General features: G+C 42.3%; 1 long non-coding RNA gene across 1 annotated transcript; it reads right to left on the minus strand.

Moving 5' to 3' along the window:
- Positions 1-32,640: 32,640 nt before the first annotated feature.
- On the minus strand, positions 32,641-52,175 carry LOC310837077. Its single transcript, XR_014560412.1, has 3 exons — positions 51,982-52,175; positions 49,797-49,852; positions 32,641-32,973 (listed from the first exon to the last, which is right to left on the minus strand). It is a non-coding gene; the product is annotated as an uncharacterized lncRNA (long non-coding RNA).
- Positions 52,176-72,089: the final 19,914 nt, after the last annotated feature.

Raw genomic sequence — 72,089 nt, forward strand, 5'->3', positions numbered from 1 at the left:
CCAATAAATCTGCTGCTATGTTGAAAGAAAATACCGTCACCCAACATAATCACCAGTAACTGTGAAGATTTCATCATGCTGCAAAAATGGTTCCTCAAACACCTCCATAGCATAATCCAAAGGCTTTTAACGCATCCCCTTTGCTCAACTGTAACTTTTCTTTTTAGCTATGTTGAACACATATTTCAACCTTCATCAACTACTCCTTTGTGAATGGACAAGTGGGAACAAATACAGCCCCAAGTCCAAATAAATCTAACCAATCCCAGCAACACTGAATCACTGTCTATTTGTCTCAGCTTTAGCAGCTTAATGACATGCGTGCACACTCATGCCACAAATCCTGGCTGCCCTATAGGACTTTTTTCAGCTTTTCCTGTTTAATTCTGAACAAGTTTAACACTGACTCTTCCCCTTTGAGGGCTAACAAAGAGGGAGCAAATAAGGAGAAGGTTTCCAATATTATCTAAAATATTGTCAGTCTTAATCGGCTGTGTAAATGACACCTCCTGCATTCCCAGAAGAGCTAGAGCTGTCTGATTCACTTTCGCATTAAATAGTTTAATCATAACTACTCAGCTAAGATAGGGCAGGGGTACAAACAAATAAAGTGATCACTCCACGACAGGAAATTGGCCAGCAGAAATCATAGCACTTATACACCAGAAGCATTCACATCTAATCAAATAGCTCAGTTGGTTAGAGTGTGGGGCTTATAACACCAAGGTTGCAGGTTCAAGCCCCATAACGGGCAGGTGCATAGTCGTGTATTGCAAGTTTTGGAGCAGATGATCCTCACAGTCCCTTCCAACTCTTATCTATGATTCTGTGATTCTACTGGAGCCTATTAGATTATCAAACTGAAAGCCATTTCATACCACTACAAACCATTTCATACTACAATTTACTGTAAGAGTGTGGGTGGTGAGATTTTGGAATGGTGGATAAACCTGGTAAATGCCTTAAGTCTTTCACTGAAACCAAGGCTGTTCATCTGGACCAGACATAGCCTGGATCCTGAACCAAATTTGGGTCATTCTGGGGTTTGTCCAGAGTGTGTTGAGGCAGCAGTGAATTGTCTCATGTCAGGTCCACCTGAAGCAATTTGGAGCTGTTAAAAGGGCTGAGAAAGAGAGAGAGAAAAAAAATAAATATATGGTCAGGCAGAGAAGAAAAGAGGGAGAAGTAAGCAAAATACAACATTAAAACAATTTGTATTTTTTGTAATTGTAAGTTTTTCAATTACAAAAAGCAACATAAAATGACAATAGCATCTAATAAAAAGTAACAAAAATTCAAAAGAAGAAGAAGTAAGCAATGAAAAATAGTCTTTTTGAGATCCCATAAATAGAACCATACTATTGCTGACATGTTAAACAATCACCATTTCTACTTTGAAACATGTGGATTGATGTTTGCTCCAATTCAGTAGACAGTGGTTTTTCCCAGGGAAAGTGGTGGGATGGAAGAAAAACCTCTCAGACCTGTGCCTAGAAACCATGAGAGAAATGGGAGTGTGGATGAGCCCTTAGTCTAAAGATGTGGAGGGGGTTGACCACATCCTGCCATTTTATATAGAGTAACTCTGCCTACCAAGGCCAGGGTTGCAGAATGCATAAACCTCAAGATGTTGCTGGACTACAAGTCCCATTTGGCAATGCTCCAAGCCACGGCACTCCCTTGAAGGAAAAGAACCAACTTATCTCATGGCTACCATATTGACCTGAAATTATCAGCCAACCAACGCAGAACAAATGGTTTTAGCTTTATCAAGGCCTAGGAGGGAGGGCGGTGGACAGGGTGGAACTTCCAAGTTAGCAAGGTTAAAGCTTTCCTCCTTTAGCAGAGTGGGGCAAGGGTCATACAACCAAACAGTGGCAGCAATACAACCTCTCATAGGGTTTTGAAATGCCAGTAAAATCCAAGAAAAAAGGAGTGTGGGGTGATGAGAGTGAAGCATAGGAATTTATGGTTGTCAGGTTGCTCCAGGACTCAGCTTAGTGGCCACAGAACAAAGGCAGAGGACCAATTGACTTCACACTGCAATGGGAATCCTGCAACTACACCTAACCAGACTGGGCTGGAGCCTCTTGCTGCAGGCATCCAATAGGCGCATTATCTTCTTTCCTGCATTGGTTTGTTTCTGTCCTGGAAGCTACAATCCCTGGGAACCGGTGGACATTGATTGGCTGAAGAATTTTTATTGCATTTCCCCCATGTGAGTTAAATGAGATCTCTCTGCACATGCTGCACTCTGCCTAAGGATTGAGCAAAAGCCTAACACTACCCCTTTAGGGTGTGTCTCTGTGTAGTTCAGTTCCAAATAAGTTTTACAACAGTGCTCTGTCTGTGGCACCACTTTTCTCTGTATTGAGAGGTTCCAAAATACACCTCCTGACTACACATCCAATCTTTGCATGTTTATTGTTTGCTTATCCAAATACAGACATTGTTTCCACTTTAATCTGTATTTCATGAGTACATCAGAATTAAGAAAAGGAGTACATTTGCTTTCTCACTGAGCAGAAGAAAAAGCAGCTTATCACCAAGAGCATTTATGCTAACAATACTTCTTGCTTGCCATGTGCTCATTATCCTGAACATTTAAGATAACAATGCCTCTCACTTGCCATGTGCTCCAAGTTAATGACATCTAGTCTTACCAAAGCATTGTAAATAAGAGAGAGAGAGAGAGTTCTCTGCAGTCCTTGGCACAACTGCAGAGGTTCTTTAAGATTCTTGGTCATCCTTTTCATTTGTAATACCTAAGAAACAGCTTCCCCTTGTTTTATGAGGCCATCTATCCAGTGACCTGTATCTGCCCCCTCCGCACGGTTGATTTCAGTTCTGCCCTTGAAGCGTGGCTCTGGCAGAGCTGCCAACACACACTCAACATCCTTCTCTGCTTTTCATATGCTGTTCTTATAAGAGCTCCATAGACAGGAATGGAATTAAATTTCTCATCCATGTGCATTGCCAGAATCTCTTCCTTTGCTTGCTATTATGTGTTCTAGCCAATGCTATTCCTACTCAGAACAGACTCATGAGCCTTCTCTATAAAAGTAATTACATATTACTATATAATAGTTATATTATAATTATTATGGCTTATAAAAGCCAAATATACAGGTGTAAAATTAATAAACAAATAAAGGAATTACAGCTATGGCAAAATCCCTCAGTGAAATTGGGGGTAAGGTAACGTACTGAGTCTGGGTGACTTAACCCTAGTAACTCTAGAATTATACATAAAATGCATAGAATTCATAGAATTATGCATAGAATTCCTGTAAATTCGGGAATTCTATGTATGTGGTAGCATTTAATTATACGCAGCAGAAAGGAATCTTCTATCATTGTGTGGTTCCTGTGACCACCTACTCCTTGAATTGGGAATAAATTCAAGATGCAGCAGGATGAAAACCAAACTAGAATTTTATCAACCAGCACTCTGTGAGTGCTTAATTGTTTTTGCTAGTAAAGAAACAATACTTAGTTTCAGTCAAAACATCTATTACACATATACTTATGATGAAACTTATAACTTTCCTCTATATGATGGTTTCTAGCAAATCAAATTCCTCCTAGGATGGCTCTTTTACCCTATCTGTAAAATATCTCTAGCCACTTTCTGTGATGTCTTCCTTTCCCTGAAATTTGCATGTGCAAATTTGCCCTTGCCCAGGACTACTTTTCCAGCCAAGCCCTATATGGCTGTTAATCTGTCAGATTCCACTATTATACTCTGCACTTCATCCTGATTGTTGTTTATCTATCCAGCCATGATTGGCTAGGAGGATGACATAAGTCTGTCTATCACAACAACCATGAACCCAGAAAACTGTAAAACCAATAAAGAACCATTCAATATATTAAAAAAAACCATAAACAAATGTAAAACAAATATTTATATGTATAAACGGAAGTGTAAAAGCTGCATAAGAGTTTGCTGCTGATTTAGCTCACCTATATCCCACTGGAAATTACAGCAAGTAAGTAATCTATATTTTGCAGTATTTTTATTTTGTAAGTTGCCTTGAGACTATTTTTAGTAACAGGCAGCTAAGAAATTAAATAAATGGATAAATTTTGTTTTACTTGCTGATTGGTTTTTGACACTTTGTCAAAACTGTATAGTTTGTTAATATTGTTTGCTTTTATCACTTTAATGGCTTTTGGATGAAACATGATAAAGAATTGTTGCTGTTGCTATTTTATTTTTGTTTATTATTATTTCATCACCACCAACAAAATGCATATAAGTTAATGCCTCTTTAATCTCTTATCCCTCTTCTCATCATATGTTCCAAGACAATGAAGTTTATGGTTCCATTAAAAAAAAGCCACCTGATTTATTTAATAGATTGATGTGAATTTCATTCGATGGGGAGAGAAAAGTATGAGCCACTAGACCTAGGGTTTTGACAGCACATTTTTAATTCTCTTCTTTAGCATTGAAATGCTCTTTGCCTTTGCAAAATGTCATTGAAAAGCAATCCACCTGGGACATTTGCAGAACACAGGACTGTGCATAGAGTTGAACATTAGTTCCGATGTGATAAATAAGGAAAGATTTCTTTGCCCACCAATACCCACCATCCCACCAGCACCCACATTTCCACCCAAGATTTATAGCTAGGTTCAAAAGATTTCTCCTACAGGGAAATAGGATAGGCCACTCCTGCAGAGGCATTTTCAAAACGGCATTTTGATTCACAAGCTGTCATAAATCACAAAAAACTAGGGGAAATGTAATATCAAGTTCTGTTTTATTAAAAGTCTCTCAGCATTCACAGCTTCATCATTTTTAGTGAACCATCCAGTTGTGTGTGTGTGTGTGTGTGTGTGTGTGTGTAAAATATGGTTCGGTAAGTGGCCGACTGTTAAGCAAGGAAATGCTTTGGCAACAAAAGCCATGAGGATCCCACAAAATGACAAAAGAAAAGTGGAGAGACAGGGGAATAAATGTGTACAGAAAACACACAGATTTGTCATCTCTCTCACCTGAAGCCTAGATACTGCAATGGGGAGATGGAGTGCATGAAGAGAAGGGTTTACTTTGAAACCACTGCCAGTTTCCTTATTGTAAGGTTGGCTTTTGTGTGTATCCATATCTATCTAGCTATTCTAGTCCCTTTTACTCTGCAAAGAGAAAGGTAGATTCATAAGCGGAGCTGAGCTAATTTCTCATTCAGTTAGCATTTAGTCTGGATATTCACTTCCCCTTTAAAGTTCAAGTACTAGGGCACTTGGAAAGTACTCCTATGGTGGCCAGTTTGTTACACATGCTACTATAAAGAGAAGCTGGATGGGTGGCAGTTGGGGCTGCCTGGGTAGGAAGGAAGACAGAAGGTAAACCCATCTCCCCCCCTCAGACACTGCATAACATTCACATCCTTGTTGTGAGCATTTTGCCCCCCAGTGAAACCCAGCAAAATTTTCTGATATCTTTATGTGTGTATATGTGTGTACAGTATCTCGTATATTTCGGGGTATTTTCATATATATATATATATATATATATATATATATATATGAATGACAGTAACTATACCCTAGCCTAATCTAATTGCAGCAGTTAAGAAAGTCCTGAATAACTTCATTTTTATTGTGCTAGCTCATAGACGTCAACCATGTATACAGTGTTCAAAGGCAATTTTATGCCAGGATAATAATTTCACCAATTCCCCCCGCTCAAAAACACCCTCACCCTAAACTGCTCTGACAGGTTTTCAACTGTGGGACTGGACAGGTGTTGTCTTAATGCTTTTAAGAGCTCTATATGCATTTCTAATAAACAGTATGGTTTGAGATCCCTTGCACAGTTATAAGTAATAACATGGTCGATATTGTCTCCTTGAAGTCAGCGTAAGTAGCAAGAGAAGTGGTCAACGACCTATTTTTAAGCAGCGAAATAAAATGGGGTAGAGGCCACCGGGAAATTGTAATCAAGTTATAGCAGAACAGCACACAACCAACACTATAAAAGCATGTCATGGGGAATCAGAACAAAAGTGCCTCTATTTCAGCATTCTTACTCCAGCTACAGTGAGCCAGATGCCTCTGAGAAAGTAATAAATAGGATCTGATGGAAATAGGCAAACTGTATTGTTTGTCCCCAACACCTGGTAATTAGAGGTCTCCTGACTCATTATATAAATCTAAATTTATTTATTTATTTTGGCTGTCATTGCTAGCATCCACTGAAAGTCTTTTCTCCCATTGCTGCTTTTTTTAAAAAAAATAGTCATTATACATTTACTGTAGCTTGCATGTCTTCTGGTCCAATGTTCTGGTGTGAGCCAGCTGAGTCGTACCAGGCATCCAGGCTGAAAAAGGAGTGTCTTCCAGTCCAGCACTGTGGCACGAGCTTGCTGACTTGCACCAGAGCAAGTGTCATTTCATCTGACATAGTGGAGAAAGCTAGCTGACTCGTACCACAGAGCCAGGCCAAAAAAATAAACATTCCAGGATCTAATCAGAAGCCAGGATTGGTTTCTGTATTTACCTGCTTAAATTGAGACAGTTAAGCAGTATGCACCTGATGAAGCTGAGCTTGAAGGAATCATTATATTATAGCCAATAGAATGGCTTGTGGATTGTTCTTAGTTGGAAGTTGAGCATGATGCCCATGACAGCTTCCTCACTTTGGAAATGTGCCCATAGACCCGAAAGGCTTGAGAGCTTGTTCCATAACATGGGGAACACTGCAGAGTAGCACACAGCTACCACATATTTTGGCTTATCTAGTTATCCAAGAAACAATGGAAGCTAGCTGTGAATGATTTGTGGTCAATTGCCTTCATTTAACAAACTGTCTAAGGATGCCACTCAGTGGCATAGCGTGGGTTGTCAGCACCCGGGGCAAGGCAAGTAATTTGCGCCCCCTAACCCCTAACCTGCCGCCGTTGCCAGCTTCTTCTTGCTGCTGCCTGGTCTGGTCTGGTGTGGTTCTCTCCCACGCTCAGCGCTGCGCTGGGCGGCCGCTGCACTGTCCCTACCCAGATAGTCCCTCGCTCTCTCTCCGCACCGCACGCCTGGCACCCACCCCCTCCACAGTGGGCGGCGACCCGGCGGCTCAGATCGGATTCGCACAGCCAGCACTGCAGTGAGAGAGAGTGAGTGAGCCAGGTAGGGGCAGAGAGCTGCGATTGTGAGCGCCCCCCCCCCCAGATGTTGCGCCCAGTGCGGCAGGGCCTCCCTGCACCCCCACGCTACGCCACTGATGCCACTCAACCAACATGAATAAGGAGACATAAACAGCCAACCTCTTCCTTTGCAGCCATTCTCCTCTGTTTACATTTTTAGATGCATGGTCAGCATAAGACAAGCAGGGTTAGTGGCCCAATTCCTCTAGTTAGTGGAGGTGTTGCTGCCCCTATGCAAAAGCATGCCTCTCTTTTGGCAGCCTACCAATAAATAAAGAGGAAAACATTCATTATTAATACACTGTCTCATTCCAAATTAAATGTAAATGTGCAAAAATGTGCAGAGGCCCCTCTCAATTTGGAATCTGTATTCATTCTGTTTTGCCCTGAAAATATGATGAGCACAACATTTCTCTCTCGGTAATTGTGCGTTAGAGTGTGTGTGAATGATCTGATGGCTTTTCAAATGCAAACCTGATAGCTCAGTTGTTTGGAGTATAGCATTGATAATGTCAAGGTTGCAGGTTCAATCCTCTTATGGGACAGCTGCATGTTCCTCCCCCCCCCCCCCCGCTTTACTGTTCTCCACACTGTTGGGAAAATTTGTTAGGACTGGTGTTGTTTGGCTTGATTGTTCATTAGTCTGGATGGGAAATGTAAGTGAAGAGTGATTGAGTAATCAAATGAGGCAGTATTGGGTTAAGGGCACTCTTGGTCACCATAGACTTTGCAGGGGTCATTGGGGATGCTTTTATTCTTGGCATGCGCACTGTGCTTAAGGGTGCTTGTTGACTTCCAATCCTTTTCTCTAGCACCACAGGCAATGCCTATACACATGCCCATCAGTAGGAAGGGACATGAACCCTCCAATTTAGGGAGATTCCCTACTGAAGAATATTTTGATTTGGTTACTCAGGTTGATTTCTGCAGATCCTCGAAGTTCTTATTATGTATATTACAACATATCCAACCTTCCTCCACAATTTGTGTCCTGGGTCTTCTTTAAGGGTGTGATGGCAATGACTTTCTGGTGAATGAAAGTCTTTTATCTCAACAATATTTCCACTTAATCTTCTCCAACTTGGTGCCCTCTAGATGTTATGGACTAAAACTCCCATCAGCCTCAGCCAGCATGGCTAATTTGACAAATGCACATTAAAATGCTGCTGAATTTTCATGAGGACATTAAAAGAAACAAACCTAGAAATGGATGGACTGGATTTAAGATGGGGGAAATGAAAAGCGGAGAGAAAATGAAATTGACAGATTCTCTAATCACGAATAGGGCTAAAACACACACACACCCTCTCCAATTTCACTTATATAACACAGAAACTACAATTCTCTATTTTCTTTTTCTTTTTGAGCACTGGTAGTTTTCCTCATGCCAAATCCTCAGTGTTCAGGTTCAGTGTAGATTGGAAGACCTGTTAAACAAAGAGTTGATCTGCCTACACCTTTCCTTCCATGTTTTATTTTAGGATGGACCTTAGGCAGGCTACCAACTAATCCACAGCACGTATAGGAAACATAAAGTTCACAACTGTGAAGAACAGGGGGGGAAAGATGGGGCATACCAAGGGTCAGCCTAATCTTCAGCATGAAGCAAAGAGCGAGTTAAAACATCATCTTGTTCTTTAGCCAGGCCTTGAACTTTTAACAGTGAAGGGATCAATCTTCTTCCAGACAATCCATTCTTCAGAGACATTTAAAGCCTCGGACATTTTTACTTCTGTTGCTTCTACAGAGATCTTTACATAGAACCCTCTACAGAGGGTTGTGTAACCCTTTTCCAGGTACCACAAAGCTTCCTTTATGTGTAAATTCTGTTTTGTATATGATGGATCAGTGAGAGCAAAAGAGGCATTATTTCGATTTTCCTGCTTCCTCTCGTTCCGAAGCCATTCCCAGGATTGCAAGGCAGGAGATGATGAAGCAGACTGGGAAAGGCAAACTTGTTTTGCACGTGTACTGAGATGGGGTGGGAATGTAGCAATTCTTAGATTTAATATAACTGGGGATGTGCCAAATGAACACAAATCTGAACTTGGCCATGTAGTTCCCTGGGTGACTTTGGGCAAATCATTGCCTCTCGGCCTAACCTACCTCACAGAGTCGTTGTGGGGATTAGAAGGAGGCACATGTCACCCTCAATTCCCAGTAGAAAAAAGGTGGGATATAAATACAAAAAGAAGAAGCGAGTAAGTAGAATCTGTCCCCTGCCAAACTCACTCACCATTTGGGGTGGGGGGATAATTGGGAAGGCTGGGAAATGGTGTGGAATCAACAGCACTTAAATTACTCATGACTAACCTGTCCCTTGGGACACGGGAGGTGCTGTGGTCTAAACCACAGAGCCTAGGGCTTGCCGATCAGAAGGTTGTGGTTCGAATCCCCATGACGAAGTGAGCTCCTGTTGTTTGGTCCCTGTTCCTGCCAACCTAGCAGTTTGAAAGCTCGTCAAAGTGCACGTAGATAAATAGATACCGCTCTGGCGGGAAGGTAAACGGTGTTTCCGTACGCTGCTCTGGTTCGCCAGAAGCGGCTTAGTCATGCTGGCCACATGACCCGGAAGCTGTACGCCGGCTCCCTCGGCCAGTAAAGCGAGATGAGCGCCGCAACCCAGAGTCGTCCGCGACTGGACCTAACAGTCAGAGTCTCTTTTTAACCTGTTTCTTTGATTTCAATGGGGCTAAAGCATGACTAACTTGGTCTAGATCCAGCCCATGGAAGGTAAGACTATCAATGGTGCCAGTACATCCTTCACAGTGGCCATAGGTTCCCTGATTGTTTGAATCTCTAATTGCCTGGACTAAGCACCCTCTTAAAGCAAAAGTGCACCCAATCAGTTGCATGCTCAAAATAGTGAAAAATTGGCAAGTTTTGAATGTCTTTATGTGTCTTTTTCAGATAACAGTTACATCATGATGATTTCTGTTGTATTTGTTATGTTTTGTTATTTCTGGTTGCAACAGGTTGTTGTACCTACAAGGTGTTTTTTTTAAAATAATAATAATAATAATAATAATGTAGTGCTATTCAAACTAACTGCATTCTTAACACATGATACCAGGAGCCGGGGGTTGTCCGCATTCCCAAAATAGTAGCAGAAGCTTACGCCTCTGAATCAGATCACTTTCTCTTGGGACAGATAAACACAGCTGAGATGTGCGAGACTCTTAATTTTAGTACCTGCGACACCATATGCTAAATGTGAGATTTAATATCTAAAGTGGTTGTCATTAAGAATTCAACTTAAAGTAACTATTATCAGAAATAGCATCTGGCAGATGTAAGTTTTCTCCCACACCTAGGACAAGAACTAACCACAATGCTGTTAATAATGAACTCCAAGGATACACACACAGATATGAAAAAATAAATTACTATAAAAGGCTACAGGCTTCTAGCTAGAAATTTCATGGTGAGCAAGCCTAAGGGGTCAAGGAATCATTACAGCAGAGCCTTATTGATAACTTAAAATGTTTGAAGTTATTTCATTTCATTAAATATCAACAACATACCATTTTAAAATAAGACCCACTGCTTGTCAGTCATGCCAGTGAGTAATATGATAGAATACTGCCTGTGTGCTTTATATCTCCACAAGTTTAAGGCTGAAGAATGAGAGGTACCATTCAGAAAGGGACCAAGAATATCCTTGTGAAGAGAGGCAGGGCCTTCACAAGTCACCCTGAAACTACAGGGCTGAAATGGTGACATTGAAAATGGTAGCCACAAAGCTGGAGTTAAGGAACCTTTGGTCTTCCCAATATTGTTGGACTACAACTCCCATCAACCCTAACTATTGGCCATACTGGCTGGGGTTGACAGGCACTGGAGTACAACACCATCTGGTCTAAGCTGAAGATTTATACAGACAAAGAACGAGGCATGTCGGCAGAGCTTAAACGTCATTTCCACTTAGTTCATCCTAGAAAGTGCCTGTCGGTCTAGTTTAAATTCATCTACTTGAGTAGCACTGTGGTGAAATCCAGGGGAAAGTCTGTAACTCCGTTGTAGGGCATATATTTTGCATACAAGAGGTGATAGGTTCCATCTCCAGCTAAATGGATCTAGTAAATGATGGGAAAGACCTCTGCTTCAGACTTTGGATCATCATTGTTGCTCAGTGTAGACAATATTGGGGCAGAAGGACAAAAACAGTCTGACGGTATAAGGCAGCCTCCAAGATTCCTATCACACACTATATAATAAAATGTATAAAGACCAATATTGTATGGGGGGTGTGGACATGGGTAATATCCTTGCCGGTTTATGTTGTTCAGTTAAGTTAAGTGTACTGGAATGGAAAGAAACAGCTCGTTGGATGGGGCAGAGCCACTATTGTAGTTTCCCACTTGCTTATGAGGAGGGAGAGGAGGGGACAAGGGGATGTTGAGGCTGTTGCAGTGCAAATGTACTGGCAGGAGCACTAGATTGGCTCCACCAGAGTGTTTGCCTCACACTGAGCACACTGTCACCTCAGCCCCTACCCCTCTCCTCCCTACAATGCAACAGTGAACTAGCTGCCAGGAAACTAGAGTACAGACTGTATCTCCATGCAGCAAACCACTTCTGGATGTGAGTAGCTTCTATGTGATCTGTTTCCCCACATGATTCTAGCTAGCCCATCTAGGAGAAAGAAAACTCTAATCCTAAATTCTGCAGTGATTAACAATAACCAACACATAAATCTTAGTTATTACGCCCTCCTTTTGAGATAGGTAGTTCAAGGGACTAAGCTGTTCTTCAAGCTGAGGACAAGAGGTTTTAAGATGCGGAGAGCATATGAATTACCTCATGGAAATTAATCAGCATTTTATTGCAAATTTCTCCTAAGATACAATTTTTTGTATGTAGCTTTGCCTAAAATGATGCACTTGTGAATGTTCACAATTATATGCATTTTGGTCCACATTGCTGAGCTGGATAACTGTACTGCAAAATTTGGAGAAATGAGAATTTCGAATGATTGCTGTGTTTCAGTTTGCATAGTGTAAGGTAGGTTTGCCTTTAAATGTGGACTGAATCAAATTCCTTCTCAGCCATAGCTGCAAATAGGGATGGAGGAGAAATTTGATTTAGCATGCATTTGAAGCTGAATCCACTCCAGCCATTGTAGCTGGATATTGGGAACTGTAGTCCAACAACATATGGAGGAAAACAGAATCCCCAACCCTGCCTTTAACCCAAGGCTTATGAGTCATATGTGGCCATCCAGGGTTCTCTAGGACACAACTTGTCTATGGGCCACGCTCTCACTCAGTGCAATTTTTCTAGAAAAGGAGGTGCTGCAACTCACCATGAACGGCTCCCTTGTTCTCTCATAATGGCAATGGTGCCCACCCGAGAGATGCCGGAACTGAGTTCCGGCTGGAAAACCCCCCTGTTCTCAGCCATTCTGCTCTATGATCTCCAGAATGCTAATGTCTGGCTTCAGTGTGACTTTGAGCTGTGATCATGTCTTGCTGGCTTGAGTGAAAAGATGTGATTGTAGAATCCTCTGGCTTTTGTGTTGCTGGAATGCAGCCTATAGTATGAAAGAGTTTGTTGCCTCTTAACCACTGGCATATGGTCTCCTGAAGGGCCTCTGCAACAGAACATCACCCTTGGGCCGCCAAAGGTTCCCATCCTTCCTTCTTAGGACTGTTTGTGTGTGTTTACAATGGCAGACTAGCATGCCTACTACTTCTCTGGAGGCGTCTTGTGAAGTCTCCCAAAACAACAACAACAACAACAAAACTCAACACCTTTGTGGATGGTTCATACTTACATATTCATGCTGGGATGTCTGGAACATCAAGTGAAGGCTTCAGTGTGTGAATGGATCATCACTGCTTAGCAGCACATATGGGATTTTCAGTTGGCCTCAGATTCAATGTTTTTTGGTGGAATCTGTTGACATACTTTGGGACTGACATATTTCAGGACACAGGCATGTCTTTATGAGGCAGCCCATATTCTAATCAATACAAACATTGTACAAAAACTCAAAGGCAATTTGGGGGATGTTCCAGGTTATAAAGTTCCCAGCCACCTCAAGTTGTGATGGCAGTTTTCTTGTTTTTGGTAGTGAGTCCTACCTCATCTCTAGACTTTGATATTCTTTCTAAGAAAAGAACTTCCCCTTGGTAATCCAGCATTCTATTAAAATTGGATGCAGCAGTCACACTACTTGAGCTTATTCACTGTATAATCCATCATTATTTGCCAGAACTCTGAGTGATTTGTGCTTTTTTTTTTTAAAGGAAGCTTTTAAATATTTCCCTTTCTGCACACAGCAACGTATACTACTCGGTCAGGAACCGTAAGTGGAAGGGACAACTGTGAATTGGTGTAGAGTGCACAGCCTAAGTGTTCTAATAGCAGTATGCTACAATTTATGTTTATACTGCTTAGTTGGTTTGGGTATATTCAGCATATCATTATTCTATCAGAACTGAAAACTCCTAACTGGCTTGCATATTTTTTTTTAAGCAGATGCACCTATACCTGGACCAAAATACTGCACCTAACATTTTTAAGGAGTTTGCAACTCAGGGGTGGCAAACCAACAACAATGCCCCACTCCCTTCCTTTTTAATGTCTTCACTATATCCAGAGTAATGTTTCCTGCCCTCACACCTATTTAGCTGCATGGCAGTGCCATGTAACCAATGGGATTTTGCTAAGTGATGATCTCTAGTGTCACAAGGTTGCAAGGTGACAGGGCTGGCCCTATCAATAGGCAGAGTGACAATGGCCTCAGCTGGCAATTGCTGAGAGGCAGCAGTGAATGCTCTTTCAGCTGTTCCTTCTAAGCTCCCCACCCCCAGCTATACCCTTCTAGCGGAAAACAAGCTTGTGTTTGCCCCATGGTTTGCTCTGCACCCCCCATAACTAGCTGCTGCCCTCAAGTGTGTTGAAGAACACTACCCAATTACTAGTATTGAAGTAAGATCCAATTGGCAGTCTGGTCCATTTCTATCCATCAAATGCAGGGACAGGAATGATTTTGTTCTTCGCTGCTTCAGGCAGCAAAATGTCTTGGGCTGGCCCTAGGTGGAAACCATCTCCAGAACATGTTCAGTCTTGCATTACAATTCCAAAGGTCACAATGTGGGGGTTTGTAAAGGCACTGAAGACTAAGTGCCTTGGGTTATGCTGGGCCTATGCAAAGTCACGGCCAGGTGGAATAAATCCCAGCACTCCTTGGATGTGAACCAAATGATTCTTCTGCTCATCCCTAATTCAGACTTAAATAGTTGCCATTCATTCTCACAACAGCAAAATGTTAAAAATGACAAGGTTTATAAGGGTTATTAAGTTTTGTAATAGGCTGTTCTTTTGAAACTTGTTATATGCTTGTTCTATTCCCATCCATTAGCTGTGTTCGCCACTCCCCATCCTCCTTCCAGCAAGTGATGGATCCACAAGGGCCACAATGAAATGTGTGTAAATAAAGCACTCCTTGGGTGGGTGTGGAGGAATGGGAATAAGAGACTTTGCATGTGTTCAAGAAAGAACCCAGGAAGGAGCTTTGATCTATGCAGGATGACTGACAGGTAAATGAAGCCCTTGGAATGAGGAAGAACAAGTTTTGTCTTTTTGTCATAAAATAATTTTCTTACAAAATCTGTTTCAATATAGCTTCACCCTCTCTCGTTCGACTCACACTTAAAGCTGCAGCCTTCACCAACCAAGGTGTTAGATTTTTCATAGAGGGCTTTTTGTTCAGCATCACTAAAAGGATGGCTATTTTTAATGAGCTGGCTGACAGCCTGGATTTAAAAGTGGTTTGTCTTTAAAAGGTGTGATGCAAAAAAACCAATGACATACGGATGGTGGTTTTTTTTAAAAAAAGTTATTTGAAATTACATAGTGAGTTAACTGGTTTTCAGCCAGTGGTTCAGGACCTAAGAGTTGTCTCAAGGCTATAGTGTGAAGGCACATGATGTAGTCACCACACTGAAGATGAGTGGGTCTAGTTCTAATCGGGGCCTGATTGAGAGAATAACTTGGGAACTTACCCATGTCTCATTCAGTACCATGTCAGAAGAATACCAGTTGCTGCCAATCACTAGTGGGGAGAGTGCTGATGTTCTCATGTCCTGCTTTCGGACTTTCTATTGAGAACAGGATGCAGGACTTTGGCTGAGCCTTTGGCCTCTGTTAGCAGAGCTATCTATCATCTATCTATCTATCTATCTATCTATCTATCTATCTATCTATCATCTATATCTATCTATCTATCTAATCTATCTATCATCTATCTATATCTATCTATCTATCTATCTATCTATCTATCTATCTATCTATCTATCTATCTATCTATCATCTATCTCTCTCTCTCTCTCTCTCTCTCTCTCTCTCTCTCTATCTATCTATCATCTATCTATCTATCATCTATCTATCTATATCTATCCATCTATCTATCTATCTATCATCTATCATCTATCATCTATCATCTATCTATCATCTATCTATCTCTATCTATCTATCTATCATCTATCATCTATCATCTATCATCTATCATCTATCATCTATCATCTATCTATCTATCTTACCTATCATCTATCTATTTCAGAAAATGTATACACCACTTGATGGTAACAAACAAACAAACAAACAAACAAACAAATCCTCAAAGCAGTTTACAAAAGATAAAACAGTAAAATCAAGGGAAATTCAAAACCCTACTTTAAAACATGAAAAAAAGTTAAGGTACTGAAGCAGAATAAAATTACCTCTACTTTCTAAGCATCTGGGTAGGCTTGTCTAAAGAGGAATGTTTTAGCAGGTGCTGAAAAGGGTACGGTAAAGTTTCCTGCTTGGTTTCAATAGGGATGGAGTTCGAAAGTGCAGGTGCTGCCATGCTAAACAATCAACTTATTGCAAATGCGGATCGGGCATTTTGTGGCGCCTAGGGTGATACCAATTCTGTTGATGGATGCAGTCAAGTGGGCACAGGCAGAGTAAAGTGATTTTGTAGGTAAACTAGTTGCACTTTGTTAAGTGCTTTATTTACTAATAGAAACACCTTGAATGTGGCCCGGTAGCAAATAGCTAACCAGTGCAGATCTTTGAGCACAGGTGTTATATGCTGGTAAGGCCTTGCTCCTGTCAGCAATCTTCACCAACTGCAGCTTCCAGATCAAGCATGACTGAACCCCCAGGTAGAGCATATTGCAGTAATCCAGTTTAGAAGTAACCAATGTATGAACTACTGAAGCAAGGCTTTCTTGGTCCAGGAATGACCATATTTATCAAACCAGCTGCACTTGGCTAGAGGCACTTCTAGTCACAGAGGCTACTTGAGCTGGATTCAGTGACAGAGCTGGATTCAGAAGCACCCCCAAACTGGAAGCCTGCTCCTTCCAGGAGAGTCCATCCAGGGTAAGCAACTGACCAGTATCTTGGACGTGAGAACTATTCGCCTTCACTTCCTCTGTCTTGCTAGGATTCAAGCTCAGCTTGTTTTACATTATGCATTTCACCACGGAGCCTAGGCGTACCCTGATTCAGATGTTATACACAAACAGAGCTGAGTGTTATCAGCATGTTGATGGCACCATACCCCGACACCCCCAATGGCTTTATGTAGATACTAAATAGTGCTGAAGATAACGTAGCCACTAGGGGGCTGAAAGGCACTCTCCCAATCCTACTCTCTGGACTCAGTCCTGAAGATAGGATTGAAACCATTGCAATTGGTTCCAAATGAGGAAGCTGGTCGGGGGGATACAATGGTCAGTGGTATCAAATGCTGACGAAAGATCAAGAAGCAGGAGCAAGGTCACACTCCCTCTGTTCTACTCTCTGCAAAGGTCATCCACCAAGGTGACCAAAGCTGACTCAGTTTCATGACCAGGTCTGAACCGAGATTGAAATACATCTAAATAATCTGTGTCCTCCAAGAATGCTCGCAGCTCTCCCACCACAGCCCTCTCCACCACCTTCCCCAAGAAGAGGGTATTGGCAACTGACTTAAAGCTGTTCCAATCCAAAGGGTCCACAGCTGGTTTCCACAAATGCCTCTTTCAATGCAGCAGGAACCACCTGTGTTAACCACACTCTGAACCCAGCGAGTCATAATCTCTCTGCTATATTTGATAAACCAAAAGGGACAGAGTTTGAGGGGGCATATGGTCAGATGCCAGGACCTTGTCCATGCCAGCCGATTAAAGGTAAAGGGACCCCTGACCATTACGTCCAGTTGTGACCGACTCTGGAGTTGCGGCACTCATCTCGCTTTATTGGCCGAGGGAGTCGGCGTACAGCTTCCAGGGCATGTGCCCAGCAAAACTAAGCTGCTTCTGGCGAACCAGAGCAGCGCACGGAAATGCAGTTTACCTTCCCGCCGAAGCGGTACCTATTTATCTACTTGCACTTTGACGTGCTTTTGAACTGCTAGGTTGGCAGGAGCAGGGACTGAGCAACAGGAGCTCAACCCGTCATGGGGATTTGAACTGCCAACCTTCTGATTGGCAAGTCCTAGGCTCTGTGGTTTAACCCACAGTGCCACCCGCGTCCCGCCAGCCGATTACGTAAGGTGAAACCAAACACACAAAACATCATCAATAGTGGCACTGAATACTTCAACTTGAGTTCAATATTACTCCAGAGTCAAGTGACTTTATTTTCAAAGTGCATATCAAGTTGGTCACAGTGGGTCTTTGATGCCTCCAGATATCCTTCCCCCACACTGGCAGTCAGTAACCTCTGGACTGTTTGAGACAACTCCACCACTGCCTGCTAGAGGAAGCAGGAGGAAGAGGAGAGAACTCAGCCTCATAGCTGGGCTTGCAAAGCTTCCCTGCTGTTGGGGAAGTATGAGGACAGTTGACTCAGCCTAGAACCAGGACTTGTGCAGCCTTCAGGGACTTGTAGTGTTGGGGAAAAGTGTATGGAGGGAGGGGGTCAACCAAATGCCAGGTCTATCATGACCTGTGGGGCCTTGAGGCAAATCTCCCCAGAGGGAGAGAAATGCAAAATGGGTGAGGTGGTCATGTATGTCTTCCCGGCCATGCTCCATAACTTAAATCTGTGTCTGAGCACCCTTTCCTTGGTTCCAGTGCTTTCCCCACAAAAAATTGCTCTCTAAAGCTCAGTTGGAGCAAACATCAATCCACAGAAAACCCAAACTGATGCTCTGATTCAGCTTTAAAGAGTGGGTTTTCACAAGGAAAGCTCAGCGGGGGAAAACAATGTTCAGACATGGAGCTTTTAAGCATGGACCCATGCCTGGAAAGTGTGGGTCAAAAGGTTAATGTAGATATCCTTGAGCAGGCACACAAGTCAACTGGTCGTAGTCTTCCTCACTATAGTGAGATATATAATACATACATTAAATTACCACATGCACATATTATGTACATCTTATCATGAGAATCTTTACTTATACGCAGAAAGAAGGAGTTTTATCTCCATATGGCAGATAGGAAACTGAGGCTGAGAAAATGGCTGTTTGCCCAAGGACAACTTGTGACCTGAGATTTTGGCTGTGGACTTCTTGGTTTGCAGTTCACATTTTTTAGTGACTATATTATGCTAGAGGGCAGGCTGGGCTGTGGGGAGGCTATCATGAAGGAAGGAAGAATTAGGTTTTTTGTGTTCATCCCTGAGGACAAAAATGTTAAAAATGGAAATGTTAAAAGCAAAGTGAGAAAAAAAATATATTCTCACTTCAAAGTGAAATAAAATTGTTTTGAAAGGAGTCTTGGAATGCAATCTCAATGCAAAGAGAGCCTATTTAGAGAAAATGGGATCCATAAATGTCAACGACACCTGTAGGCTGCCTGTGAATGCCCCTGTTTTTTTGACAACTGCATTGATAAGCCACAAGCACATTAAAACAAACATGCTCACTTTATCAGGTTAGGGGGGGGGGAAGCAGGGGAAGTTGCTGAGTTGGAAGAAGAACCTTTTGAAAATCATTTGTTTCCCTGCAAAGTGGCAGAAAAAAAATATTTTGGAAGAATGGAAAGCAAGAAATAATGGCTGCATACCTCCCCCCCACCATCACAATAGTTTTGTTTTTTTTATTTTCTCTTTGGGCATGGAGAGCAGCAATCAGAAGTCCTTCATTAAAGTGTCTCAGCGCTATCCCATAACTCCTCTGAAGGGGAAAGTTCCATTATGAAACTGGTGAAGCTATTAACTCCCACTGATGTTAAGGGGAAAGACAACAGTCTGCACCCAAATTGTGCAGGGTTTTTTGTTTTGTTTTGTTTTGTTTTACCTTTAAAGCCTTAAACTAGTGCAGCAAACCCCCTTTGTATGCCCTATATAACCACCATGGGTTACCTTTCAGTTTTTGTGTGAGGTTAAGCTTAGATGCTTGAAGACTCAGGCAGAAGTTGAACAAATAAGAAAGATTTATTATACAGAACAGTGTTGATAAAACAAATGATGTGTTGGGAGATAATGTTCTTTCAGGAAATAGTTAACTTATTAATAATTATGCTAAAGCTAGTGGATGTTACAGGCTTCTAAATAAGGTTGTAAATGCCCAGCTTCTTTTAAACTTCAGTTGCTTATTTTATTACTCTTCAGTTGGATGTTACAGGTTTCTAGACTAGGTGGTAAATGCTCAGCGTATTCCCAGGTACTTCAGTTCCTTAACTTAATTGCATAGGTGTTACAGCTTAATACTTAGGTTCTTAAACAAGCTTAATGCACAGCTTCCTTCACAGTTCAATACTTTGGTTCCTAGCCAAGAAGATACTTTCAGTTTCTCAACCTCTTAACAATCACATTCCTGAGGTACTCCTAGCAGTATAACAAACCCAGGGGGTCACCACACCCCTCCTAACTGGGTTGGTAGCCTTCTCTTTCTAGGATATCTATCCCCTCCTGACTGAAATGAGACCTCAGTAGACTGTAACCTCACAGCTACTACTTCTGCTCAAATTCAGCCCCACCTCCAGTTAACTCCTGACTGAAGGCTCTCCCAAAACACTACACACTGTCTTTCTATCTAAGTTCAGAGACTCCTTTCTCTAGCTGTAGATATTTTCCTCAGAGTGGATGTTACACACAGAGACCAGAATCAACTCACTAACTCTCTCTTCTTCTTTTTTTAAATAATTTTTATTCAATTTTTAAAACACATAATTAAAAGACAAACACATCACAAAACACAAACAAACATAAACAAATCAAACATAAATAAATTCGTAATCTTATTTTCTTGTAACTTCTTTCAATCGACTTCTCCATACCTCCCTTTCGCTGCATCCTTATTTTAGAAAAAAAATTTTTAGCAACCCTTTAATCAATTTATCCATTTAGTTCCTTTTCATTAAATTCCCATAAATTTGTTGGTTACAGCTGTAATTCTCTGCTTCTTACCCCTTGACATCTTAACACTCCTCAATTTTACAACAGTTTTTAAGATACAGTGGTGCCCCGCAAGACGAACGCCTCGCAAGACGAAAAACCCGCTAGACGAAAGGGTTTTTCTGTTTTGGAGGCGCTTCGCAAAACGAATTTCCCTATGGGGTTGCTTCACAAGACGAAAAAATCTTGCGTCCCCCAGCGGGTTTTTTTTGCTTTTTTTGCCCTTTTCCTAAGCCGCTAAGCCGCTTATCAGCTGTTCCGCTGATAAGCCGCTTAACAGCTGATCGCTGGAAGCCGCTTGACAGCTCTAGCACTAATCCGCTAAGCTGTCAATGGGCTTGCTTCGCAAGACGAAAAAACCGCTAGACGAAGAGAATCGCGGAACGGATTAATTTCGTCTAGCGAGGCACCACTGTATATTTTAAATTTCTTCCAATCTTCTTCCACTGCCTCTTTCCCCTGGTCACGAATTCTGCCGGTCATCTCTGCCAGTCCCATGAAGTCAATCACCTTTGTCTGCCATTCTTCCAGAGTAGGTAGTTCTTGCATCTTCCAATACTTTGCCAGAAGAATTCTTGCTGCTGTAGTAGCGTACATAAAGAAAATCCTATCCTTCTTTGGCACCAATTGGCCAACCATGCCCAGGAGGAAAGCCTCTGGTTTCTTAGTAAATGTCCATTTAAGGACTTTCTTAATTTCATTATAGATCATTTCCCAGAATGCTTTCACCCTCGGGCAGGTCCACCATAGGTGATAGAAGGTACCTTCATTCTCCTTACATTTCCAACATTTATTATTGGGCAGATGATAAATTTTTGCAAGCTTGACTGGGGTCATGTACCACCTGTAGATCATTTTCATTATATTTTCTTTTAAGGCATTACATGCCGTGAACTTAACACCAGTGGTCCATAACTGTTCCCAGTCAGCGAACATAATGTCATGACCGATATCTTGTGCCCATTTAATCATAGCTGATTTCACCGTTTCCTCCTGTGTATTCCATTTAAGCAGCAAATTATACATTCTTGACAGATTCTTAGTATTGGGTTCTAACAGTTCTGTTTCTAACTTTGACCTCTCCTTCTGAAATCCTATTTTCCTGTCCTCTTTGAATGTCTCATTTATCTGGTGGTAATGCAGCCAGTCTCGAACTTTGGACTTTAGTTTTTCATAACTCTGAAGCTTAACCCTTTCACCTTCATATTCTAAGATTTCACAATATTTTGGCCATTTAGAATCCATATTAAGTTTTTTCACCCCCTTAGCTTCCATTGGTGACAACCACCTGGGAGTTTTACTTTCCAATAGGTCTTTGTATCTGCTCCAAACATTATATAATGCTTTTCTAACAATATGGTTTTTAAAACCTTTGTACACCATTGCCTTGTTATACCATAAGTATGCATGCCAACCAAAACTATTATCATATCCTTCCAAATCCAAAATGTCTGTGTTCTCAAGAAGTAGCCAGTCTTTCAGCCAGCAGAAAGCTGCTGCTTCGTAATATAATCTTAAGTCCGGCAGGGCAAACCCCCCTCTATCTTTTGCATCAGTTAAAATCTTAAACTTTATTCTGGGCTTTTTGCCCTGCCAGACAAATTTTGATATATCTTTCTGCCACCTTTTGAAACAATCCATCTTGTCCAGAATTTGTAAGGTCTGAAACAAAAATAGCATTCTAGGCAATACATTCATCTTAATAGTAGCAATTCGACCTAACAAGGACAGTTTCAACCTTGACCATGTTTCTAAATCTTTCTTTACTTCTGACCAACATTTTTCATAATTGTCTTTAAATAAATTCACATTCTTAGATGTTAAGTTTACCCCCAGGTATTTCACTTTTTTCGTTATTTCCAAACCTGTTTCACTCTGAAACCTCTCTCTTTCTTCCATTGTTAAATTTTTCTCCAAAACCTTTGTTTTCTGTTTGTTCAATTTAAATCCTGCTACTTGACCAAATATTTCAATTAGTTCTAACACTCTTTTGGTACTAGTGTCTGGCTGTTGCAAAGTCAAAACTAGGTCATCTGCAAATGCTCTTAATTTGTAGTGTCTGGCTCCGACCTGAACTCCTTTAACCAACTGGTCCCTTCTAATCATATTTAACAAAACCTCCAGGACTGATATAAAAAGCAGAGGGGATATTGGGCAACCCTGTCGTGTACCTTTTTCTATAGATATTTCTTCCGTTACCACATTGTTTACAATTAACTTTGCTTTTTGTTCTGAATATATTGCACCTATACCGTTTTCAAAACCTTGGCCTACCCCCATCCCTTGGAGATTCTTTTTCATAAAGCTCCAACAAATGTTGTCAAAGGCTTTCTCCACATCCACAAAAATTAAAACAGCCTTTCTATTAATGTCAACTTCTAACAGCTCCAAAATGTCGATAATGTTCCTCACATTGTCTGACATATGCCTCCCTGGGAGAAAGCCAGTTTGGTCCTTATGAATCTCCCCTAATAACACTCTCTTCAATCTTTTTGCCAAAATGTCTGCAAAAATTTTATAATCCACATTGAGTAAAGATATAGGGCGGTAGTTTTTAACCTGGTTTTTTTCAGTCTCTGTTTTCGGTATAAGTGAGATGAAAGCCTCTTTCCATGATTCAGGTGCCTTTTTCCCCTCCATAATTTCATTGCAAACTTCCTTTAATGGTTGTATTAACCAATCCTTCAGCATTTTGTAGTATCTGGCAGTCAAACCATCTGGTCCTGGTGATTTTCCCAGTTGCATATTCTGAATGGCACCCTCTATCTATTGTTCTGTTATTTTCTCATTCAAGATCCTTTTATTTTGTTCTGAAATTTTTGGTAGTCCATACTTTCTAAGGAATTCTTCAATTTCTTGTTCGTTTACTGGCCCTTGTGTATATAATTCCCTAAAAAAACTTTGAAAACAATTACTTATCTCGTTGGGTTTGTAGATAGTCTTTCCCTCCATCTCTAAACTCGTCACTGTATTCAATTTCTGCCTCTTTTTTAGTTGCCATGACAAAAGTTTCCCACATTTATCTGCTGATTCAAATGTTTTTTGTCTCATTTGCTTTATTTTCCATTCTATTTCTTGATTCATCAATTCCATATATTGCGTCTGATAATACTTTATCTCTCTCAAGATCTCTTGAGACTTTGGTTTGGACCTCAATTTCTTTTCTCCTTCTTTCATTTTTCCTAGAATTTTTTCTTTCCTCTCATTTTGTCTTTTCCTCTTTATAGAGTTCTGTTGAATTAGGAAACCTCGCATCACGGCTTTGCTAGCGTCCCAGATTGTTCTTTTCTCCACGTCTGTTCTCAAATTTATCTCAAAATAATCTTTCAATGTTTTTTGGGCCTTTTTATAAATCTCTTCATCTTTAAATAGGGTGTCATTCATTCTCCATCTAAAGGATCCAGTTGTTGTTAATTTCATTCAACTCACTAACTCTCCATCCCCAAACTATCTCTTAAAATATCTCACTCCAGCTCTTCCCCTTTAACTATCTCCTTAACTATCTGAACACTATCTCAGAAACTGATCCTTTTATTCTCCCTCCCAAAGTGCTGTCACCACCTCCCTCCCCCCTCTGCCTTGCTGTCTTGGTAGTCAATCAGAGAGTGGCTCCAACACTTTGGTGGACCTCTGAGGCACTGCATAACCAGACTCTGGTCTAGCTCAGCTGTCTATCACAACCAGCCTTTGCTAACCTAGTGCAGGATAGCTGTGCCTCAAAGTGTTTGGGATCTTGATATATGAAAGACCACCTCTACTTCTGTGAACTTGCCCGTGCATGCCAGGTGTTAGAAGAGGCCTGCCTTTATGATTCTAAGGCTGGTGGGCACAAGAAGCAGGGTCTACCTATTTGGGCATCAGGGTCAGTTCCCTACTCCCCATGGGTAACTTGAAAATTGCTAAAGGTCTTGGGCAGACCAGCTCCTGATTTTTCTTCCTGGTGCAGCAGTTGCAATATGTTATGTTAGATGCTGAATGATTTTTAATTGCATTTTTACAGATATATGATGGACAACCAGAAGGAAGTTTGAGGACCACTGGTGGTCCTTGGTTGACGGTTTGGGAGCCCCTAATTTAGGTTATGGAGTTCCCTGCTATGGGAGATCTGGCAGGCCCCCTCTCTGTCTTCAGGCATCTGTTGAAAGTGGGGAACTAAGAGTTGTTGAGGTGTTTGATAAAGTTACTGTTGTTTTATGAATGTTTTGTTTAAAAATGCACACAGTGACAGAACTAAAAGGCTAAGTTGAAATGTATCATTGGATGAGCACTGGATCCAAACAAGATTGTAAGCAACTTTGAAGGTCCTTGTGCAAGCAAAATGTCTGAAGGATATCAGTGAAAGCCTTAAGAAGGTCAGTGCAACTAGGAAAATTTATCGGGGGCTTAATCAAAACTTTTGGCCTCAGCCGCAGCCAAAGGGAGAAAGGTCATTCTGATAGGAGATGATGGAAGGGCCCCAGATTTTTTAACTGGAAGGGACTGCTTCAGTATGCAGATGATACCCAGCTCTACCTCTCTTTTAAATCAGAACCAGTGAAGGCGGTGAAGGTCCTGTGTGAGTGTCTGGAAGCGGTTGGAGGATGGATGGCGGCTAACAGATTGAGGTTGAATCCTGACAAGACAGAAGTACTGTTTTTGGGGGACAGGAGGCGGGCAGGTGTGGAGGATTCCCTGGTCCTGAATGGGGTAACTGTGCCCCTGAAGGACCAGGTGCGCAGCCTGGGAGTCATTTTGGACTCACAGCTGTCCATGGAGGCACAGGTCAAATCTGTATCCAGGGCAGCTGTTTACCAGCTCCATCTGGTACGTAGGCTGAGACCCTATCTGCCTGCAGACTGTCTCGCCAGAGTGGTACATACTCTGGTTATCTCCCGCTTGGACTACTGCAATGCGCTCTACGTGGGGCTACCTTTGAAGGTGACCCGGAAACTACAACTAATCCAGAATGCGGCAGCTAGACTGGGAGCGGCCGCCGAGACCATATAACACCGGTCTTGAAAGACCTACATTGGCTCCTAGTACGTTTCCGAGCACAATTCAAAGTGTTGGTGCTGACCTTTAAAGCCCTAAACGGCCTCGGTCCAGTATATCTGAAGGAGCGTCTCCTCCCCCATCGTTCTGTCCGGACACTGAGGTCCAGTTCCGAGGGCCTTCTGGCGGTTCCCTCACTGCGAGAGGCCAAGTTACAGGGAACCAGGCAGAGGGCCTTCTCGGTAGTGGCGCCCGCCCTGTGGAACGCCCTCCCATCAGATGTCAAAGCGATAAACATCTACCTGACATTCAGAAGACATCTGAAGGCAGCCCTGTTCAGGGAAGTTTTTAATATGTGACATTTTAGTGTATCTTTCATCTTTGTTGGAAGCCGCCCAGAGTGGCTGGGGAGACCCAGCCAGATGGGCGGGGTACAAATAATAAATTATTATTATTATTATTATTATTATTATTATTATTATTATTATTATTATTATTATTACTGGAAGGGATATCCTTTTCACACCTTCATAATGCAAAAGCTCGGTAAAATTAAAAATAATAATATTGTTTGCTATGCAACATCAGGCTTCCTCTCCCATTTTCAAAAAGTGTGTGTGTGTGTGTGTGTGTGTGTGTGTGTGTGTGTAATATATCAACAGCCAAATGCCACAGGAAAAACCACTTTTGCAGCTGGAATTATGATGGGGCACCTAAGAGCAATAGACGTAAATGGTATTTTAAATGCTGCAGTTTCAGAGGTACTTTTCTGCTGAAACTAAGAGAAGGGGGAGAAAAAAATAGGTTTGTTTAGTGGTAAGCAAAGCTAACATGACAGCAATATGAGGCTATCACCACCAGACCAGTTGGTCTTCCAGGAATATCTGGTAAGAGTTTTTAATAATAGATGCTGTTTCTCTACTGGGGTTTCTCCCAATAAGTCATAATAAGACAAAATTGTGGCATAAACCCCAAAAGGGGAAAAATACTACATCTATTATTAAATTCTTTTTTCCCCGTTAGTAATTTTGCCCATGACCTTGTAAAAAAAATTTTTTTTCATGATTTTTATGGTGGAAAGCAATCATAGCAAGGATAAGGGTTACAATGTTGAGGTTCCAGTGGGCTCCTGCTGATTCTTTCTCCATTACTTTGATAGCCAGGTTATTATGTCCACAGGAAGAGACCATTATCAGCCATCTTTGCCCAGTAACCCTTTACATTACTGATCCTATACATCAGCAGGCAGAGAGCTGGAGCTGGGTTGAAGGGAAATGACTATGCCCTGCAATCCAAGTTCCCTGTCTTGCTGCAGTATAGGGTGAAGAATTTATTCAGACTGAGGGTCACATTTCCTTCTGGGCCACCTTACATAGGGCACATTCCAGTGGTGACCAGGGCCAGAGACATAGGTGGGCGGTCCAAATAATATTATACTTAGCTTTGCATAGTAGAGCACTTTCTGCACACTTGCACCCCTCTTTATCCTTCAACCACACAAGCAAGAAGAATCATCAGACACATTCCAATCCAACAAAGAGGATGTGAATCAAGGGGCTCAGCTACATTAGTAAAGAAAAGGCATTTTAATGCATTATAACACTGTGACACCAGTTGGCGGTGTGGAGTTCTGTCTTTCACCAATGTGATTTCCCACTTTGCGGTTTGCAACGCATTTTCCTGAAATGCTTTTTTGATGTGTCGTGATCTAGCCAAGGTCAGGCAGGAATGCAGTCTGTGGGGGGAAATGCAGATGGGAAGGGTGTGTTTCTTGCAGAGAATCCCAAGGGTCAGACAGAGGGGGCATTTGACTCCTGGGCCTTAGGTCTCATAGAACTATAGAGTTCGATAGGATCCCAAGGGATCCTACTTCAAACCCGTGCAATGCACAGGTGGGTTTCTTATATACAAATTCCTTGTAGGATTCTTATCAGTGATTCCCCCTCCCTCCTAGAAAAATAGGTGCCGGTACTCACTGTGAAGTTGTTACAGTAAGTGCCACGTTTTTTAACAACAAAAAAGAGGAGCCGATACTGTGTATCCTTGAGTACCCCCTGGGGGGGAAAGCATTGATTCTTATTCAGAAGCCATACCTCTGATGTGCAGTGGGAATGAGTTTCAAGTAAGTATTCGAGGAAAGGAGAATTATGATTAGGTGGTAGAGCTTCTTCATTGAATGCAGAAATGCCCAGGTCCTCTGGCACTTCAGGTGCAAGCAACAGATAGCAGGTGGCAGGGAAAACCTCTTCCTGAGATCCTAAAGATCAGCAACCAATCAAAGTGGGCATTACTGGGTTAGACTGACAAATAATCTCACCTTGGCCAAGGCTGCATCAAATTCCAGGACATAGGATTGTAGTTTTGTTGACCGAACATTTATGACACTTTGGACTTTTTAGCTTAGGAGAAAAAAATGTGTCTAAGAGAGGGACATGATAGAGGTGTAGAAAAATATGCATGGTGTGAATAAAGTGGGCAGAAAGAACTTTTAGAACAGGGACGTCAAACTCCCAAGAGACTGCGATCTACTCACAGAATAAAAAACTGGCAGTGATCTACCCCTTTTTTTGGGGGGGGGGTCAGGTAAAAGTTGTTTAGAAAGTTCTTTAGAAAGGCAGGTCAAAAATGTTCAGCTTACTTTAGGGGAGAAAGGAAAAAGTCGCTCACTAAGAGATCGAGCAGGAAACAAACAACTTCACAGCGAAAACTCTGTCTTCCGTTCTAGTGATCATGTGCGAACGGAGGACGGGGCAAGGGGGCGGGTCCGGGTCCTCTTTCCCAAACAAAGGAAAAAGAGCCCGTGATCAACCCAAACCTCCCAGGGATCGACCAGTTGATCGCTGTCCACCTGTTGGACACCCCTGTTTTAGAATATTAGAACCTGGAGCAATCCAATGAAGCTAAATGTTGGAAGATTCAGTATAAAAGGAAAAACAGCTTCACCCAGCACATGCTCAGACTCTGGAACTCACTACCACAAGATGCCATGATGGCCATCAACCTGGATGTCTTTAAAAGGGGATGAGACAAATTCATGGAGGATAAGGCTACCAGAGGCAACTAGCTCTGATGGCTATGTTCTACTTCTACTGTAGGAGGAAGTATTGTCTCTGTATACCAGCTGCCAGGAATTGCAAGTGAAGAGAAAGCTTTTGCACTTAGGCCCTGCTTACAGGCTTCTTATTGGCATCTGGTTGACTACTGTGACAACAGGATGTTGGACAAAACGAGCAGACCCTTATTACGCTTCTGAAACTTTAATTGAAAGGAATAAATATTTGCTCCAGACTTTGCTCTATTTCTGATGCTCAATCTGTTCGTATTGCGATGTCAGATTGGTTTGGGGAGAGCTTTTCTATCATTCTCAAGAAATAGGCAATGAATATTAATTGCAGCACTGTGTTTATATGATGCTCCTTTACATCTCAAAAGGGAAGATGGGACTCATAGTCCCTGAAACCTTGACATGACTTGATAAGACCCCATTTCTGTTAACACAGTGTAGAGTTGTCAGAAGGTGGGGGATCATATATTTTTTGCATAGCTAATACAGGATGGATACCCTTGAGCTAAGCAGCAGGCTTGCCAATTTATTACCTTGAAATGTCAGAGGGCAAGTGTTGTCAGAATATTCAGAAGAGATCACATTTGAAATTATGATCCCAGCATTTGATATTTTAGATGAAATTAAACCTGCCATCCCCCTAAAAGTGACTATAGCCCATTCTTACAGTATTACAGCTGACACTGTTATATAGCACCAATAGTAAAATTGGTTTGATGTCTTGTTTTGTTTTTACAACAAATGGTCCAGAAATTTCGTGAAATAAATAAATAAATAAATAAGACAGCTGCAGTTATGAAGTTAAAAGTGACAATGTTTGTACTAAGAAGGTCTCTAGTAGACACATGAGGCTTGTAATTCACCACATTTGTAGCGGGAAATAGAATGGAAGAAGAGAAAGCAGGGTTACGTCTCCTCTTCCCCTTGAATGAGCCTTATGCACATACTTCTTAATGCACATAAACTCCCTTTCATAATGATGCTGAATTTTTGGCTGCTAGGACATGGCTAATAGATCTGCCAAATGTTGTAGCTCAGGGAAAGCAAGCTTGGTGCCTCTCCCATCACCTTTGAGCATTGTACCTACTGGTTGTGGCTGATTGGGGGACGGTCAAGTCCAATATCTGGAAGGCACCATGTTGGCTACTGGTGTAGCTCATGCAGACATTCCCACTTGCCCCTCAATATATTTACCACTATGTTGTAGAATAATTCATTTTAATTGGAACTTCTTTTTTTCACTTCTCCTTCCATTTCTTGCATCCCCCATTTTTAAAAAGAGATTGGGGTTTTATGTTGAAATTTCATTCCAAGCTTGGCTTGATTTATGAATAAGGAAAACATTGGCGCTATAAATATCACCTTTTTATCCCCAACAACTTATCTTTAGGCTGCCTACCTTTCCTACAGCTGCAAGAAGGTTTATTGCCACTGAAGATGAGACTGGATTGTTTCTGCCTTCCTTGTATAGATTTCACAGTGCTGTGCATGCAGACTTTGGAGTTTATTTGAAGTGTTTGTTACTTAGTCCTTGAATCTCAGCCTCCTGAAAATATGTTCACTTTATAGGGAAGGGTGGATTTACCTGATTATCAGTGTAAAAGGAAAAAAGGAAAGCTTTTCCAGTGATACTAAAATGATACATTTGGTCCCAAGCATAGCCACTGACCCAAAATATAGTCACTATCAGTACCTAGAAGCTTCTGAAAAAAAGTCAGTAAATCAAATTCACAGGAGATTGCTGTGGAGTCAACAGAGTATTGCTGGAACCAATACTCTGTATTTTATTATTTTATGTTTTAATGATTTTGTTGTACATAAGGATATTTTTAAATAGTTGGTGGTTTAGGATTACACTTTATAAAATAAATTTTAGGATTACAATTTATAAAATAAAGTTAAATAAAGTAGAGGTCCAGTAATGTGCTCTTTTTGGGAAAAAGAATTTTGGCAATACATTAAGAACTGCATGTCATCAGAGACTGAGAATGACATCAATTCTAGGAGATTATCTGGATTGTGTGCTTTCAGAGTTCAAAGCCCTTTCAGGAACAGAAGAGTATTTCAGGTGTCCAACTTCTTCTCTTGTGATTGGCAGACAACAAGGCATCTCTGGATTGGCCAGGCTTGGTATACATACTTGGAGCCTAGCCTTTTGACTCTGCTTGGTCAGCGTTGTAGGATTTGGAGTTCTTGAGATGTCCTATGTATATCCCCTGCTGATACCCACAAAACCAGCAGTGGGGAAACTGTAGCTTATCAGACTTCCCCATTTGGTCCACAAGGCCATTTTGGCAAACCCACATCCTCCATCCTAACAGAGGCCATATGTGACCTTAGATGAGTAGAAGAGGAAAAAGAAGAGTTTGGATTTGAGATCCCGCTTTATCACTACCCGAAGGAGTCTCAAAGCGGCTAACATTCTCCTTTCCCTTCCTCCCTCACAACAAACACTCTGTGAGGTGAGTGAGGCTGAGAGACTTCAGAGAAGTGTGACTGGCCCAAGGTCACCCAGCAGCTGCATGTGGAGGAGCAGAGACGCAAACCTGGTTCACCAGATTACAAGACTACCACTCTTAACCACTACACCACACTGGCTCTCAGTAGAAAAGAGACACAGTTGGGTCAAAAGGTGGTTTTCTAACACCTGCAAAGCCCTGCATGAAGTCCCATGCATTGTGTTTCACAAGTCCCAACAATCAGTTGGTCATTGGGGCTTGCAAAGTGCTGTTCTATTGCCTAATTTCAAACTAGATGTTCAAAGACAGGTAGGTGGCCCCTTTCTCACTTGGTTGAGGGCAGGAGGGAAAAGGATCCAGCCTCTTAACCAGATCCTGTTCCACATCCCTGTACTATACAATAGTTACTCAGAAAAACACTATTGCTCAGATCCTTGTAAGGCAGAGATGAGAATCCCAGACTTGCAGGCTGAACGAGGTCTTCTAAGCCTCTCTATCTTGTCCTCAATACTCACCTGTCTGAGGCCACACCTCTCACCAATTCTGTTCTGCACCATCCTCAAATCCATTTGCCTTCTATTCAAGGAGAATGGCTGTAACCCAGTGGCAGGACATTTGATTTGCATGCAAAAGGAGCTAGGTTGAATCCCTGGTATCTCCAAAATGGACCAGGGATGAGCAAATTTGACAATTTGAGTTTCTCTCAGTTCTCCTTTTTTCAGGCTTAAGTTCAGTTTTCCACATCAATTTGTATTTCTAAACATCCTCATCAGCATTTTTATGTGAATTTCTCTTTGCAAATTTTTTTACCTGCAGTTTTGCCTAATATATATATATTTGCAAAGCAATTTCCCGTAAAATAATGCATTTTTGTCTTTCATCTTTCCTTATCTATGCATTTTAATTCATGCTTTCCTCTAGTTCATTGCAGTATTTTTTTTAAAAAAATGCAAATTTTGAAGAATAGCTATTTTTGCTTTGTCCAATCTTTTTGAAAGGGAAAATTAGGTACATTCATAATTAAATGTGAACTGAAATAAATTTCATCCCCCATTCCTAGGTAGGACTGGGGAAGACCCCTACCTATAACCTTGGACCTGCAGTCTCATCCTGTTCGAAGGAGCTTCCAGACAGGTTCTAGGCAGCATAGGTGAGTCACAGAGCACTCACTCTGAGTGCAGAATGTCCCAAGTTCAATCCCTAGTATTTCCAGGTACCGCTGGGAGATAACCTACTCTGAAATCCTGCAGGGCCACTGCCACTCATCATAGACAATCATGAACTAAATGGACAAATGTTGTTGTTGTTTAGTCGTGTCCGACTCTTCGTGACCCCATGGACAAATAGCCTAACTCAATATAAGGCAGCTACCTATGTTCCTATATCTTCCTGTCCATCCTATGTCCAAAAGCAAAAATGCACCTGAATCCCCCCCCATCAACCCCCCCCCCCCATTATGGGCCTCTGTTTTCTAGGATGTGTGCATTGCTTTGTGCAGGTCATCTGTATGGATGTCAGCTCCTCTCCTCCTCCAAGCTACCTCCAGCTGTCTTTCTCTTCTGCTTTGCATTTCTTCCAAGGTTTTTGATGTTGAAATGCATTCATATTTCTTATCAGGACTCAGTCCCTGAGCATATGAAACTTTCTCAAAGAGAAAAGCATGTAGCCAGTTATCCAACACTTATATTTTATTAAGGGTTTCAAAAGGAAGCTTTCTGTCTTTCGCCTGCCATCGCCGGCACAAAATATGTTTCAAAAGGCTGATTTCTCTTCTGCAGAACGATTCATAAACTTTATTCTAAGATGCCAGTGCCGCTCTTTGGGGGGTTGCAGATGGGCTGTAATCAAATGGAATGAGTGATTTCTTACCTGTAGTTCCCACACAGGAGGCTTCAGTGGAGTTTGGAGGATAGTCGTTCCGTATCTTGGCAGCAAAGAAAATGCTTTCTTCTTCACAAGAAATGTTCTTACTTTGGAAGGGAGGCTGATAAACTGATGGTGATAAGACCTGCCACAGAGAGAAGATAAATGTAATATGGAATGCGGGGGGCGGGGGGGCTCACAGTGCAATCCTATGTATTGTGCAGTACTACTCAGCAGTAAGTCGTGTTGACTTCAGTAGGAAATACTACTAGGGGAGCCGGTATAAAACTGTGGCCAAAGGGTACAATCCTGTACCCTCTCTGGGTGTATGTCTGGGAGTATACCTCAGCCAGACTTTCTTTTGAGTAGAACAGGGGTGAAGAATATTTTCTAGCTTGCAGGCTGCATTGTACCATATTTAATTTTCCAAGGAGCTGTTGGTGCTGGTGGCAAAAGTGGGCATGGTCAGAAGAAATTTGTGGGTGGAGCAATACATGCAAATCCAGCATTTGTACAAAAGGCTACATTCCAGTCTGAGGGCCCCTTTCCCCCATGTTTAACAGGGGGCTGTATGTGCTTGAGGAGGGTGCAGCCAGAGGCAATTTGGGTATGACCTTCAGACAATCAGTCCAGTATTCACACCACCAACCAGATGAGGAATGTCCGCTGGGAGGAGAGCAGGAATCAGAAAGAAGAATGGTGCACTTGCATCAGCACAACCGTGATCAATTTGGTTGCACCAAGTGTGGAGCTTCTGGGGTACCACAGCAGGCACCACAACTATGAAGTCTAATGGACAGTGAGAGGCAGGGAGCACTGGATTTTGGAATCACACAGGTCACTGCTGAAATTTGAGATGGCAAGGTCCACTACTGTTACAGTGCTCTGTACAAAATTGGGGGGGGGGATGGGAGTGCTGGAGGGCAGGAATCAGTTTCACAATAGAAACTACACCAAGTAATTGAGAGTTCTGGAAGAATCCCTAGCCTGTATGCATTGGAGGAAGCAAATCTCGCTGTATGTAGTTTACAAGAGAGTACAGATTGATTAGTCCCTGCTGACCCAGAAAGCGACCAGAGGGTCTCCCATCAAAAGTGTATTTACATCTGTCCCCAAATAGATTCATCCCAGAGAGTAAATTCTGCCCTCCACTAAGTGAATTACTCCATAATCCTCATGTGGTTTATTTAATAGTGTTCCACAGCCCTGTATTTACCAGCAAATCTTATTAAGCAATCTCACTTTCAACTGTTAGGGACCTGCCTGTTAATCCAAAAATCTTTTTATACACAGGAGCTAACAGCATCACAGAGAAGAATTCATTTTGATTGACAGGTTGGCAATAGGAAATAATACCTGAAAATTGCCAGTGAGAAAATGATGGAGACCCAATCAAGCTTTTCCATCTTCCTTTACAAACCTCAGTCCCTTATTTATTCCTAGGGCTTGTGTGAACTAACCAGGAAGAAGAAGAAGAAGAAGAAGAAGAAGAAGAAGAAGAAGAAGAAGAAGAAGAAGAAGAGAGCTTCTACCTAAAGAGAAACCACTTAATAGTCACTAATGCACAGACAAATATACTAAATGCGATCTGGGAAATCTATCTAAGACATGGGTGACTGCACTGGGAAATTGGGGTTGAAGCATAGAGCAAGGACACAATCCACCAGGAAGCATTCTGTTGAAAATAATAAACATAATTGGAGTGTGTGTGCATATAATCTAACTCAGGGATGGTTGACTGGAGATCAGAAAGCCAGATCCAACCAAGATGGAATTTCCCATGGCCCCCTGACAGACAGCTCTACCAAACTTCAATCATATTTTGGTAAAAGGCTTGTCACTTTTTCACATATAAGGAAAACACTGATGCTTCCAGTTTGCAGGACCTGCATTTTATTACTACTACTACGACTACTACTAATTTAATTGCCTTCCACACACATGTCTCAAGGCAATGCACAAAATGCAAACACAGCTTAAAAACAATGATACATGAAATAACAGCAGATAAACTTAAAGACAATAAAAAACAGACACCAGTGGCAGAGACCTATTTGTCCAGCTGGGAAATCTTGTCGGAACAAAAATACCTTCAATTGTTTCCAGAAAGTGCAGGTTGTGGGTGCCTGTCGTATCTCAGCATGAATGCTGTTTCACAGAACAGGGGTCAAAAGACTAAGTTCAATTTGGTTCTGGTACTGAAAACCAATTCCTAGGCTTGCAGTGTGCTCAGATGCTGTTCTTTAATTCTAATGGTATGTCTTTGACACCAGGCTCTGGCTGGTAGATCCTGGGTTTTAGAGAATTATAGGGAAAAAAGATGTAAACAGGAGCGGAAATTGCCAATGTTCACTTATTCATCCCATGTCTGCAAAGAAAATCAATTCATCAACTGTTATTGATATTTGTTGGTGGTGCTTTCAGCACACAAATGATAAATAATTGATTCTATATTCACCATTTGCATTGTCTTTCTCTTGCATTGAAATGAATTGGGTGGGATAACATAATGGCTATGTAATTTCACCACAGCAGGCAGCAAGGTGAATAATGAAGCTTTTGGTGAAAGACGAAGTGTAGCAGGATGGAAACAATACTGCTTGCAATTAATACTTGGGGGATGAAAAACGGTGCCCTCTTACAACCCTGGAAGTGACACGCTTGAAGTCTTCCCACCTCTTCTCCTGTTCTACAGGACTGATAATCAGCTAGATTTGTATTTGAAACCTCCATTGAAAGAGACTGACAAATTCAGTGCAGGTTGGAGAAAAAGAGAAAAAATAAGGGACAACAATGAAGATCCTGAGTGGCAACAGAAAACATAATAAAAGTAAATCCTCAAGGCTTATCATCTGGAAGGGCTCTGAGACACAGAGTCAGTCCTTGCTCCTTGTGTTCTTACTGGCCCAAAGCTCACAAGCTAAGGTCTGAGGCTGCTGGCATGGCCTCCTTGGCAAATGTATGAGGGTTAGTGTGTTGGACTATGACTAGGAGACTTGGGTTCAAATCCCCACTCAGCCATGAAGTAACCTGATGAATGGTGCTAGCCACAGCAGCTGGTGGAGTTTTAAGTCCCAACAGAAAGCTCCTGGACCTCAAACCTGGAATCTGTATCTTTCTTGATTGTGGATGAGATTGTATGAACACTGTTGTGACTTTGGGGGTTGGGGTTAGTCAGGTTTAAAACCTATTGGAGTATTCAATTTTTGAAGTAGCCAGACTAGCTTCTTGGTAAATGGACCTAAACATAGTCACTGGTCTGACAAAAGAAGCTCCTCTGTTTCAAATGGCAAATTGCCCCACACCCTCATCTGGCAGGTAGTGAGAAGGACAATAGCAGAGTGGTGAGTGTGAGAGCTGGGTTGGAAGGTGGCAGAAGCTTGAATGAGAGCCATGCTTGACTATGTTTCTATGGTGGACTCTCCTTTATTGGAGGTTTTTAGGTAGATGTGCTTGATGGCCATCTGTCATGTGCATCTGTGGGGGCCTTTGATTTGAGGATGCTAATAAATGCAACAAAACCTTTCCATGTGTTGCTGGAGGTCAAACAAGAGACCATTTGACCTCCTTTTGCAGCAAATTTCACTTCACCCCAACACACCCTTAAATAGTTTGGGTTTGTGTGTGTGTTGTGTACAGCAGTAGGCATTTTGTTCACCTTGCCCATTTCTGAAATGCCAGCCAGGGTTGCAGCATAAAGGGAATCCACAGTTAAAAGCCAACAAACTTGGTGGTTGAGTAGGAGACTTGAGGAGGTTTCCAAAATGTTTCACCCATTAAAAAAGGGGGGGAAAGTTTGTTTCTCTCTGTGTGCTTCACTCTCAGTCAAGCTATTTTTAAAGTATAAGTCCAAACCATAGCCATGAGCATATATCCCTTGATTTCACGCATACTCCCACATCGTCTATCATCATCTAATTTAGCTATCATTCATTTATTTACCACCTCTGCTGCTGCCTTCTCTCTGCTGACATTAGCTTTATGAAAATGGCTTCCAAACTATGGTACTTTATGGTGCAGAAACACGATTTGCAAGATCACCTGGCTAGCTCAATCTGCTGCCACATGTTACAAGGAATAACCTCAAATGGTCTTAAAGTCACAGTGCCATTATGAGATGCTGGCACACAGCATGTGAAGTAACACCATCTGCTGGGGTGCAGGGTTCTAGTAAATCATTCAAAACTTTGTGTAATATTAATAAAATTCCTTCTGTCTTGCAACTAAAAAGTAGCAGAGAGATGAACACAATTTGACTGAAATAGGCCAGTGATTCCCAAACAGTGTGCTGGAGCAGACTTAAGAGGGATGGAAATGTGCTTTCAAAGATGAAGGTACCACGTTGGATGCCTGAAGTCAACACTATCTACCTATTGGAGCAGGGTTCAGTCTTCCTCTTTTTGGCAGCATATTACCCCAAGGTATGAGGATTCATCAGGTGTCAATGCATTACAATCAAAGTTGCTGGGAGCTGTTGCTGCTGGACTCAGGAACTCTCAGTGGTGGCAATACTGGTTTACAGGATAGGCAATAAAGCAGGAGTGGATAACTGTTTCATCCTGAGGGCCACATTCCCATATGGGCATTCTTCTAGGAGTTGCATGCCAGTGGTGGGCATGGCCAGAGGCAGATTTTTGCATGACCAGAGCATTGAATGAGCCTTTGTACACTAGGATACATTCCAGCAATGCACAAACCAGGTTTCTTCCCCTCCACATCTCTCCATCCTCCATCCACACAGTCAAGAGGCCCTGTCACAATTCAAGGCACAGCCCCTTCTTCAGGCATCAAATGCACCTGCAAACTGAAGTATGTAAAATGACTACTGTGGAAATAAAGACTTTTCAGTTGTGGCCTCCCAGCTGCAGCATGATCTCACCAGAGAATGCTCTCCTGACGCCTCTCCATTTTGGTGTCAAGCAAAGTTTTTTTTAAAAAAATAATAATTCCCCAGGCCTTTAAGCACCATTCTAACCCATGTGTATTATCATCTTAATTTCTGCTTTTCATGGTGCTTCAGTATAGTTTTCTGGCTCTCTGTTCTGAGTAAGACGTAAAAAACTATGGCTGAAACTATACTGTGGTATGCTCTAAAGCTTTGCCTTTGTTTTACTGGATTGTTGTACTGTTGTTAGAGTATTATTGAACTGGGATATGGATGCACACACACACACACACACACACACACACACACACACACCAGTCAGCTGCAATGAGGATGCCTTTCCATTGTGCTGGAATTAAGTATCTGTGGTCCCCAGCCACTGCTGCATTACAGCTTCCATCGTCCATAGCCATTGGGCCTACTGGCTGGGGCTGGTGGGAAGTGGAGTGCAACAAGCTACAGAGTGCCATAGGTTTTCCACTTCTGAAGTACATAGTCATCAGGTTGGGTGACTTCATCAATATGGGGGGGATCTAGTACTCTGATTTCCTGCCAACCTAGCAGTTCGAAAGCACGTCAAGAATTGCAAGTAGATATATAGTTACTGCTACGACGGGAAGGTAAACGGCATTTCCGTGCGCTGCTCTGGTTCACTAGAGCCAGCTTAGTCATGCTGGCCACATGACCCGGAAGCTGTATGCCAGCTCCCTCGGCCAAATAAAGCGAGATGAGCGCCACAGCCCCAGAGTCGGCCATGACTGGACCTAATGGTCAGGGGTCCCTTTACCTTTACCTAGTACACTGATTGATTGAAGGGGACACGGGTGAGGCTGTGGTCCAAACCACAGAGCCTAGGACTTGCCAGTCAGAAGGTCGGCAGTTCGAATCCCTGCGACAGGGTGAGCTCCTGTTGCTCAGTCCCTGCTCCTGCCAACATAGCAGTTTGAAAGCATGTCAAAGTGTAAGTAGATAAATAGATAACTCTCCGGCAGGAAGGTAAACGGCGTTTCCGTGTGCTCCTCTGGTTCGTCAGAAGTGGCTTAGTCATGCTGGCCACATGACCTGGAAGCTGTACGCCGGCTCCCTCGGCCAATAAAGCGAGATGAGTGCCGCAACACCAGAGTCGTCCACGACTGGACCTAACAGTCATGGGTACCTTTACCTAGTACTCTGATAAGCTTAGTGGGTCATCATGTTCTCTAGAAAAGGGCTGGTCACTGTTTGATGGACATAGTTTTTCTAATGCAATGATACGTCAAAGAGTTTGCAAGAGGGAGTAAGAGTCATAAATACTCTTTGCAGGTTGAAACTAGGGAGTGACAGTGTTGTGAATTGGTTTGATTCAGCTAACATATGCAGCAATGTAAATACTTTCTAGATTTATCAATCATAGAGAGAGCATAGGGAGTTGTATTGCTTCCATGTGCTTTAAGGTTTCCTAATCCTATGCATCTAAGCAAGCAAATTGGGCCCCAGAAGTGCATTCCTCTTTTCCAAATGGCTTGAATGCGTCACCAGCTGTCTAGATCGGAGACACCTAACAGTAGTAAGATGTTGCTTGCAGCTGGGTATGTATAATGTAGACCTGCTGGAAGTGTCTCATTTGTCTTGACTGCTTTCGTATTTCAATTGCTTACATAATTGGGGAGGACATGCATAACAGTATGTCTGTATACAAGACTTGCAGAGAATATATTTTTAAAGATGCAACTACATTCTAGGGTGGGAAATGCAATTCTGTTCTATGAAAAATAATATGCAAGAGCTTGGGAGTCATAATTTCTTAACAGTTTCTGAATATCTCTCCCTCCTTCCATCTCTTCCCTCTCTCCTTTCCCTGCCTCCTGTATATCTTTTTGTGCCACACCCTTCCATTTTCCCCTCCTTGGTAATAAGCATGAAATTAAGTTGACTGTCATAGAGTGCCCACCCTGTGCAGAGGACTGAAGCCTAAATCCTCATATATTTTAAAATCATAGACAGCTATAATGTGGAACAGCCAAAAACCAATGTGTATTATGGAGGATTTGAGAATATGGAGAGTAAGGACATAGGAATCTGAGTTAGACCACTACACTGACTGGTAATGGCTCTCCAGAATTTCAGGCAGGGTTCTATCCCAGTCCTACCTGCAGATTTTGGGGATTGAGCCTTCTGCATGCAATGTAAATACTCTACCACTGAGCTATGGCTACAAGCACAAAAGGTGTCTCACTAATTTTAATCAATGAGATGTTGGAATGTATGCCCTTGACACCTGTGAGATATAACCGGGGAGGAAGGCATGCACAGTCCCCAACAGCACCATCACTGCTGGGAAAGAATGACAAAACACAGCTACAGTTTCCAAATGATTATATGCTATAGTAATACACTTATACATGATTTCAGCAAATGGGTTCACAGAGTGAGCTGTGTAGTGTGGATGAATTTATACGGAGTGCATTTCTCTGGAGGTTACAGTGAGCTGAGACAACCACACAAAAGCCTACCAACCTCCAGCTATCTTTCAGAACATAATCTGAAAGGCACAACATCTATGTTTAACAACTGTGTATGAGGCGCAACAGTTGATTTAGTTCTCTGACTGGCCTAATGAACAATCTTTCCAGCTTAGCACTGAAAGGGCATCTGGAAACCATCCCCCTGGGCAAAAGAAACTAACTCTGCCAGCTCTGGACCTCTTCTGGGGTCACCCAGGAGCACCCAAGCGAGCTGCGCGCTTGCATTGCATTTCACTTGATTGTCACCAATTAGTGAAACAATAACAATCCTTACAATCTGTTAGATGTTGAAGCTGCTCCCTAACACAATTAAAAGGCTTGCAACAAATGTGAGCCACAATGAGAAATGTAGCCCATTAAGTCCCATTTAATCAGCTCACAATTTCCACTGTTGCCTGGCATGTCCCCCTAGGACCAGACTGAAATAATGGCAGTAGTTACCTCATTCTGCTATTTCATGATTGATTGACAAGCTGCAGCACAGTCAGCCACACTCCTCCACCATTTTCCCAGTGGGGGGCATAGCACAGTAGTGATATGGAGCTGTAATGATGCTGCTGCTGCTGCTGCTGCAGTCACTATTATATAAATATGACAAGAACTTTCTTTGCTATGTGGAGCAGGATTTTTCTTCCATGTTTCATCTACTGTTTATATGCAGTAGGTCTAAGGGACTTGATTTTTAACGATCAAAATCTGTAAAAACAAACAGACCTAGGTCTTAGAAAGCATTGTCTCTGAGCATGGTATTTACAAATGGGGGTTAAATTTGGTTCACTTTGCTCATGTGCACTAAATCCTAACTAACTAACTAACTAACTAACTAACTAACTAACTAACTAACTAACTAAATCCTAACTAACTAAAACAATATACAAGCTCAAGAAGCTAACATTTGAAATCCGCATCTTTGCAAATGTTATGATGTTGCAGTTCAGCAGCAGCAGCAATGCACAGATAATTGAAAATAGCACACCTATGAGCATTATATTTGAGGAAATTGTGAGTATGCAACTTATGGAAAACTGCAAACAAAGCTGTGTATGGATGGATTAATGCCCATTAAAATGCTGCTGAATTTGTACAAGGACTTCGTTTAAAATAAATAATAAATCACAAACTAAAGCAGAAATGAAATTTAACATGGGGCGGGGGGGACCGGGACCCCGAGAAACTAAGACTGACTGATGTCCACTCCCAACAGTACTATTGCTTGTAAACTGGTACTGCTTGCATTCACATGCTCCATTTTGAAATGCACACTTCAAACATCTGAGGTGCACTTTGTATAATAGGCAAAGTGGCTCTAGACTTTATGGAACCAGTGGGCTTGTCTTTGAGTGGGTCCCATCCTGACTTTGCAAATGCTCCCCTAAAAGAAAAGCATCTATGAAAAAATTGGGCTAAGGGGATTGGAACTTTTCCTGAGCGTTGCTGCTAAAATGTAATAAAAGCAACAATGGAGGCTACTGTATTTCTCGCTCTATAAGACACACTTTTCCCCTCCTAAAAAGTAAGGGGAAATGTGTGTGCGTCTTATGGAGTGAATGCAGGCTGTGTGGCTATCCCAGAAGCCAGAACAGTGAGAGGGATAACTACGCAGCTTTCTGTCTTGCTGTTCTAGCTTCTGGCTTAGCCGCGTGAAGCCTCTGCAGGGCACGGGGAGCCTTCATCCCGCTGCCCTGAGGCGGCTTGGTGCGACTATCCCAGAAGCCAGAATAGCAAGAGGGAGCGCTGCGCAGCGCTCCCGCTTGCTGTTCTAGCTTCTGGCTTAGCCCCTTCCCCCACCTCCCAGAAAAGCCCCCAAGAGTCGCGCGGAGCTCGGGGGCTTTTCCCCAGGGAAGGAGAAGGCCAGACCATCGGTGACGGACTGCCCTTCTCCCTACTCAGGAAAAAGCCTGCAAGTGCTGCACACACGCTCCACGTGGCTCGTGAAAGGGAGCGCTGAGCAGAGCCTGGGATGCTCAGCGCTCCCTTTAAAGATTCCCCCCCCCCCCTTGCATTCCCCCTCTAAAAACTAGGTGCGTCTTATGGTCAGGTGCGTCATCATATGGAACTTAAAATACGGTACTTCCTTAGGGCAAATGGGGCACTGCCCCATCAACCTTGGTCTCCCTTCAGTCAGTCTGCATCTACCTGCCGTCTTACTTACCACCAGTTCAGGTTCCAGCAGTGGCTGCCAGCTTCCTCCTCCTCTTTAGTCTCAGATGTGCCCATGTAGAACTCAACAGGAAGGAGGATGGAAGCAAGATTAGTGTTAGTTGACTTTGCTGTCCTTAACTCTGCCTCTGCCTCTCCCTCTCCCTCCATCTACAGTTGGCCTCGTTGCCTTCCACCATACCAGTCCAAATGGACACTACCCCCCCCCCAAAAAAGGGGGTGACAATTTAGGCCCTTTCAGAAACTCAATTCCAGGTAAAAAACCTGGGGGTCAGCAACCAGAAACAAATGTATGGTAGCACAGTAAATCAGCATTGGATAAGAGAGAAACAACTGAATTAGGAATTCAGGTATTGACTAAGTGGCCAGGAATGTGGTTGTAAATAGTTGAATTAACATCAAACTGATGTGGTATGCTGTTTGTAATGTCTAGCTGTTGCACTATGCTTTATAAGTAAATTATAGCTGATGTGGTGGGCGCTGCTACTTAAACTGTTTTATATGCTCTCTGCTTTCTCCCATTACAAATCTCTGTATTTTGAAAATTGCCTATTATTGCTGTATTCGATTGTGCTGCTTTGGATCTTCAGCAACCTTTCCCATGATGGAGTTGAGTGTTTTCTTGGTGCAGCACTAACAAGTACTTCAATAGCAATTTGCTTTCCCAAATTAACCTGCTTTGACCAGTCACTTCAACAGCAAAAATACGTCCTTTCCCCTCCACCCCACTTTACCCATGTAGGCAGGGGTATTAGGAGCAAACTACATGTTACATTAGGGATGCTGGTGGTGCTGTGGGTTAAACCACTGAGCCTAGGACTTGCCGATCAGAAGGTCAGCAGTTCGAATACCCATGACGGGGTGAGCTCCCGTTGCTTGGTTCCTGCTCCTGCCAACCTAGCAGTTCGAAAGCACGTCAAAGTGCAAGTAGATAAATAGGGACCGCTCTGGCGGGAAGGTAAATGGCATTTCCATGTGCTGCTCTGGTTCGCCAGAAGCGGCTTAGTCATGCTGGCCACATGACCCGGAAGCTGTATGCCGGCTCCCTCGGCCAGTAAAGCGAGATGAGCGCGCAACCCCAGAGTCAGTCATGACTGGACCTAATGGTCAGGGGTCCCTTTACCTTTTTAAATGTTACATTATTTCCACCTTTCTATAAAGTGTGCTTAAACTTCTCACACCCACTAGAAACCTCTTCTTTCCACTCATTTGCCATGTTCGTTTGTGACAGCACAGGAAGTCTATAGCCAACAGCAACAACCAGTGAAACATCTGCATAGACCTTCCAGGCCTCAAAATTGTGAGGGCACCTCAGCAGTCGTATCTTTCTTTGCTTTATTTATTTCTTTTTTTAAAAAATAGGGATGTCTGAAGCTGGTGAGGTTTTCTCAGAGACCAACTGCAAAAGTCATGAAGAGAACTGCATGGCTTAAGCCAGCCAGCTGCTGGTTCCCACTCTCCACTCCCAAGAAATAAATGCCTTTCTAAATTATTTATTTTGCAATAAAAGTATTTTAAAGAAATGACTGCAGAGGTGCCCCCACAATTGTGAGGCCTGGGGGTTGGGTCTGTGCAGATGTTGCCTCAGCTGTTGCTGTTGGCTACAGACTGCCTATGATGTTACAAACAAACATCTACCAACTGCCTGTGATGTCACAAGCGGACATGGTGAAGGAGGGGACAGAGGCATTTTCTAGGGGACAGGAGCAGCCCGAGAAAGTTGGGGGTAGGTAGGGCAGCTTGAGAGACAGAAATGAGTTGCCAACTTTTCGCGCTCTCAGGGCTCCTGTGCTTGTCTCACCTACACAGCTGCCAAAACAATAAAATGGAATCACAACTGATTTAGTCACCCCACCACCACAACTTATAAGAGTTTTTGTTTTGTTCTGCTGTCCTTTGGGCCACATCAATGAGGCCAAGAGGGCGATCTTGTCATCTGGGCAGCCCAGGACAGCCATACATACTGCCCAGGCTTGCACCCTGGGAAAGCCACTTCAGTACTGCTAACACAGCAGTTTGACTTCACCCCCAAGAGGTGCTTTCCATTATCTCTCAAGACGGATGCCAACAACGTGGGATATGCGAAATTTGTGCCAGGAGCAAACCAGCCACAGCACACATACTTAGCTGACGGACTGGGTGTTGCTTAATTGGTTATTTATTTACATCCCTGGGGGGAGGATAGAATGCCTTTTGTCCTTCCCATCCCCTGCAAAATGATGAGGTTGTGTGATCATATACTGTAGATCAGAGAACTGGATTTGGCCAGGAAGCCAGATCCTTACCTTCCGCACCCATCCATTGAAGACCACATTATTTTAATAAAGAAATTGCTTCCAGTCAGTACAGACACAGTTATTGTTCACATGGATGTCTAGAAGGTAATCTTTGACCCTCACCCAGCATCATAAGGGCCAGGCTCTTGTTCTCTCTTTTTATAGAATAAATTCTTCATTCACAAGTAACTGAATGGATCAGGCTGGCTGAACTTAAGCCTTCTCAGTTAAAGGCACCAGGAATTATATTTTCTCCCTCAGGGAGCAAATAATTCTTCTCTATACAGGAAAATCTATAAGACGTTCACTGTGATGTGGCAGTAAATACAACCATCCAAAGAAGGCAGATGCAAAAAAAAGGGTGTAGATGGATAAGAAATCCCTTACCAAACAGAAGCAAAGTTGCCATAAATGTTGTCTGCCCAGAGGAAAGCAATGGGAAACAAAAGCCACCAGCTTATGAGATCACAGCTCATAAAGAATGCATATAAAGAGGTCAGTAACCAAACAATGGTGCTCTTCTAGTTCATTTACAACACCCTTAGACTGTTAATCAGACCAAAATGTCAGCTCCTCCACTGCTTTATTCATGAGTATCAAATTTAAGAGCCTCTTTGAAAGGAGAAGGGATCAAATTAGTTGCCACTGTTTCTAGAACTCTGTTATAGAGATGTTTTAAAAAGGAGCCTGGCAAGATGAGCTCTGCTGGATACAACCAAACGTCCATCTAACCCAGCACCCAGTTTCCAACAATTGCAACCCAACAGAGAATCCCGCAAGCAGAAGATGAAGGCAACAGCCCTCGCCCATTGTTCATCCCTCAGCAAAAAGCACTCAGAGATACACTGCCTCTGGCCTAGAGTTGTACTACCATAGGGAAGGAGGCCATCTCAAAGATGTGGGATAACTAGTCTCATTTAAGCAATATGCTTAAGTCTAATCAATGCATGAAATAGTTAATGCCATAGAGTAAAATGACCTGCCAAGCTTAGCTAAGTCACTCCTGCTCACATTGGGGAAAAGTTACTTCTACTGTCCAACATGTGAACTCCAGCATATAAGGAAGTCTCAGCTGGTTGCTCCAAGCTCAAACCCTAAGAGTCATCTAGTTCAATGCTGGGATTTCAAATGAAACATCCATAAGAGATGGCCATTCAGCCTCTGCTTAAAAACATTGTCCCGCTGTTTCTCATTCCAAGGAAACCAAATTTTGGGTTACCCTTAGAACCTTGCATCACTCAGAAACTGGGGTGGCATGCAAAAATATATTACTTTTATTCACTGTGAAAACTTGTGAGATAGAGAATAAAGCAATCGTTTAAAAAATGCAAAGAATTTATTGCACATGCTGGCGGGGGGGGGGGGGAAATCTCTTGGGATTTAATGACAGTTTTATTATTTCAAATGTTGCAGTACCATTCTCCTCTTTTAAGAATGTAAGAAATACAGAGGAGAGAGAGAAATTGGCCTAAAATATGTCACCTAGGCTGTGTGCAATTTGACAAAGGTTGTTTCTGTGCACATGTACTTGGGGAGGAGGGTGGTTTTGAGAAATAATAACGAACTGAGCAAAGCTTAGCAAATGCAGCCAAGGGATATCATGCTAAATGACTGTCTTGGTTCCCTAGTCACTCAAAGGAATTCAGTATGGTTTAGACAGGCATTGCATCAAGGAATCTGTGTTCAAAGATTGTTGCCAATCATTTCGTAGGAATGTATCTGTGAGAACAAAATGAGGAATGCTTCATGAAAGTGCCATCATTCCACAAAAGTTTCTCTAAAACTTAACTTTTTAATCTGCTATAGATTAAGTGCCACCTGCCACTATCAAGTTATTTTTCTTGCTTAAATTCACACCTTGACTTATGATTGGGATGCTGAAATGGCAGGTGTCCCAGGGAGTTAAAAAGCTTCAAGATTTCTGACTATATCTGCAGTTCTGTATACAAAGATTTTATTTGTAATGGACCTATCTGAATAAATCCCTTCTCAATCTTGATTTATACAGTTAAAAAATCCTTGTTCCATGTTATGCCAGCAAAGGGCAAACTGAGATGTTGTGGCCATGTTTGCATCAGGCAGTTGTAGCTGAATGGGAAGGAGGCCGAAAGCAAAACTAGATTAGGGACTAGGGATGGTTGAATCTTTCGGTATTTCTCCATTTCTCATTTTTCCAATACTAAGTTTAATTTCCATAACAGTTCACAAAGTTTTATCTTCATAAAAATCAACATTTCGTCAATATTTTAGTACCAATTTCTCCCAATATCATATTTTTGTATGCAATTTTGCACTTTGTAAAACAGTTTCCTTTAGAAGAAGAAGATAAGAGTTTGGATTTGATATCCTGCTTTATCACTACCTAAAGGAGCCTCAAAACGGCTAACATTCTCCTTTCCCTTCCTCCCTCACAACACACACTCTGTGAGGTGAGTGGGGCTGAGAGACTTCAAAGAAGTGTGACTGGCCCAAGGTCACCCAGCAGCTGCAAGTGGAGGAGCAGAGACGCCAGCCCGGTTCACCAGATTATGAGTCCACCGCTGTTAACCACTACACCACACTGGCTCCAATGTTGGTTTCACTAATTTATGCACACTTTACCCTAGTTTATTTATTTTTGTGCATGTTGCTTGGCTGGAGAACTACATTGTACAATTCAGGCAAGTGCAAATTTTGAAGAAAATATATGTTTGGTTTGTGCATTGTTTGGAAAGTGTGAATTAGGTAGATTTGCCTTTAAATGTTAAATGAATCGAATTTCTCCTCCATCCCTAAAGCCCAAAAGTACAGCATTAGAACTTCTGATACATATTTATTTAAAAACAGCTGCAGAGGGAATTGTATTAGGAAGGTAGGCTTTAACCCTTTTCCCAGTATCGATTCTCCACTTGCTATTAATCTTTCTCCCAAAGCTGCAGTTCCTCCAATGGAGAGAGTATGGATAGAGTACATGCTTTGCAGCAAAAAAACAGATACCTGTTCCAATTCCTGGCATTTCTAGGTAGGGCTGGGAAAGATCTCTGCTTGAATTGCTGAAGAGTTACTGCTCATCAGCACAAATGGTCCTAAGCTAGATTTCCTAATGGCCCGAAATGTTATAAGGCATCTTCTGAGGGGGGAAATAAATAAAAAATAATAATTGTCTAGTAGCACCTTACAGGGACAGAACTTTGATTAAGGTGTAAGAAGCTAACAGCCCAGTCCACACCCTTGATTAAGAAAGATGGCAGGTGGATGGGGACTAGCAAATATGTTTGCATGTTGGAGTGGGATGAGGCCTACTGATTGAAAGCAGCCTGGGGAGAATTGGCCATTTTAAGGTTTGGGGTTTAAGGTTTAGGGCATAGCTTTCCAAACTTTTCATGTTGGTGACACACTTTTTAGACATGCATCATTTTGCGACACAATAATTCTGTTTTACTAGCAAACCAGAGGTTAAACAAACCCCTTTCCAGCCCTGGGAGGAGTGTGGGGAGCCTGTGCGTGACACACCTACACACTGCAGCTGACACACTAATATGTCATGACACACAGTTTGGAAAGCTCTGGTTTAGGGTTTAAAGTTTGGGAAATTTCCTTTTTCCTTTTAAAAAGCTTCCATGTCTGTTTTGGCCATAAATACAACAAGGGAGGAAAGTTCTAAGGGAGGATGGGGAATTAAAGTGCAAAAATAGACATCTCCCCTTTTCACCCACCCACCATGCTCATACAGAAAGACATTTCAAAAGCTAACCATTTAACAAAAAACTAAAACCATGCAGCTGACCTGCTCCCAAACAGAGAACAAGCTATTGCAAAAATGGGGGAAATAACACTTTTAAATAAATCAGCATTGGGAAGTACGCAAATAGCTGACATTTACTATGCTTTGTTCTTCCATGTCCTTGAGAAGGAATTAGCAGGTAATTGATGGGTCTTTGATATCACTCCGGAGCTGTTTGTTTTGTCTTTTTACCTGATCAATTTTGAAGAACATTTAGTTATACTGAGTGAAATAGCTGATTACAATAACCATTATGGACTTTATTGCATCAAGCTTCACAACCTGCAGAGCGAGTCAGTTAATGCGGCTTTAGTATTCAAATATGTGGGGAGAGGTGACTGGCTGCACACAGACAACGCTTTGTTCCATTTTCCTGATGTCTCTCTATCTGATAATTTCAGCAATTTGTGTGATTTTTCACACAATGTAAATGGCACCTTAAGAAAAGTAGAGGAATTCCAGCAGAACTTTAGCACTTGTTTCTTTTGTTACTACCAGGAAAATATCTGTTTGCAACCTTGTTAACCCAGAAAATCATGGGTTTGCATTATAAATTGATGTGGTGAAGTTTGCGGTGATATTCCAGCATACAGGTTTTTCCTACCATTTAAAATTTAGCACGGCATTATGTAAATAAATAAATAAATAATAAACCACAGTTGCATATTGCAACAGGTAATGCAGTGTAAAAGGAATGTTAGAAATTGGGACTGGAGTGGTAGGTTTATAACCAGTAAAACTAATACAATAAGCCCTGTGTCTGAATGGAGCCCACAGCATGCAGCATAAATCTATGTCAGTATCAGTCAAATGGGTTGAGTAGATTTTGCATTTTCTCCTCTGATATGTCTAATGGTGTCATCAAAGGTGATCATCACATGTCGCACATGTTTGATGAGATGCAGTCGCATGCATGACTGTAGCATCAGAAGGAGGTTGAGCGTGGAGCCTGGCTGCATGGCATGGTGTTGTGCTCAGATGCTGGCTTTCGACCTCATTGCAGCTGGCCCTGCTGACAAAGTGAGCTCAGCGGAGGGGCCGGACAGCACCAAGGCATGATAGGGTTTGTAGTCCCCACTCGACCTGCCCTGAAGGCTGGACTGGGAGACACTGTAGAGGCAGTGACCCGTTGGGAGACAGTGCAAGGAAGGGCAGGGCAGTCGTTCTTTCACCACCACAAGGAGGAAGCTGACTGGGGGTGGCGGCTCTGCTCTGTCCCAAGAGACATTGGCAGAGGGGCTGAAGACACCCCTAGAATTGGTGCACCTGCTTTACATCAACACCACGGAAACACATTTTAACACAAAGACCACATTCCCATCCAGGATTACATGCCTGTGGTGGGCAGGGCTAGGGTGGCACAATTAATGCAAATCTTACCTTTGTACAGTAGACTGCTTCCTACACCCACTGTAAGTCCTCTCTCTATTATCCACCTAGGAAAACAAAAGGCATTGTCAGAAATCAAGGGCATGTTTCAGGCAGGCAGAAGCACTTAAGGAGCATGCAAGGCAGGGCCAGTAGGAGGTGTGACTAGGGAGGGCATGAGGCCTCGAGAGAATCCTGAGGACCAGAGGATACAGAGGCTTGGAGGTGCACATTTGGCCACCTTGCCTGAAGTTCCCTACCGCTTGATTTACAGTTTCCTCATTTCCTTTCCTTTTCAGTGGTGGCCCCTCAAACTGTGGAATCCCTCCCATCCTGAGCTGATGTTGTGTCCCCTGCCTCCCTTTCTAAGAGGAGCCTATTTCTTCTACTGGATTTCTTCCATTTGTTTTCATCTCACCATTTTGGAGCTTTAATGCTACCACGGCTCCTTTGCCGCTTGCCTTGCTGGCAATATTTTTGCAATTATTTGTCAGCTTAAAATTAATTGGGATAACCCCACTGCACTCAAAAAGCAATATACAAGTATGACAACAAGATGACTAAACCTAGGGCAGGGTATATGCAATCTAATGGTCAGAGCTGGTGAACTACAAAAGTTCCAAGTTACTTAGAGGTAAAGGGTAAAGGGACCCCTGACAGTTATGACCAGTCGTGGATGACTCTGGGGTTGCAGTGCTCATCTCGCGTTACAGGCCAAATGAGCCAGCGTTTGTCTGCAGACAGCTTTCTGGGTCATGTGGCCAGCATGACTAAGCTGCTTCTGGCGCGACAGAAAACCGACACCAGAGCACGGAAACATTGTTTACCTTCCCGCCGGAGCAGTACCTATTTATCTACTTGCACTTTTTGGCGTGCTTTCGAGCTGGTACCGAGCACTGTGAACTCACCCTGTTGCAGGAATTCGAACCACCGACCTTTTGATCGGCAAGCCCAAGGCTCAGTGGTTTAGATCACAGCGCCACCCATGTCCCTCCAAGTCACTTAAAAAAGGTAAGGGGACCCCTGACCATTAGGTCCAGTCGTGGACAACTCTGGGGTTATGGCGCTCATCTTGCTTTATTGGCCGAGGGAGCCAGGGTACAGCTTCCGGGTCATGTGGCCATTATGACTAAGCCGCTTCTGGTGAACCACACAATGCACGGAAATGCCGTTTACCTTCCCGCCGGAGCGGTGCCTATTTATCTACTTGCACTTTGATGTGCTTTTGAACTGCTAGGTTGGCAGAAGCAGGGACCGAGCAGCGGGAGCTCACCCTGTCACGGGGACTTGAACCGAATGTTCACTTACCGAATGCTTAATTCTCTGAATGGTAAATAACACCCAGAATATCTACAACATGGTTAAGGCTCACCGGAGAAGCAAAGACAGCAGCGCTGGTGGGGTTTTTTTTTTTTGGGGGGGGGGGGTTGGAGCAGAGGTGAAGGTCCAACTAATCAGAGTTTAGAGCAGAGTCATGGACAGGGATATTGGCAGTCATCAAACCCAATAGTTTCCCAGAAGTTGCTGGATTATCCCTGGCCAAGTGGATAATGCACCACTTCTCTGGTTCACACAATTTATTTCCTATCTCTTCCAGTAGGAAAGATACACATTTTCTGAATTACAACCCTGTGACAGTTGAGAAACATTTATGAAAGAAAAGAAAGGTTTCCTGTTATAGAGCCAGTATCTCATAATTGTGCTATATCTGTGCAAAGATAGATAGATGGATAGTCTCAAAAAAATAATATCCTTTTATCCTGCTCTTAGCTTGAAATAAAGTACTCACCACCTCTTTGGAGTGGGAAAGTTGCCAATCTCCCCCACCCCACCACCATCATTGTAGGAAAGGTTTAGGTCCCAGCATAATTGCATGGTGACCTTTCAGCAAACTGTTCACTCATCAAGGCAATCTCGGCATGTTGCTATATGTCTTGAGACAGGTAGTCACCCCCAAAAGGTTGACGCACTGACACTATTGCTGTGACAGATATTAAATTTGTCAATTATTAAAGAACTGTCATATGTCAATAAAACAAAGATATTTAGTGCAGAGCCTTTTGACAAGCAAAGCAGGGGGGTGGGCAAAAGGCAGACAGAAAAGTTGATGGTTATGTGCATTTAAGCCTCCCCACCACTTTCAGAACTATCACTCACAGCACCATTGCAATAAGACAGAAGTGAAGAAACCACATACCTAGAGGTCAAATGTAGCTGCCCTGGCCTCTCTGCGTGGCCCACGGAATTCTTCCCAGACTGCATGATTCTTTGCTAGACTTGCTCCCAACATACTCTTCAAATGCTTTCACCTGGCTGGGATGTGTTCTTCAACTGCGACAATACACCGTGTGTTTGCCTGGATGGAGCATGAAGAGATGTGTATGCTGAAAGCCACCCTAGGTAAATAATAAACGTAATGGGGAGAGGATAGTTTGTGCCTGGGCAGGAAGACTAAAGAAGTTCAAAGTCTTTTTTTTATCTCTAACGGGTGGGAGTTTTTAAATTTCCTTTATTGCTATAAAATGCTATCATCTATTTTATCTATATCTATCTATATCTATATCATCTATATCTATATCTATCATCATCTCTCTATCATCTATCTATCTATCATCTATCTATCTATCTATCTATCTATCTATCTATCTATCTAATATCTGGATGTCTGATAACAGCGGTGGAGCTAGCTGTTCCTGCACCCAGAGTGGTGGGGAGGCATGATCTGCCCATGGGCGAGGCGATTGGCACAGCAGCGCAATCCTGGGGGGGGGGTGTGTCTGATGGCAGCGAGGCAGCGCGATCCTCCCAGCAGGGGTCCAATCACGACAGGCATCTCTGATCTCTCCTATTGCTGTATAGGAAACACCAATGCATTTGAGGGATAATCATGTCCCTTCCACCTCTCTCAGCAATCCAATTTATATATGCCACATTGGGGGCGAGGCATGTGGAGCTCATGTCACCAGAAAATACAGATGAAGTGGATGCATTAGTGATAGGAGAGAAATTTGGTTCAGTTTGCATTGTAAAGGCACAGGTCCCTAATTCGCACATTCCAAAACACCCTGCAAAATTCTAAATTTTGCTAAGCATTTCTGCAACCAATAGATGTGTTCAAAAATGATATTTTATTAGGGAAACGTGCTTGCAAAATTTTGTCCATCCTGAGATATTCTCACTGTGAAATGCTGGTTAATTTTTATGATATTATTTTTTTTTAATCCCAAACCCATTTAGAATTGTGAAGATTGGATTTAGGCTTGGAAACAGTGAGAAACAGAGAGAAATCAAAATTGACAGATCCATCCATCCATACTAATAATGTCTTCAAATTTCCAGTTGGATGATTTTATCTCCTTCTTTGTATACAGGCATTTTAGGTGGCACTTCAAAGCTGTTTGGAAGTTGGCAAAAATGAAACGTGCAATGGTTTACTGAGTGTACTTCTGAAACTGCAGAGGGATTTTCGACCGAAAGCAAAGCTAGCCACTCTGCAATTAGGATGGTTTAGATAAAGTGACTCACAGAAATAGCTCAAGCATTCTTCCCAAAGAAGGACGAATGAATTCTCCTGTGAACAAATTTTTTTCATTGTCCACAAAGATGAATACATGCTGAAGTCTTTGTTTTATTAGAGAAAGTGGGGACTGTTAATAAAACATCAAACATTGCTTGGGGGAGTTTATGATACAAAAAAATCTCATTTCATGGAGAGGATTTAAGTTTCTGATTATTCTCTGACGGTGGCGAATTCAAAACTTTGTTTAGATCTTGACAACCACCTAGATCAAAGAGACTGGCTTAAAAGAATGGCACAATTTTCAGTAAAAAAAAAATACAACAGTAACAACAAGGATGGTATTTATTAGCGTTAGTTATCCCAGATGCTGGCCTGCATTCTGAACTTCATTGTGTAAAGAGACAAAAGGGTTCAGGTAGCTTCTTTCAAAATAATTAATAACAATCACAGAAGCTTTCAGAGCTCATTAACAGCTTCAGGTCAGAGGAATTTTTATGCAGTTGTGTCTCTGTAGTGCTATGAGAGAATGCTGCCTTATATGAGGTCAGAGAGTCAATCTAGCAAGCTCAGTATTGTCTACTCTGCCTGTGGCACTCGGGTCTCTGGCTGAGGTCCTTCCCCTCATTTGCCAGTAGATTGTTTTACATGAAGATGTCAGGGAATCTAAACCTGCGAATTCAAAGCACTTGTCCCCTTGGGATGATAGAGTTTCCCCACTCCTCCTAGTATACAGCCTAGTATACAAGCTGTACAGGTCAATTCTACAATGTGCTCACATGTCACAGATCAGAAAATCATGGAGTGATAAAATATTCTCTTCACTAAATGGGTGTGGGGATGCTACACATGATCTCCCATCATTGTATGGCATAGCAAATTAGGTAAAGGTAAAGGTAAAGGTAAAGGTAAAGGACCTCTGGACAATTAAGTCCAGTCAAAGGCGACTATGGGGTTGCGTTGCTCATCTCGCTTTCAGGCTGAGGGAGCCGGCGTTTGTCCACAGACAGCTTTCCGGGTCATGTGGCCAGCATGACTAAACTGCTTATGGTGCAACGGAACACCGTGACAGAAACCAGAGTGCATGAAAACGCATTTACCACCCCACCGCAGCGATACCTATTTATTTACTTGCACTAGTGTGCATTCGAACTGCTAGGATGGCAGGAGCTGGGACAGAGCAATGCGAGCTCACCCCATCGTGGGGATTCAAACCGCTGACCTTCTGATCAGCAAGCTCAAGAGGCTCAGTGGTTTAAACCACAGTGCTACCCGTGTCCCTTATAGCAAATTACTACTTGGTAATTGGCCATCTGTATTAGTTAAGAGTGCATGAGAAATGCATATTAGCTCTGCTGTGGTTTCCATATATTAATTGTTGCCCATTTGTATAACAGTCCTTTACATGAAAGCCAGAGAAAAAGATCCCACCAGGAAACTTGGCTCCAGCCTGCTTTTCTTCTGCCCATTACATGAAGAAAGGGGATGTGCTGCTTTGCTCCCATCCTGCTGAAGACCCAAGAGGAAGAGAAGGTGGGGGAAAGAGACTCTTAGACTTTTCCAATTCTAACTTCCCCTAGAACTTAAGTTCAATTCTTCTCCATACCAGATTGCATTTGACATATGCATAATGTGGCTCCAAAGGTCTATATGTCATCCAGGACCAGCCCAAGACATTTTGACACCTGAGGTATACCCCAGAATGGTGTCCCCATTTTGAAGGAGTGGGGGAAGATCTACACCAGAAACAAGGGGGGAAGAAATATAAACATAGGGATCTGCTGCCCCTGTTGATCCTGCCTCATGATGCAGTCACCTCAGCTTGCCTCATGGGTAGGGTTGCCACATTTCAAAAAGTGAATATCAGGACACTCCAAAGTTGCCTTTCAGAATTTGTCAATTCTGCTTTTGAAATCCCAGTAATGTCTGGGGAAATCTCACCCTACTCATGGGTGGGCTGGCCCTGATGTCATCACATCATTCCAGCCCACCTCACTGCTTAAGAAAGGGAGAAGGAACTGTAAATAGTGATAGCTGATAGTACTTGATAGTATATGATCTGATGAACCCTGTGCTCATTGCTTTTTGTTTCTGACATTAAAAAGTCAAGTTTGTTGGTGGTGTTCTTACTTTTATTTTTTAAAGGAAGCTGTGAATTATTCATATCAAACTTTCCAGGGGTGAAATGGCAACCTCAGGCTGCAGGTGCCAGAGAGCAGGAAGTAGCAGCACGATGCTGGAGGACAGAGCTGTCTGTGCTGTGTGGTCTGCCATGTTTCCTCTACATGTTAGCCTAATGCCCTCAATGGTGGTGGTGAATACTGTCCCATTTACCAGCGCTGAAGTTTTAGTTATGAGTCCAGCTGGTTTCTGTACACACTACAAGGAGGTTCTTGCCCCTTGCCCGAGGCAGAAAAATGTAAATTTTACAGGGAGCATCACATTCCACTGATGCCAGAAGCAGCTCATTGAGTGGCACAGAGACATTACACTACCTTCTTGGCACTGTTGCTTACCAAGAGGATGGGGTGGCAGGAAGATTGGTGTGGTGTCAACATACCAGCAGGAGGGCTGAACAGGGTCCACCTGTGTGTTTGCACCACACCAACCTCCCCTAGCTCCTCACCCCTATCCCTCCAGGTAAACAACAGTGACTTAACCCCCTAGGAAGCGAGCACAGTAGCTCCATCCAACCCAAAAGTTATTTCTGATTGATGAAAGTCAAGTAGGCCTGGGCACAGAAATCCAGTGCTTATGCTCCTTGTCTGTTCTGATAGTATTCTTATCTTATGTACAACAGTCATACATCATTTCCTTCTGGTTGCAAATATCTGAATGATAGCCTATGTTCAGCATATGAAATTTTGCTTTCTCCATGCTTCCATCCCTTTCAGCTGGTTAAAAAATAGCTCCCAAGCTAATATATTTAGTGCTAACATCTGTACATCTGATGAAAGGCAACCCAAAGTCAAGATGAGTAAGTACAAAGGTTGCCTCACTAGCAAAATGGGGCCATCAAATAATTCTCTGCAATCAGTTCCATTAAACATGTTTACTGTCAGGTTTTGTACAGAGGTTTAGCTGATCCTGCATGTGCACACGCACATAGACATACGCATCAAGAAGTGTAACAGGGACAAGAAGAACCCATAAATCTTACAGATATAAATGCCTGGGCTTTAGCTATCCTATGAACTGAATCAAATGTTATGGTCTGTGAATACACTTTGAAAAAGAGCTACATAAGTTAATTTGCCACAAAATAAAACGAGAGAGGGTGAGAGGGAGAGAATTTCTTCAAGATGGAAAATTGCTTTTGTTGGCAGTTCTCACCAATAGTTTGCAGATTAAAACACACATGGGCAAGTACCTATTGCCTATTTAAAAATATCTGATCAACAATATTGCATGCACGGAGCTGTTCTCTCAGTGCAGATTCCATATTTAGATTTGTGGTGTTTTTATTTTCAGGAAGCCTTCACAGGAACCTTGAGGAAGATATTTGAAAGGGGTAACAGTATGGGCAGTGGAGGCTGGTCAGTCCAGCACACACTGTTCAGGGCATGTCACTGCATACCAGCTTCCTCCTACTTAGTCTCAGAGTTGCCCTTGTAGAACCCAGGAAGGAGTAATAATAATAATAATAATTTTTATTTATACCCCGCCCTCCCCAGCCAAGGTCGGGCTCAGGGCGGCTAACAAGCAATAATAAAAACAAGTTGAATGAATACAACTTAAAAACAAGATTAAAATACATTAAAATATTGAAACATTAAAATATTAAAATGCAGCCTTAACACAGGAGGCGATAGGAAAAAGAAAAAAGAAAGAGAGGGAGGGAGGGAGGGAATCAAATTGGCTCCAAGCCAAAGGCCAGGCGGAACAACTCTGTCTTACAGGCCCTGTGGAAAGAAATCAGATCCTGCAGGGCCCTGGTCTCATGAGGCAGAGCGTTCCACCAGGCCGGAGCCAGAGTTGAAAAGGCCCTGGCTCTGGTTGAAGCTAATCTACCTTCCTTGGGGCCCGGGACCACTAGGGTGTATTAATTGGCTCTGCCTCTCATTGACTCCAGTTCCATCTACCACTGGGGTCCCTGCCTTCCCAGCACCAGCCATTACTGAGTAAGAGACTCATGGCTATTCTCTTTCCCGCTACCAAACGTTTCTCTCACAAGCAGGCCTGGGCTTATATTTTCATCAGCTTGACTCCCATTATTCTGCGCCTCTATTACGGCCTAATAATCATGTTTGGAATCTTGCATGCGCTAATTGTACTGCTAAAGTCTGACACCTGCATTTTATTCCTTGCATCAGAGAAGAGTAAAACTAATCAGACAGTTTCTGATAATTAAGGCAGGGACAAGACTTTATCTCGGCTTCCCATCCATCACTTTCCAGGTGCTCATCCTTTCAAATCTGCTCCGTCTCTTGGCGGTAATTTCTCAAAGCTTGTCTCGATTAGAACAAAATATGTGTGCATCTTAGTTTTAAATTAGCTAACAAGGTGTAATCTGAATGCTGATGGCACAGTGCCCAGTTGGCACTATGGGAATTGTGAAAAATGGAAAACAATCCAGGGGATATCCCTGGGGTAGCCAATGTGTTGCCCTCCAGATTATGTTGAACTAAAACTCCCATCACCCCCATCCATTTTTTTTAAAAGTTCTCAATATTTTAGTGTTAATTTCTCCTTGTATGCACATTTTGGGCATGCATTTTTTTGTGTAATAGACATGTTTTTGCAACACAGTTTCCTCTAATATGACAGATTTTAGTATGCTATTTTTATGCACACTTTATCCTAACATATGCAATCATTATAATACAACTTATTAGTTACTTTTTACCATTGCATCCCAAACCAACTGACAATAATCCATAAATAACACACAGCATAAAAAGCATAGAAAAAATCTAAAATGCATACATATTTTTTTTAAAGGCAGGATTACAGCATCCTACCCACTAATGAAGGCCATAGATAATTAAAAGCCAAGGACCTGGTGAAGAATTTTTTTTTTTTGCTGACTCCTAAATTTATGTTAAGGAAATTCTTAAGGAAATCAGCCCTGAGTGCTCACTGGAAGGACAGATCCTGAAGCTGAGGCTCCAATACTTTGGCCACCTCATGAGAAGAGAAGACTCCCTGGAAAAGACCCTGATGTTGGGAAAGATGGAGGGCACAAGGAGAAGGGGACGACAGAGGACGAGATGGTTGGACAGTGTTCTCAAAGCTACCAGCATGAGTCTGACCAAGCTGCGGGAGGCAGTGGAGGACAGAGGTGCCTGGCGTTCTCTGGTCCTTGGGGTCACGAAGAGTCGGACACGACTAAACGACTAAACAACAAAATATATCTAGTGAGCATTAGGTGAGCTTCCTTGGGGAGAGCATTCCACAAGTGTAGAGCCACCACAGAAAAGACCCATTCTTGTGTGCCTCCATCTAGACCTCCCAGGAGGATCCACACCATGAAGGCACTTAGGTGATGATCACAGGGTCCAGGTCATTTCATTTGGGAAATGGCAGTCCTGAGCCACACAAGGCTTTAAAGGTCAAAGCCTACACATATTACTTAGTTGGAGGAATTGAAAAATTCAGAGAAGTTGAATTTCAAAGGATGGCTATTATTTCACATATTGTTTTGGAAAATGTGAATTAGTTCTCCTTTAAATGTGAACTGAATTGAATTTTTTACCCATCCTTCATGGCCACCAAATTATGATCTGAATTTGGAAAGGTTTGCACAAGTGAAATATCTAAGTGAAATACATCTTTAACATTCTGATAATTAGATTTCCAACATCTCTCAAGGCAGAAGGTCTAGTGAAAGTGTGTGTTTGTTTTCTAGTTATTCTTCTGATTCAATATTCTTCTGATTCAATTGCAATTTCTTGATGCTAATCTGTACCTACATGTAAGTATACTTTGCATTTCTTCGAGTAACAAATAGAATTGGAACTATTTCGAAACTTGCAGAGGGAATTCTATTTTTAACTTCAAGCCTTTTGCCATGGTTAATGCATATAAATGGACCTATTAATGAACACCAAGCTGATGTGTATGTGCGTGGCTTAAGGGTATCATGAGTTCACTGTACATTTATGTTTATAGCTTCATCCTTTAAGTCAAGAAAAGAAGGACCCAAAGATGTCAAAACATATATTATTTCTGCAATTTAACACAAGTTTAATAAAATTATTATTATTATTATTATTATTATTATTATTATTATTATTATTATTATACCCCGCCCGTCTGGCTGGGTTTCCCCAGCACTCTAGGCGTCTTCCAACATAATATTAAAAATACAATAAAATATCAAACATTAAAAACTTCCCTAAATAGCATTGACTTCAGATGTCTTCTAAAAGTCAAATAGTTGTTTATTTCCTTGACATCTGATGGAAGGGTGCTCCACAGGGCAGGTGCCACTACCGAGAAGGCCCTCAGAATGCAAGCATAAGAATACTAATGTGAGAATGCAGTTATATTTCAGACTAGCGTACACAGTTTCACCAGCAGCTTCAGGCTGCCCTTTTTACCACCGAGTGATAACTCCAAATGTATCCAAAGTGGGTGGAAGTCAATACATTGATAAGGATGCTTAGTGTACTTTTCAACACTTCAAAAATGGAACAAATACATTATTTAAGGGGGCATGTTCAGTGTAGGAAAGGCCCAGGAGGGAGACTGTCTTGGGTGTTTGCAAGGAGATATTCACTAAAGCCTTCTATGGGATTTTTTGGAGGTACTTGTGAGTATGCTGGCACTGACGGGTGTCACATTAGTTACCCTTGCAAAATTCTGAAGGTAATTTTATATTGATTTTTAATCAGAAAAAAAAAATGTTTGAGAGCACATATGGAAAATGAATTACATCCATGAACATGGATTGGAGAAACTTGCAGCGCCACGATCTATCATGGGGCAATCTTTCTGGCACCTCATCAGTAGCTGCTCCCAGACTCTCAAACTCCCTCCCTGGAGAAGCTAGACTTGCTCCTTCCTTCTTGTCTTTCTGCTGGCAGGTGAAGATCTCCTTGTTCCAACAGGCTTTTGGGTACTGAATGTTTTTAAGAAAAGGGCTGGTGTCATGCTGTTTTTATTGTAATTGTTTATATGTTTTAAACAGTGTGTGCAAGAGAGAATTCTAATTCTATTAAAGTTTAATGATGTTTAGTTATTGTTTTCCCGATATTATTTCGATGTGTTTGGAGATTCATGTTTTTATCAGTAAGTCACCTTGAGTCCGATCAGGGAAAAAGGTGGAGTGTAAATAAATACATATTGGTGATAATATTATCTATATTCTAATCTGCATATAAGTCTGGCAGGTGTAGATCAGGCCAGCTAGCATCCAGAACCTGAATCCTTAAAATACCCCTAGCACCTGTATGCATCCTGGCTCACAAATTCTTTGGAAATATGGAGCATGAGCTATATTTGGTGAATTGTGGTCTCATAACATAATTATGACATGATACATCACTCACACAGTCACCATGGCAACAATAACAACAAAAACCTCACCCACATCCATACACCTCAGCTCTTTGATTACGAGATTCAATGAGAGAATTGGCTTGGCAGAAACTTTGCAACTCACCTTTCACAACCTTTGGACCACTTTCGTAATTAGACAGATAAATAGTGAGACTGGAAATTGGAGCTGTTAGCTCATATGTCTTGTCTTCAAACAATTATCACTTGTTCTAAATTGCACAAAGGCAGAGCATGTGTTTTGTACAATTCTCTCACACCTGTTCTCAATTCCAAATGGTAAAACATGGATCCTTTGTAATTAATTGTTGAGGGTTTTAAGAGCTCCCCCTCACCTTTCTCTGCTATTAGACTTCAGGGTCTAATAACCACAATCCAGCATATATCTTTCCAAATGACTTCAGCTGTAGATTATTACTACCTTCAAGGAGTGATTTGTCTCTTCCTCACTTTGCAGCTAATTTCCTTCCATGCTAAAGGCTCCTGTGTTCTGACCCATAACCTCTAAATTGTCAGATTCATTGATGTGCAATGTGTCCAATTCATTATCTATATGTCTAAACAGATGGAGATAGTATAGTTTTCCATGCATACTTACAGACCTTCCAAGTGTCCCTATTTTCCAGGGACATCCCTGATTTAGAGAAGCTGTTCCGGTTTCTGATTTGATCCCAGAATGTCTCACTTTTCCTTAGGATGTCCCTATTTTCATTGGAGAAATGTTGGGAGGTTACCCAACCTCCAAGCTGTCTGAAAGCAATCCTATATAGGGAAGGGTGTTTTTTTAATGTTTAATGTTTTATTATGTTTTTATATATGTTGTAAGCTGTCCAGAGTAGCTGGGGCAGCCCAGTAAGTTGTGTGGGGTATAAATAGTAAAATTATTATTATGGAATGGGACATCCCTGTTTTCATCAGAGAAATGCTGGAAGGTATGTACTTATATTCCCAAAAGCCTTTGGGCTATTCCACCTAATACAGAAAATTCCAGCTTCCATTTTCTCCTCCCTCCTAGGATCATGTGGACAGGCTTGCTTGAACCTCATGTAAAGAGGACTTATAGCCCTTCAGATGTTGCTAAACTACAACTTCCATCACTCCTAGCTCTTGGCCATGTTTGCTGGGGCTGGTGGGAATATTAGTTCAGCAGCACCTGAAGATCTAAAGCTTCTACACACCTTATGTAGTGCTCTGTTGGCACTTATTATATTGCTGCTTCCCTCTAACTGTGCTAGTTTCTTTAGGTTGTCTCATCCTGCATTTTCTAGTGAATCTGATCCTGCATTTTCTAGTGCAGCTACAGTAGGAGTGAGGGACGTGGGGCTCCCCAGATGGGAAAGTTCCCATCAGCCTCAGCTAACGTGGCCAATGTTCGGGGTGGTTGTAGTTTGGCACTTTCTGAGGTCCACAAGTTCCCCACCCTTGGCATACAGACTTCTCAACCTGAAGGATCTTTTCAATTCATCTGAACAAACCTGCTCCTTAAATGACATCATGAGGCAGGAATGGGGGACCTGTGGTTTTCCAGATGTCCCAGCCAGCATGGCTGACAATCGAAGATGATGGGCACTGTGGTTCCTTCCATGAAGGCATCTTCTGGTTTCAAGAGCTTTGTGGGTGCATCACAATATATGTGATGCAAGCCTTTGTGGGTCGCCTGTGAACTGGAGTGTGTGGTTCTTCTCGATCTACTCCTACAGAAATCACTTACCTAGAGTTAAAACTAAATATTTGGTGCTCCAGTAAGCTCTTTCTTACACCCAGCTCTGTTCATAATTAGCCTTTTTTTTTCCAGAACAGAAAACCTTTGGGGAAACTCATGGCATTTCTCTAAGAAAACTCAAATATGTTCCATCCTGGGGGAACTCATCCCTTTCTGACAGTCTCGTCTTCCAAAGCAAATTTTACCCTTCTAAAGGAAGAGGAAAGAACCTGAAGCAGGGAGGATTGGCTGGTGACAGCAGAGACCTTGTAAGATTTGTTGGGATGCATAGAAACTGCATTTTCCAAGACTCCATGGCCCAATTAAATGAATTCAGACATTGCAAATTAAAATTCTGCCTTAATCGAAACACTGGTCCTTCTGGTTCAGTATTGCCAACTTGTACAGGCTCTCCTGGGTTTCAGACAGGAATCTTGTTCATATCTATCTGTAAATGCACATACTTGGAATAGAAGAAAGTATTTGTGAACAAAAGCCAAAGGGTGGAGGGTACTGATATTTTATTTATGGTTCTTGGTAGATTCCTGAATGCTCTGGAGTACTTTCCAGTGGATAGGAACAGGTAATCCGAACAAGGCTCTTGTCTCATTGTGTAATGATGAGTTGAGAAGGGCTGTTGAATTAATAAAATCTTAGAATTGTAGAGCTGGAAGGGACTTCAAGGTTCATCTAGTCCAATCCCCTGTAATACAGGAGTCTCTGTTGATCACTTCTGAGTGTGGTCTCTGATGCTGCAAGGCCTGCAATGCTCCCTGAAATTCTAATGAACTGTGGCCAATGAAGTAGGCTAGGTGGTCACTAGAGCTCAAGTGGCATAGGTTCCTGTTCCAAGGTGACCAAGCCTTGGTTAAAGCACATAATTCACCTATCATGTGACAATAAATGCAGCAAAGAAGTCCTGTTTTTCTGTGTCTGCTGCATCCTCGAGTAATAGCACCCAGCAGAGGTTTTGCTGGTTGTTTGAAACTTGTTCTTAGCTGCTGGTCAAGACAAGCATCTGGGGGCAATGGAAGACTGCTGTGATCATCTGGCCCACCATGTTGAGGATAAAATTGATGATTCAGAGGCTACCATTACTGTTGCAATTTCAGTGGAGATGTCCAGTGCTGCCTCAACCTGGGATGCAGCTACTTATTTTTGCCTCCACCCAATGGGGCTTAGGGAGAGAACCTGAAGACAGCCTCCTGCAAAAGAGTGAGGGCTAAACCTCCTTTCTCTGTGTAGCATCCCCTAAAGGCCTAGGTATTCAGGTCTGTTCAATTTTCCTCCACAACCCTTATCTCCTCCAATTCCCCTCCCCTCCAATCTAGCTGAAGTCTTATAACTGGCCTTCCCTCTCCTACCATAATGTTTTATTATGTTTTTATATATGTTGGAGGTCCCCCAGGGTGGCTGGGGCAACCCAGTCATATGGGTGTGGTATAAATAGTAAAATAATGATTATGGAATAGGCCATCCCTATTTTCATTGGAGAAATGTTGGCGGGTGTGTGGGTCATGAAAGTTACCCATGAAACAATGCAGCCTTCAGTCTGGAAGATAAAGTTCCCATATAAAATTTCATGTATTTCACATTTCAATGATGTCCATTCCCCCCCCACCCCGCTTTAAGTGTTTTAAAATATTATTACCTGCCCTGAGCCTTCAGATTGATATCAGGTTAAGAATTGTAATTCCATAAGTAATGAAATTATGTGCTGTGGCTTAGTAGATATTCCAAACAGATATTAATTTCCTTTCAAGAAAAGGAAGGGATTTACTGTACTGGAAAACCCTCTGGTCCCACTTGCACCTCTGCTAAATCCTCAGGAGGGAAACGATTCGTTGCATTCGTGTCTATACTGATAGTGTGCAAAGGTCTCATAGTCCTGGCAATAATGCACTCAATTAAATTTAGATTACTTATTCTCCAGCAAAGTGACTCAAGGAAGATGCCAAAATGGGAAGGGCGGCTTGTCTGTGCTTCTGTTGTAAGAAACTGAAAATGACACAATGTCAATTAGCTTTCAAGCTGCACGGCACATCAAATAATTAGATAAGGAATTAGACGAGGCCAAATTGAATCTCTTTCAATCACTGATAAAGGACTCTTGGGTTTCTTTTGAGGGGGGGCTTTAAAAATTGATTGCAACAAGACAGGCGCTCATGTGAAGAAGCAAAAACTTTTTTGAAGCAGTTGTTTCAAAGTTCTGTAATTCTCTTCACTGGGTTAAGAATATGACTCTAAAAGAGATCTGCTTCACACCAGATAATCCCAAGAGGTTTTCTTTCCATACTCGCCAGAGAGCAAATAGATACAGGACAGAAGGCAGAGACTACCCACTGGTTCTTTGCTTTGCTTTATAATATATTTTCATTTGAAAAGTAAAGAAGCAGGTCATGATATAAGAGTCAAAGGAAGATTGATGTGGCTTCCACCAGTATTCATGCATCAAAGGAATATGCTTCTCAGTGAATCAAACATGGGCCTGCCTCCTGTGTGTTTCCAAGAAGTTGGCCAAAAGAGTCAAATATCTACCCAGTGTACTTCAACCAACTTTTATGCAAGCCACCATCTCCAGTCTAGTGCCATAAATATGTTTTCAACTAGACCTCCCATCATCACTGGTCATTTGCCAAGCTGTTCACTGGGGTTGGTGGAAACTGGAGCCCAAAACACATGCAGGGCATCAGGTTGGGGAAGGCTGATGCAAACAAATGGGTCTATGTTCCAGTTCATATGTTTTGCAGATGGTGACATGCTTAAAGTAACAGAGGCATGGCATCCTTCCTCTGTACTAGACCAGGGGTCAGCAAACTAAGGCCCGGGGGCTGGATGCGGCCCCCCAGGCTCTTAAATCCGGCCTGCCTGCAGCCAATCCGAAGCCTCGCCACCCGCAGCTGAGGTAAACCTGGTGCGGCCATGGACGGAGAGGTGAGCGGGTGGGCAGCGGGTCTGGGCCATGCCATGGGCATCATGACGAACGCATCGTGGGGCTTCAACTGAAGCTTGGTGTGTCTGCTGGCCCTAAGCCTGGCACCTGGCTCGGCGCTGCTGCTGGTGGCACGCTCGGTGGCTGCACTGGAGCAGCTGGAGGGCGAGATGAGTGCTCCCTTCCTGGTGCTCCGTGTGTGGCCTGCCCATTAACCTGGCCTTGGACGACGGGCCGCAGCCCATGGTGCATGCCACCTGGGAGCTCCACGGGGACGTGCCAATGGAGCGGCTGCTCCTTGTCAACAACGCCGGTGAGCAGGTGGCGCCAAGATGTGCTCCTGAGCGTGTGCAGAGTGCGTTCCTCCTCCAGGTCCGGAGGCAGCTGCAGGACTGGCTTGCAAGGTATTTATATTTTTCAAAATATAGTCCAGCCTCCCACAAGGTCTGAGGGACAGTGGACCAGCCCTCTGATGAAAAAGTTTGCTGACCCCGGTACTAGACACTTAAATAATGTATGACAGAACACAAGCACATAAGAAAAGCTTGCTGGGTCATGCCAATGGCCCATCTAGCCCAGCATCTGGTTCTCACAGTGGACAATCAGATGCCAATGGGAACGCCATAAGAATTCAAGCATAAGGGCACTCTCCCCTCCTGTGCTTTCCAGCACCTTGCCTCCAACCAATGGAGACAGAGCATAGCCATAATGGTTAGTATAGGCTGATAGCCTTATCTTCCATGAAATGGTCCAGTCCTCTAAACCTGCACTAGAGGTGACTTTTATGTCACGTGGAAACTCACATATAATGCGGAAATCAACAGTTAGGGAAACTTCAAGAAAATGGAATAAACTTCCATGTGGATGCAGGATCTGCCAAGAACATTTTAAAAAGGCATAGTCCACCCAGCCATATCACTCCACTCTCATGACATTTGGGGGATAAAGAAGTTCTCAGCTTGACTTATGATTTAAGGACCTACATTTTGTCAAGTCGGTCACTGGTTCATTTTTTCCAGGCTCTCTTTGTGAGCCTTCCTTCTTCAAATACATAGCTTGGTTTACATGCCCCCAAATGGTGCATGCATAGATTTCTCCACTGATTCATATAGATGGGGCAGTTCTTGAGAGAATATCCATCACTCCCCTATGCACAGCATGTTGCTGAATGCTGACAAACATAGTTTCCCGTGTATGGGGATGACAGCTCTGTCTGCCCTTTGTTTGACTAGGTTGGCTGATAAGCAATTCCTATAGGCTCCTCCAAATGAAAACAACAGCTTCCTAAATGAGAAGCTGAATGCTGACTGGGTTTTGCTTTCTCTCACAGTCATGTTTCAGCATCTATTAACTGTCAGAAGGTGAACTGAATCACGGCTCTTCAATTCCCTTGCACAAGCAGAACATGGTTTTCTAGTAGCTCATATGAAACAATAAAAAGGTAATTGCCAAACATTCATATTTTAATGTATTCTTCCTGGGCTGTATACCTCAAGCATGTACCATTGGATTTCATAGCTAGTCCCAGGTTTTGTTTGCTTGTTTTGCCTGTAGCAAGCTTCCAAGATAACAACTGCAACATTGCAACATGAGTGACTGTTAGATCTATTGGAAAGGCATTAGAGAAATGAAATGGCAGCAATTCATTTCCCTTTTAAAAGAACGGGCAAGGATGATCTCAAACCCCAGCTAAGCTAGCCTCTGAGGCTAGACCGGTTTAATAAAAAAATTTTAAAAAGACACACCAACTCTATAAGAGACATGCTGAGACTTCTGAAATGCATTGTCAGCAATTAAGTGCATATGGAAAACAGAGCCATTCTTCATCCAAACACAGTGCTCAGAATTATGCGGGTGACCCTCCAAACGTTGCTGAACCCATCAACTCCAGCCAGCATGGCTAATACTCAGGGATACTGGAAGATGTAGTCTGCATGTTCCCATAGCCTTGCAGTATTGGGGGTCAAACTGAACTGGAAGTTTGTTTCCCGTTTTAGTTCTACTCAAATTAATGGACATGGCCAACTTAGGTTCATTTATTTCAATACTCTTAGTAGAACTTTTTTGGATGCAACCCCAAAAATCCTTCCCTTTGTCCCTAACAGGCTATACGCCAGTGGCCCACAGTAGCCTGCAGCCCAAGACAAGTAGGGCAATGAACCCAGACAGAAAAAAAAGAATTAGAAGGCAGACAGCTCATCTGGCAGCATGATGCCTCCCTTCACCAACCTCTATTCCTGATTATGAGACTGTGGCTTCATTGCTTCCAGGATCAGAACCTTCCCTGATGTACCAGAAAGAATGGGGCTGCACAACCTACAATAAGAACCCTTAGTGGTTGCCTAGATGGGACAGTGCTTCACCCTTCTCCCTAGTGACTATGTATACAGCTACCTGGTAATGGCATTAATACTAGTGCTAACAGTTCCCTTGCCTCTCTTGCTAATCTGTGATTTCAGGCTGCCATCTCTTTGGTGGAGAAAACAGAACAATATCAACTGATTTTTATTTTATTTTTTCAAGGAGCATGGATTATCATAATTTAAAATGTGCCAGATGGAATTTTGGCATTGTTTTCTTAAAGCCTTGCAAATAGGCAAATAATAATTCATTTCATTTACTGAGGTCAAATATCTGGCAGCCACACTGATTCTGGTTCATTATTCATTTAATAAATGTCCCATCTTTCTTAAAATAAGGATTCCTCTCTTCCCTTGTCTCTTGCAGTGGCCAGCAGCATGGCTTCCCTATAATCCCATCCCTTTCTGCATCCACAATTGTGGTACTGTAAGTTCACAGCCACCCCAGTGGCCAGCTAACTTTTGGCTCCTCTAACACGTCCCCCAAATCTTGCCAAATGTCCAACCAGCTGGTGTCCAAGTACAGAGTTGATAGCAATGTAATGGGACTCCCATTGGATAGATGGCCCATCTGTCTGAAGGATACAGTGGTCCTGCCAAGGCTAATGGCAACTGCTCTTTCTTGGCACTTAAACTCTTGAAGGAGGATGTATAAAAGAAAAAGGAAACAATTGGAACTTAGGTTCATCCTAAACTTCTGACATAGTTCCTTTTATTTCCTACTGAACAAAAAAGATTCCACTAGTCTTTCAAGGTGGTTCTGTGAAACACTGGAATGGTTAGTTCTTTGCTTGGTTATTTAATTTGCTTGTTTCATTTATATCCCAACTTTTTCTCCAAGGATCTCAAGGCAATGTGCATGGTTCTCACCTCCTTATTTTATTCTCACATTAATTCTGTGAGATAGTTTAGACTAAGAGATAGTGATTGGGCCAAGGTCGCCCAGTGAGCTCCATGACTGAGTGGGGATTAGAACACAGGTCTCCTAGATCCTAGCCTAACACTCTCTAGACCATTTGTGTTCCCTCTAGACCATTTGTGTTTGCGTGTGTGTGTTTTAGGGAATATTCTGCAACATGTTATTATAACAGCACATTAGTGGCGGATTTATACTGGACCGTCCACATGTCATTAGTTGCTCTTGAATGCTTCCCCAATGTTATCACATTATTTTCTTTAGGGGCACTGTTGCAGTGTTGCACTATACGAGTACAAAAGATGAACACCCCCCCCCCCAGCTTTTTTGGCATAAAATGTTGCAGGATTTTAGCAGCAAGCTGTGGGACATGCACAAGTTGCAAATGGAGGAGTATGTTCACCCCAAACCTTTTTCCAAGTGCAAAGATTATTGAAAGCAGGATTATGATAACTGTCACAATACCATCATGAACACAAATAGTCATGAATGCACAATGAAAAGAATGCCTGGAGGGGCCCTAGAAGGCTAAATAGATCTTATCTGTTCAGAGAAACAAAGACAGAAAAAAGAGGGGGGAAGAAAATAAGATAGATTAAAAAGGGAAGAAGAAAGAAGATGTGGAGATGTATTATTTTTATTTATTAGACACTTTTTTCAGAACAATGAAACTTAAATCAACTTATAAGAATAAACATTAAAAACAAGGATAAACAACCGTGTGTGTGTGTGTGTGTACACACACACACACACACACACACACACACACACATGGCTGATGCAACTCAACCACACCCTACTAAAAGATAAGCAGAATGCTGTTTCCTGGTGCTAAAAACAGATAGTAATTAAATAGGAGGTGATCATCAATAAGAAAAATATTCATAACTTGCTATCACAATCAGATGAGTGGAAGGAAGACATGTGGCTGTGTTTTATCTTGAAATTTTGAATACTGATGTTTCATAAATAAGTTTCATCTTTCAATGAATTGATTGGCTGTATGACCTTCCTTCATTTGTAATAAGTAAATTTAGAAAAGAGCATAAGAGCTCTTCTCCCAGATCTTCTCATATCATTGCATTTAATCATAAGGATTAGAAAACTGGGAAGGTTTATATCCTGCGATTCCTGCTTGCAAGAGTGGGTTGACAAGAAAATCACTCTGGTTTCTTGAAGAGGCCCTAAACTATTCCAAGTAGTAAAGTTTGCAAGGAACCCAAACATTTAGCAAAAAGCATGATTATGCCAAATGCATATGCTCTCGGTGAGCAAAACCTGCCTCTTTTCTTAATGAATAGGAGAAGTTAGAAACCAGGTGGATTGGCATACAACAGCTCAATGGCAAAAAAAAAAAAAAAAAATCACAGCAGTGAAGTGTGGGGACTGCTATGGTGGCAGGATGCCAAGCTGAAAATCTGGGTGTGTCCTGAAGACTCTGTTAAATAATGAGCGGTTTTGGGGTGGCGGGGGGAGTTACAGACTGAAACATGAATGTGTCAGTCAATCATTGCCAACCAGCTGGTAAGTGCAGGGCCTACATAATAGTGTTTTCCTGTACTGAATGTTATAGATGGATGCCAAGTGTTTGATCAGTTGTATCTGATGCACTGTTGTAATAGATTATTCAGAGCATCTGAAGTCAAATGCACATGTCCATTTGATGACTTAGTGCTTGCAAACCACCACTCCTAGCTGAGTTTTGTGTGCAGCAACCCTATACATCAAGGGTAAGCAACCTGATGCTATCCAGGTGTTGTGAACTTCATCTCCCATCATCCCCTACCATTGACCATCCTGTCTGGGGGGCTGATGGGAGTCCAACATCTGGAGGGCACCATGTTGCCTCCCCCCACTATACCTGTTTACTTACAAGTAAGTCTTCCCCGAAAGAAAATGATACCAACACACCACTTCCATTTTGCAGCAAATGGGCCACAAAATTGTGTCTCTGTGCACTCAACACTCCTTTAACCCAAGGATATTGTAGCCTAGGAATGGTAGGACACAGCCTACATATTGTAGCATCTGATTGCAGTAGTGTAACTTGCAAGTAGGGCTATAAGAATGTATTGTTTCTATTCAGCCCGATTTGGTCACATGCCAGACTGTTTCTGTTCCACAAAAGTTTGACTTCCACCAAATACTATTTAACAAGGAAGAGAGTAAGGAAAGAAAAAGGAGGAGAATTCCATCCACCTCCCTGCCCCAAAGAGAATAGCTGCAAAGGTGTATTCAAGAGAGATAAGTGTTTTACTGAATCAGGATATATTTAAATAAAAGTTTCAATCCATAGCCTTCCTTGAGTGGCAGGTGGTCTATCCATGTTCCTTTGTAGCAATGTATGAACAAAAACTATGTTATTTGTCTCGCTGTCTGCTATGGAGAAATTACTTAACTTAGGTAATTTATGTAATTAATTACATAAATTACATAAATTGTATGTTGTCATTAAGTTATTCTACCCCATTCATTTCAGTGTAAAGGAAATTCAGTGCAAGTGGGGGATGTAATCAATTGCACGTATTGTTTGAGGACTGAAACCAACAAAAAGGAATCCCGATCATATTCACTGGATTGATTTCCATTCTGTGCATGGGATGAATAAGAGAATACTGGCAATTCCTGCCTGTTCCCGTTTTTGTTTCTTTGTCAGAATTCTCCGACATCCCTAGTTTCATGTGCTTAGAGAGCTAAGAATGTATCAATTACAGTCAACACACAGAGAAAAAAGATACAGAGAGATGAGAATGGGAGGCTTAGAAATGTTGCCACTCTTGCTGATTAATAGTAAATTTTAACCACAAAGGAGAACATGATCTGGGTCCATAGAGTTCATTAGTAAAAGCTTCCATGACAACCTCAGAGAAGAGGGCAGTCAATCCTTTAAAAGAAATCACAACAAAGTCACAAAAGAGAATACTGTTCCTTAAGATATAGAATAACTCTGAGCAAGAACTGGTGCCTGGAAGGACAGAGGGGGGAAATAAAACACATCTTCATTAAGTAATCTCCTGTTCCAGAAACTCTGGTAACTAAGGCTGCTTGGTCAAAATTCCACTCCATGCTTGCTTGTTGGGATGACATCATCCCCTCACTCTGGCCATCCTTTCTTACACTAAGGTTGCATCCACACAGACGTCTGTTCAATTTTCTCATTTTTAACTTCCACATTATATTTGAGCTTTCACACAACATAAAAGCCATTTTCAGAAAACTAGTGGGATGTGGTTCATGATTAGTTCTATGTTGATTCCAGAATAATATCCATTTGCAATCCCTTTAATCCAGAAAAACTTGGATGCACACACAAAATTTGGGGCCCTGTACCAGCACAAATTTCTACTCTTCTATTTTCATGAGAGAAAGGAAGCATGT

This window comes from Podarcis gaigeae, assembly GCF_964106915.1.
Source record: "Podarcis gaigeae genome assembly, chromosome: Z".
NCBI lineage: Eukaryota > Metazoa > Chordata > Lepidosauria > Squamata > Lacertidae > Podarcis > Podarcis gaigeae.